The sequence below is a fragment of the Rhinoraja longicauda genome, chromosome 4 (genome assembly GCF_053455715.1).
Source record: "Rhinoraja longicauda isolate Sanriku21f chromosome 4, sRhiLon1.1, whole genome shotgun sequence".
Classification (NCBI taxonomy): domain Eukaryota; kingdom Metazoa; phylum Chordata; class Chondrichthyes; order Rajiformes; family Arhynchobatidae; genus Rhinoraja; species Rhinoraja longicauda.
In genome coordinates this window covers 89,244,878-89,311,852 of record NC_135956.1, presented here as the reverse complement: position 1 = coordinate 89,311,852, position 66,975 = coordinate 89,244,878, and the positions used below count along the sequence as shown (strand labels likewise).

General features: G+C 47.4%; 1 protein-coding gene across 1 annotated transcript; it reads left to right on the top strand.

The window, feature by feature from the left end:
- Positions 1 to 13,619: 13,619 nt before the first annotated feature.
- ccdc12 (coiled-coil domain containing 12) lies at positions 13,620 to 66,384 on the top strand. The gene is made up of 7 exons (XM_078398742.1): positions 13,620 to 13,715; positions 50,673 to 50,749; positions 58,276 to 58,355; positions 60,224 to 60,285; positions 62,871 to 62,905; positions 63,441 to 63,517; positions 64,556 to 66,384. The coding sequence occupies exons 1-7, from the start codon at positions 13,632 to 13,634 to the stop codon at positions 64,633 to 64,635; spliced, it is 495 nt and encodes a 164-aa protein (XP_078254868.1). The 5' UTR covers positions 13,620 to 13,631; the 3' UTR covers positions 64,636 to 66,384.
- Positions 66,385 to 66,975: the final 591 nt, after the last annotated feature.

Below are 66,975 nucleotides of genomic sequence, written 5' to 3'. Positions count from 1 at the left end.
CAAAACCAAACACAAACATAAACAAAAACATCACGGGCTTTAAAAAAAGTAAATAAGTCATTTTTAAACCCAAGCAGATTCAAATCACATTTTAAGAACGATTCTCCAAGGAGAATTGAAACGTAATCTGCAACGTTCCCTTATATAAACAGGGGTGGAAATAAACCTTGTTCTAAACCAGCAGATAGCGAGTTGAAACCCGTGCAAGGGGTTGTGCCCAAAGTTACACAGTCTGGGCATTAGATTTGTAAATGTCCTTGTAGGGGAATTACAATGAGATTTGGATCGTAAGCTCAATATCACAACACAATGTGCACACACACACACACAGCGAGCGACCTGCCGCTTCTTAGCTCAGTTTGTTACAAGCTCGGGTTGTTTGGGGCAAGAGAGAGGGGGAGAGTGAGAGGGGGAGAGTGAGGGGGGAGAGGAGAGGAGAGGAGAGGGAGGAGGGAGAGGAGAGGGAGAGGAGAGGAGAGGAGAGGAGAGAGGAGAGGGAGAGGAGAGGGGAGAGGAAGGGGAGAGGAAGGGGGAGAGGAAGGGGAGAGGAGAGGAGAGGGGAGAGGAGAGGGAGAGGAGAGGAGAGGAGAGAGGAGAGGAGAGGAGAGGGGAGAGGGAGAGGAGAGGAAGGGGAGAGGAAGGGGAGAGGAAGGGGAGAGGAAGGGGAGAGGAGAGGAGAGGGGAGAGGAGAGGGAGAGGAGAGGAGAGGAGAGAGGAGAGGGAGAGGAGAGGGGAGAGGGAGAGGAGAGGAAGGGGAGAGGAAGGGGAGAGGAAGGGGAGAGGAAGGGGAGAGGAAGGGGAGAGGAGAGGAGAGAGGAAGGGGAGAGGAAGGGGAGAGGAAGGGGAGAGGGAGAGAGGAAGGAGAGGAGGGGGTGGGGGAGAGTGAGAGGGGAAGAGAAGGAAGAAGTGAGAAGGGGAGAGAAGGGGAAGGTGAGAGTGAGGGGAGAGGAGGAGAGGGGGAGAGAGAGAAGGGGGAGAGAGAGTGAGAGATGGAAGAAGAGAGAAGGGGAAGGTGAGAGAGGAGAGGAGAGAGGGGGACGGGGGGGAGAATGAGAGGGGAAGAGGAGAGGGTGAGAAGAGAGAAGGTGAGAGAAGGTGAGAGTGAGGGGGGGAGGGGAGGGGACGGGCCGGGCGCTACAGGTGTGCACCGCACCGCACCGCACCGCCTCACCTTCGCGAAGTACAACATCCACAACTCGTACAGTCGCTCCTTAGATGCCATCATTCCCCGGCCGGCGGCGCCTCTCTGCCTCCTCTACCTCCTCTACCTCTCTCACTCTCTCTCTCTCTCTCTCTCACACACTCTCTCCCCCCTCTCCTCTCCGTCACACGCACGGCTTTATCTCACACCTCCTCCTCCTCATCCTCCTCTCTCTCTGCCCTCTCCCTCTCTGCCCTCTCTCTCTCTCTCCCTCTCTGCCCTCTCTCTCTCTCTCCCTCTCTGCTCTCTCTCTCTCTGCCCTCTCTCTCTCTCTCCTCCCTCTCTCTCTGCCCTCTCTCTGCCCTCTCTCTCTCTCTCTGCCCTCTCTCTGCTCTCTCCCTCTCTCTCTGCCCTCTCTCTCTGCTCTCTCCCTCTCTCTCTGCTCTCTCCCTCTCTCTCTGCCCCTCTCTCCCTCTCTCTCTTCTCTCTCTCTCTCTCTCTCTCTCCTCCTCCTTTGCAGAGAGAGGTCTGGAAGTCCAATAATAACAACAGTAGCAGTCGCTGCGAGCGGAGAGACAGAGAGTGTCAGAGGGCTTGCTGCTTGGTTGTGAGTGTGCCAGGCGAGTGTGAGTGTGCCAGGTGAGTGTGCCAGGCGAGTGTGAGTGTGCCAGGTGAGTGTGCCAGGCGAGTGTGAGTGTGCCAGGTGAGTGTGCCAGGCGAGTGTGAGCGTTCCAGGCGAGTGTGAGGAGTTTCCCAGGCGAGTGTGAGCGTGCCAGGCGAGTGTGAGGAGAGTCCCAGACGAATGTGAGTGTGCCAGGCGAGTGTGAGGAGTGTGCCAGGCGAGTGTGAGGAGTTTCCCAGGCGAGTGTGAGTGTGCCAGGCGAGTGTGAGGAGTGTGTCAGATGAGTGTGAGTGTGCCAGGCGAGTGTGAGGAGTGTGCCAGGCGGGTGTGAGTGTGCCAGGCGAGTGTGAGTGAGTGTGCCAGGCGAGTGTGGAGTGTGCCAGGCGAGTGTGAGTGTGCCAGCGAGTGTGAGTGAGTGTGCCAGGCGAGTGTGAGGAGTGTGCCAGGCGAGTGTGGAGTTTCCAGGCGAGTGTGAGTGTGCCAGGCGAGTGTGAGGAGTTTCCCAGGCGAGTGTGAGTGTGCAGGCGAGTGTGAGTGAGTGTGCCAGGCGAGTGTGAGGAGTGTGCCAGGCGAGTGTGGAGTTTCCCAGGCGAGTGTGAGTGTGCCAGGCGAGTGTGAGGAGTTTCCCAGGCGAGTGTGAACAGTGTGCCAGGCGAGTGTGAGTGTGCCAGGCGTGTGTGAGGAGTGTGGCAGGCGAGTGTGAGTTTGCTGGGCTGGGCTCTGTCACACACTCTCTCACTTCTCTGCCATCTCTCTCGGTTCCATCTCGCTTTGACCTGTTGCTTGAGCTTATTTGTTTCCAGTCTGAGTGAAGGTGGAGAGAGGGAGGGGAGGGGGAGAGGGAGGGAGGGGGAGGGGGAGGGAGGGAGAGAGGGAGGTGGAGAGGGAGGGAAGGAGAGGGGGGAGGGAGAGAGGGAGGGGAGGGGGAGAGGGAGGGAGGGGGAGGGGGAGGGAGGGAGAGAGGGAGGTGGAGAGGGAGGGAAGGAGGGGGGGGAGGGAGGGAGGGAGGGAGGGAGGGAGGGGAGAAAGAGGGAGGGAGGGAGGGAGGGAGGGAGAGAGGGAGGGAGGGAGGGAGGGAGGGAGGGAGGGAGGGAGGGAGGGAGGGAGGGAGGGAGGGAGGGAGGGAGGGAGGGAGGGAGGGAGGAGGGAGGAGGGAGGGAGGGGGGAGAGAGAGGGAGGGGGGAGAGAGGTTGCTGCTCTCTGGCCGCGGGCACGCGGATTGCAGGCTGGGGCGCGCCTGGTGCTGGATAGGGGAGAGGGGGATGAGGGAGGGGGAGAGAGAGAGACGCATCCACTCCCCGCTTCACACAAAGATGGCCACACCTGCGGGCCGCGGCCAGGTGTGGGAGAGAGGGGGAGGGAGACAGGTGTGTGGGTCAGAGGAGGGAGGAGAGGTGGAGCTCGGTGTGTGTGAGAGAGGGAGGGAAGGAGGGAGAGAGGGAGGGAGAGAGGGAGAGGTGGAGCTAGACGTGTGTGAGGGAAGGAGAGAGGAGAGTGGGAGAGAGAGAGATAGACAGGTGTGTAGGTCAGAGGGGGGGGAGGCAGGGAGAGAGGGAGCTAGGTGTGTGTGAGGGAAGAGAGAGAGAGAGATAGGGAGGGAGAGAGGGACGGAGGAGACAGGTGTGTGTGTCAGGGGAGGGAGGGGAGAGGTGGAGCTAGGTGTGTGGGTCAGAGGGAGGGAGGGAGAGAGGGAGGGAGGGAGGGAGAGGGAGAGAGACAGGTGTGTGGGTCAGGGGAGGGAGAGGTGGAGCTAGGTGTGTGGGTCAGAGGGAGGGAGGGGAGAGGTGGAGCTCGGTGTACGTGCGTGTGTCAGAGAGAGAGTGAGGGAAATAAAGAAAGGGTGGAGCCAGGTGTGTGTGGAGGGAGAGAGAGGAGGGAGAAGAGAATTAAAAGGGAGAGAAAAAGAAAGAGAGAACGAGAGAGAGAAACAAAGAAAGGCCAACATCTACACATACACGCCCACATAAACTGACACTGATTGACACTAAGAAAATGAATATTGATCTGCTAAACGTGCTACCTTGCTGTCCTGTTTACAACTGCAAGAACGAGTAGCAATCGATAAAAGGCTATAAATGTTTTGGTGTATATATATATATATATGTGTGTGTACAGGGGCATATTTACCCATGCATTGTATACGTATTTATATTCATGCATTTTAAATATGTATGTTATGTTCTATACTTTGGCAATATAACCATGTATCTTATGCCAATAAAGTATTTGAAAATTGAAAATTGAAAAATTGAGAGAGAAACAAGAGAGAGGGAGAGAAAGGAAAGAGGGAGAAAGGAAGAGAGAGAAAGAAAGAGAGAGAGGGAGAGAAAGAGAGAAAGAAGGAGAGAGAGGGAGAAAGAAAGAGAGAGGGGGAGAAAGAAAGAGAGAAAGAAGAGAGAGAGAGAGAAAGAAAAAGAGTGAAACAAAAGAAAGAGAGAGAGAGAGAGAGAGAGAGAGAGAGAGAGAGAGAGAGAGAGAGAGAGAGAGAGAGAGAGAGAGAGAGAGAGAGAGAGGTGTATGGGTTAGGGAGAGGGAGGGAGGGAGAAAGGGAGGGAAGGGGAGCCAGGTGTAAGTGAGAGAGAGTGAGGGGGAGTGAAAGAAAGAGAGAGGGGGGAGAGAAGGGAGGGAGAGAGAAAGAGGGTGGAGCTGGGTGTGTGGGTTAGAGGGAGAGAGAGGCCAGTATTTGGGGAGGGGGGAAGGAGACGGAGGGAGAGGTATTGAGAGAGAGGGAGTGTGAGAGGGAGGAAGTGAGGATAGGGGAGAGGGGAGAAAAGCTGAAGGGGGCGGAATATTTGTGTGAAGGTCCAGAACTTCACTGAATAGTTGCAGAGCATTATGAGTGGATGGACACAAAATGCTGGCGTAACTCAGCGGGACAGGCAGCGTCTCAGGAGAGAAGGAATGGGTGACGTTTCGGGTCGAGACCCTCCTTATGAGTGGACACATTGGTGCAGGCAGCATGGGTGGCAGGAGACATTTTCAAGGCTATTCATCTCCAAACTTGAGGAACTTGGGGGTCCTCACCTTCTCCATCATGGTCTGGTTTGGCTCAGCCACCAAGCACGACATCCAGAGCTGCAACGGATCGTTCGCACAGCTGAGAAGGTTGTTGGCTGCAACCTTCCCCCCCCCCATTGACGAACTGTACACTGCAAGGGCCAGGAAGTGAGCGGGCAAGATCATCTCTGACCCCTCTCACCCTGGCCACAAACTCTTCGAAGCACTTCCCTCTGGAAGGCGACTCCGGACTGTCAAAGCAGCCACAGCCAGACATAAAAACAGCTTTTTTTCCATGAGCAGTAGCTTTACTCAATAAACAAAAGTCTGTAGCCTCTTTTTGCTCTGGTATTTTATTTCATTCGCATGTTTAAACTATAATGTTTTGTGTTTTATTCTTAATTGTTTACTGTATGTTCGTGTTGTTACTTGCGAGCGGAGCACAGCACGCAAAATGCTGGAGTAACTCAGCGGGACAGGCAGCATCTCTGGAGACAATAGACAATAGGTGCAGGAGGAGGCCATTCAGTCCTTCGAGCCAGCACCGCCAGTCACTGTGATCATGGCTGATCATCCACAATCAGTACCCCGTTCCTGCCTTCTCCCCATGTCCCTTGACTCCGCTATCTTTAAGAGCTCTATCTAATTCTCTCTTGAAAGCATCCAGAGAATTGGCCTCCCCCAACATTGGGAACATGTTTCCTGCCTCTAGTGTGTCCAACCCCTTAATAATCTTATATGTTTCAATAAGATCCCCTCTCATCCTTCTAAATTCCAGTGTATACAAGCCTAGTCGCTTCAGTCTTTCAACATATGACAGTCCCACCATTCCGGGAATTAACCTAGTAAACCTACGCTGCACGCCCTCAATAGCAAGAATATCCTTCCTCAAATTTGGAGACCAAAACTGCACACAGTACTCTAGGTGCGGTCTGTACAACTGCAGAAGGACCTCTTTGCTCCTATACTCAACTCCTCTTGTTATGGAGGCCAACATGCAAAAGGAATGGGTGACGTTTCGGGTCTGACTGAGAGATATCAAAGGGTAAGGTGTGAAAACAACAGATCAAAGCGGATGCTGATAAGGAACTGTAGAATGGTTCATTGTTAGCTGAGGGAAAGGTGACAAGGAGGCACACGATCGGTAATATTTAATCAGGAGGACAGTGAAACTAGTCGGAGAACTAGGATGGGGGAGGGACGGAGAGAGAGGGAAAGCAAGGGTTACTTGGAAGTTAGAGAAGTCAGTGTTCATACCGCTGGGTTGTAAGCTGCCCAAGCGAAACATGAGGCGCTGTTCGTCCAATTTGTGTTGGGCCTCACTCTGACAATGGAGGATGCCCAGGACAGAAAGGTCAGTGTGGGAATTAATTTACACGTTTGCATCGACACCACCACAGTGGGTCGGACGTCGAAGATGGCAGCGCAGTAAGTTGATGGAGAACCTTGTAACCTGGTGCCGAACCAAGGACCTATCCCTCAATGCCAGCAAGACAAAGGAGATGGTGATCAACTTCAGATAACGAAGTGATACGCAAACTCTGGTGTACATCGAATTTTTAAAAAACCCAAAAAAAATTAATTTCAAAATATACTTTATTCGAGAAGTAAATATATATAAATATATACAAAACATGTTCCTTCCAAAACTCCATCCTACATTCTCGGAGTCTATACATACATCCCATACAGATATTCAATGCACCAATGACACAAAGTTACCCCCCACCCTTGACACTCAATAGACAATAGACAATAGACAATAGGTGCAGGAGGAGGTCATTCGGCCCTTCGAGCCAGCACCGCCATTCAATGTGATCATGGCTGATCATTCTCAATCAGTACCTCGTTCCTGCCTTCTCCCCATACCCCCTGACTCCGTTATCCTTAAGAGCTCTATCTAGCTCTCTCTTGAATGCATTCAGAGAATTAATACATACATTGACCTCCACTGCCTTCTGAGGCAGAGAATTCCCCAGATTCACAACTAATTGGCTTGGTAAATGTAAAAATTGTCCCTAGTGGGTATAGGATAGTGTTAATATGTGGGGATCGCTGGTCGGCGCGGACCCGGTGGGCCGAAAGGGCCTGTTTCCACGCAGTATCCCTAAAAAAAACTAAACTAAATCTGAGGGCAACCTTTTCACACAGAGGGTGGCAGGTATATGGAACGAGCTGCTAGAGAAGGTTGTTGAAGCAGGTACTATAACATTTAAAAGATATTTGGACATGTACTTGAATTGGAACGGTTGAGAGGGATATGGGACAAATGTGGGGAGTTGGGACTAGTGTAGATGGGGCACTTTGGTTGGTACAGGTGTGTTGGATGGGTCTGTTTCTGTGCTGTATGACTCTATGACTCCATTCCCCTTGTGCTTTTACTGTATGCACAAGAGTTTTATTTTTGACATTATCTTAAAGGATTTAGGCTTGGAAACTATGACTGATTCAGGGTGAAGCCCCTTGTGGGTAGCACACCACATTTTTGGTGGCTGTAGCAGTGGGCAAAAGATGCCTTTTCAATTTCCAGTCTAAAATTGCTGAGTTCTACTTTTAGAAACATAGACAATAGGTGCAGGAGTAGGCCATTCGCCCCTTCGAGCCAGCATCGCCATTCAATACGATTTTGGCTGATCATCCAAAATCAGTACCCCGTTCCTGCTTTCTCCCCATATCCCTTGATTCCATTAGCCCTAAGAGCTAAATCTAACTCAATAGACAATAGACAATAGACAATAGACAATAGGTGCAGGAGTAGGCCATTCAGCCCTTCGAGCCAGCACCGCCATTCAATGCGATCATGGCTGATCACTATCAATCAGTACCCCGTTCCTGCCTTCTCCCCATACCCCCTCACTCCGCTATCCTTAAGAGCTCTATCCAACTCTCTCTTGAAAGCTCTGCAAAATTACTAATCAAAATCATGCTCTGTACGTTTTCATCCAAGTCATATATATATATTTGTCAATATATATATAGATGACAAATAGCTCTGGTCTCAGCACCGAACCATTAGCCACAGACCTCCAACCCATATAACAACCTTGTACGGTATCACAAAATGCTGGAGTAACTCTGTGAATCTGTGGAATTCTCTGCCTCAGAAGGCAGTGGAGGCCAATTCTCTGAATGCATTCAGGAGAGAGCTAGATAGAGCTCTTAAGGATAGCGGAGTCAGGGGGTATGGGGAGAAGGCAGGAACGGGGTACTGATTGAGAATGACCAGCCATGATCACATTGAATGGCGGTGCTGGCTCGAAGGGCTGAATGGCCTCCTCCTGCACCTATTGTCTGTTGTCTATGGAATGGGTGACGTTTCGGGTCGAGACCATTCTTCAGAAGGGTCTCGACCCGAAACATCACCCATTCCTTCTCTCCTGAGATGCTGCCTGACCTGCTGAGTTACTCCAGCATTTTGTGACCTTCAATTTGTACCAGCATCTGCAGTTATTTTCCTAACGACCTTCTACCATCAGTGAACCTTTTAGTTCACTGCACCTTTCTCTGGATTTCCCCAATGGATGGAACAGTACAACTGTATCTGGTGGTTTAGAAAACATGCTCTGAGGAAACGAGGATACATCTATTCACCATAACATTACAATCACAAATGACGACACATTCAAGGCCCTTCAACGTACATTTGATCTGGGATTAAGTTCTATGCTTAGTTTCAGGATTGATTGGAGCACAAAAGACTGCTTCAGTCTAACCTCAGTAAATCTTGGCTAATCATCCACAATCAGTAACCCACGCTTGCCTTGGGATGGTGTTAATGTGCTGTACCTCTAAACTAAACTAAACTAAACTAAACTAAACTAAATCTAAAGCATTTGTCTCTGTTGTTCTTCCTCTTTTGGCCCATGCATTTTTTAAGTCATAGAGTGATACAGTGTGGAAACAGGCCCTCCAGCCCAACTTGCCCACACCGGCCAACATGTCCCAGCTACACTAGTCCTGCGTTTGGCCCATATCCCTCTAAACCTGTCCTATCCATGTACCTGCCTGAATGTTTATTAAACATTGTGATAGTCCCAGCCTCAACTACCTCCTCTGGCAGTTCGTTCCATACACCCACCACCCTCTGTGTTTAAAAAGTTACCCCTCAGGTTCCTATTAAATCTATCCCCCCCATATCCTCTGGTCCTCGAATCCCCTACTCTGGGCAAGAGACTCTGTGCATCTACACAATCTATTCCTCTCATGATTTTGCACACTTCTATAAGATCGCCCCTCACCCTCCTGCGCTCCAAAAAAGTCAGAGCTTTTTTGTCCTCACCTGCTCAACCTCTCCGTACAACCCAGTCCCTCGAGACCTGGCAATATGGCTGACGCTGTGGCATAGCAGTAGAGCTACTGCCTCCTCACCAATTCTCCCCATAACCCCTGACACCCGGACTAATCAAGAATCTATCTGCCTCAAAGGTATCCATTGGTGGCCTCCACAACCTTCTGTGGCAATGAATTCTACAGATTCGCCACTCTCTGGGGAAACGGTGGCGCAGCGGTAGAGTTACTGCCTGACAGCGCCAGAGACCCGGGTTCGATCCCAACTACGGGCGCTGTCTGTGCGGAGTTTGTTCGTTCTCCCCGTGACCCGCGTGGGGTTTCCCCGAGATCTACGGTTTCCTCCCACATTCCAAAGACGTACGGGTTTGTAGGTTAATTGGCTGGGTATAAAATGGAAAACAATTGTCCCTAGTGTGTGGCGGGTAGTGTTAATGTGCGAGGATCGCCGATCAGCACGGACTCGGTGGGCCGAAGGGCCTGTTTCCGCTCTGTATCTCTAAGCTAAAACTAAAACTAAAAACTCTGCCTGAAGAAATTCACCAGTCATTTGGTGCAAGGTGTGAGTACACCTCACAGTGATCGAGTCCCACATGACAATCTGTAGGTTTCAATAGACAATAGACAATAGACAATAGGTGCAGGAGGAAACCATTCGGCCCTTCGAGCCAGCACTGCCATTCAATGTGATCATGGCTGATCATTCTCAATCAGTACCCCGTTCCTGCCTTCTCCCCATACCCACTGACTCTGCTATCCTTAAGAGCTCTATCCAGCTCTCTCATGAATGCATTCAGAGAATTGGCCTCCACTGCCTTCTGAGGCAGAGAATTCCACAGATTCACAACTCTCTGACTGAAACAGTTTTTCGTCATCTCAGTTCTAAATGGCCTACCCCTTATTCTTAAACTGTGGCCCTTTGTTCTGGACTCCCCCAACATTGGGAACATGTTTCCTGCCTCTAATGTGTCCAACCCCTTAATGATCTTATACGTTTCGATAAGATCTCCTCTCATCCTTCTAAATTCCAGTGTACACTAGCCTAGTCGCTCCAGTCTTTCAATATATGACAGTCCCGCCATTCCGGGAATTAACCTAGTAAACCTTCGCTGCATGCCCTCAATAGCAAGAATATCCTTCCTCAAATTTGGAGACCAAAACTGCACACAGTACTCCAGGTGCGGTCTCACTAGGGCCCTGTACAACTGCAGAAGGACCTCTTTGCTCCTATACTCAACTCCTCTTGTTATGAAGGCGAACATTCCATTGGCTTTCTTCACTGCCTGCTGTACCTGCATGCTTCCTTTCAGTGACTGATGCACTAGGACACCCAGATCTCGTTGTACGTCCCTTGTTCCTAACTTGACACCATTCAGATAATACTCTGCCTTCCTATTCTTACCACCAAAGTGGATAACCTCACACTTATCCACATTAAACAGCATCTGCCATGCATCCGCCCACTTACACAACCTGTCCAAGTCACCCTGCAACCTCATAGCATCTTCCTCACAGTTCACACTACCACCCAGCTTTGTATCATCTGCAAATTTGCTAAAGGTACTTTTAATCCCTTCATCCAAGTCATTAATGTATATCCGCTGTAAGTACACAGAAGCTCCCTTTGGCTGGAAAGGTGGAAGCGGAACATGGGCATTGTACACATTGGGATGGCAGAATGTACGCTGACGCCCAGGAAATGCTTTGAATTGTGGGTGTGCTTGCCTTTGAAGTGACAGTGCAGTTTGCTCTCATTTACACCCATGCTTTTGCGGAGCGGGTCTGTGGCAAATGTGAAACATTACTCATTTTCCATCCGTGCTGTTTTCGCATCAAAGTACCTGAGTAAGCACATCAATTCCAAAACCCACCCCAGCTCTGCAGCCACAAGACCAACATTCGGTGAAAGGTCATTGAAACTGAACATTAGCTCTTTTTCGAAGATAGACACAAAATGCTGGAGTAACTCAGCGGGACAGGCAGCATCTCTGGAGTGACGTTTCGGGTCGAGACCCTACTTCAGACTTCAGTTAATTTCTACACATTAACTCTTTTTCCGGCTCCACCGATGTTATCTGATTTTGTTGACTATATTGAACTTATTGTGCCTCAATCTGCAACGAAGGTGCTGATATGGAGATGGCTGGGAGCTTAAAGTTCATAAATACTGTACCACCTGTCTTGTTTCGTTTAGCTTCGAGATACAGCGCGTAAACTGGCCCTTCGGCCCACCAAGTCCACACTGACCAGTGATCCCCGAGCATAGATATATAGACAATGGGTGCAGGGGGAGGCCATTCGGCCCTTCGAGCCAGCACCGCCATTCAATGTGATCATGGCTGATCAACAATCAGTACCCCGTTCCTGCCTTCTCCCCATATCCCTTGATTCCGCTAGCCCTAAAAACTCTATCTAACTCTCCTTTGAACACTAACGCTATCCTACACACATTAGGGACAATTTACACTTATACCAAGTCAATTAACCTACAAACCTGCATGTCTTTGGAGTGTGGGAGGATCTATCTTTCCCTCCTAACCCCATTCTCCTGCCTTCTCCCCAAAACCCCTGACACCCATATTAATCAAGAATCTATATATCTCTGCCTTAAAAATATCCACTGACTCGGCCTCCACAGCCTCCTGTGGCAAAGAGTTCCACAGATTCACCACCCTTGTGTTTTTAAGCATTTCTTGGCTTTGGGGAAGTGGGCAAGTGACGGCAAGCTGAGTTACTCCAGCATGTTGTGTCTACTTTGGGTGGATTGATGTGCTCAGGGATGATACTCTTGTGTTTCAAGCCTTTGTTGGCTCTGCCAGTGCTGCAACTATTGTTTACGTCCAGTATTCTGTTAGTCCCGCTGCAAGTACGAATGTCATCGTTCTACCTGGAACATATGACAATGAAACACTCTTGACAACACGGCGTGAATCACTCCAACCTGAGCTGCTCGCGGACTCTGCATCTACAATGGGTGAATCAATGAGCTTGGGGTGACTCTCTTGTGTTCTTAAGCCTTTCTTGGCTTTTCGGTGTTGGAACAATTGTTTATATACAGTACACTGTTGTACTCTGTCTGTCTGTCTGTCTGTCTGTCTGTCTGTCTGTCTGTCTGTCTGTCTGTCTGTCTGTCTGTCTGTCTGTCTGTCTCTGTCTGTCTCTGTCTCTGTCTGTCTCTGTCTGTCTATCTATCTATCTATCTATCTATCTATCTATCTATCTATCTATCTATCTATCTATCTATCTATCTATCTATCTATCTATCTATCTATCTATCTATCTATCTATCTATCTATCTATCTATCTATCTATCTATCTATCTATGTCCCAGGTTACCCGTGGGCAAACCCAAACCTATCAGGAGTGGACGAGGGCATTCGATTCAATTTGAGATACCAGCTACCAAGACAGATGTGTACAGCAATTAATTCTTCCCTCGCACAATTAAAGCATGGAATAGTCTTCACCCTACTATAGTTACTCAACCAGACGCAACTACATTTAAGCTCTTCTTCTCCAAGTAGCCCTTCTTGCTAAAGTCCACACCGCCACCTCCAGTTTAAATTCCATTTGGAATAGGCTTGTGTACACTGCAATTTAGAAGGCTGAGAGGGGATCTATCGAAACATATAAGATTATTAAGGAATTAGACACGTTAGAGGCAGGAAACATGTTCCCAATGTCGGGGGAGTCCAGAACCAGGGGCCACAGTTTAAGAATAAGGGGTAGGCCATTTAGGACGGAGATGAGGAAAAACCTTTTCAGTCAGAGAGTTGTGAATCTGTGGAATTCTCTGCCTCAGAAGGCAGTGGAGGCCAATTCTCTGAATGCATTCAAGAGAGAGCTAGATAGAGCTCTTAAGGATAGCGGAGTCAAGGGGTATGGGGAGAAGGCAGGAACGGGGTACTGATTGAGAATGATCAGCCATGATCACATTGAATGGCGGTGCTGGCTCGAAGGGCCGAATGGCCTCCTCCTGCACCTATTGTCTATTGTCTATTGAATAGTCTTCACCCTACTATAGTTACTCAACCAGACACAACCCATTCCTTCTCTCCTGAGATGCTGCCTGACCTGCTGAGTTACTCCAGCATTTTGTGAATAAACAACTACATTTAAGGCAGCTCTTCTTCTCCAAGAAGCCCTTCTCGCTTAAGTCCACACTCCGCCACCTCCAGTTTAAATTCCATCTGGAATATTTTGGAGGACCAAGAAACCAAGACAGCGCATGGTCCCTCTCCTTCAAGCCTTCCTGTGCTGTTGCCACTAATTGGGACAAGATTGGGTGGATCGATGCGCTCGGTGATCGCCGCTCGGCCGCGCCAGGATCGGCTGCGCGCCCTGGCGCGGGGGCCGCCGGGAGTTGTAGTCCGCGCTAGAGGGAGGCAGGCGGAAGTTGTAGTCAACGCTGGCGGGGCCGCCGGGGAGATGGCGGAGCGGGCGGCGCGGGGGCCGCCGGGAGTTGTAGTCCGCGCTAGAGGGAGGCAGGCGGAAGTTGTAGTCAACGCTGGCGGGGCCGCCGGGGAGATGGCGGAGCGGGGGCCGCCGGGAGTTGTAGTCCGTGTAGGCGGGGCCGGCGGGAAGATGGCGGAGCGGGCGGCGCGGCTGCAGGAGGAGGCGCTGCACAGGAGGGAGCGCCTCAGGGCACTGAGGGAGCGCCGGGTACAGGTGAGGGAGCGCCGGGTACAGATGAGGGAACGCCCCCGGGTACAGGTGAGGGAGCGCCCCCGGGCACTGAGGGTACAGGTGAGGGAGCGCCGGGTACAGGTGAGGGAGCGCCGGGTACAGGTGAGGGAGCGCCCCCGGGCACTGAGGGTACAGGTGAGGGAGCGCCGGGTACAGGTGAGGGAGCGCCCCCGGGCACTGAGGGTACAGGTGAGGGAGCGCCGGGTACAGGTGAGGGAGCGCCGGGTACAGGTGAGGGAGCGCCCCCGGGCACTGAGGGTACAGGTGAGGGAGCGCCGGGTACAGGTGAGGGAGCGCCGGGTACAGGTGAGGGAGCGCCCCCGGGTACAGGTGAGGGAGCGCCCCCGGGCACTGAGGGTACAGGTGAGGGAGCGCCGGGTACAGGTGAGGGAGCGCCCCCGGGCACTGAGGGTACAGGTGAGGGAGCGCCGGGTACAGGTGAGGGAGCGCCCCCGGGCACTGAGGGAGCGCCGGGTACAGGTGAGGGAGCGCCGGGTACAGGTGAGGGAGCGCTGGGTACAGGTGAGGGAGCGCCGGGTACAGGTGAGGGAGCGCCCCCGGGCACTGAGGGAGCGCCCCCGGGTACAGGTGAGGGAGCGCCCCCGGGCGAGGGGGGAGTTGAGGGAGGGAATGATGGAGAGTGAGGGGGACGGAGTGAGGGAGGAATGAAATGGGGGTGTGAAGAGTGAGGGAGGAAGTGGGAATGGAGGGGACGGGGGGGGGGGGGGGGGGGGATTGGGAAACATAGACAATAGGTGCAGGAGGAGGCCATTCAGCCCATCGAGCCAGCACCGCCATTCAATGTGATCATGGCTGATCATTCACAATCAGTACCCCGTTCCTGCTATCTCCCCGTATCCCCTTGATTCTGTTCCAGAAGGGAGTGAGGGGAGACTGATGGGAGTGGGATGGGTGAATGGGGACCTCAAGATCCCTCTGTACATCAATGCTGTTAAGGGTCATGCCATTCATTGTAAATTTTCCCCTTACACCTCCCACACCTCAGCTCACACTCGCTCAGATGAAACTCCACCTGCCACTTCTCTGTGTAGTTTTGACAGCCTTATTTACGGTCTGTAACCCCAGCACCCTTGGTGTCATCTGCACATTTACTAACCAACCCGTCTATATTTATATCAAGTGTAGGAAAGAACTGCAGATGCTGGTTTGAACTGAAGATGCTGGAGTCTGAAGAAGGGTCTCGACCCGAAACGTCACCCATTCCTTTTCTCCAGAGATGCTGCCTGACCCACTGAGTTACTCCAGCATTTTGTGTGTATCTTATATTTACGTCAAAGTCATTTATCTATATCACAAATAGCATAGATCCCTGCGGAACTCCACTGGTCACAGGCCTCAAGCCTGAATATTGTCTCTTTACTACAACTCTCTGTCTTCTATCAGTAAGGAAGTTCTGAATCCCTACGACCACGTCACTGTTCATCCCGTGCATCTTAATCTTCTGGATCAGTCCACCATGGGGAAATTTATTAAATGCCTTACTAAAACACAATATCCACCATCAATTAAGCTTTGTCACCTCCTCAAAAATCTCGATCAAGTTAGACAAGACCAAATCCTGATGACTGTTCTTAATTAACCCATTCTATAGACAATAGACAATAGGTGCAGGAGGAGGCCATTCAGCCCTTCGAGCCAGCACCGCCATTCAATGTGATCATGGCTGATCATTCTCAATCAGTTCCCCGTTCCTGCCTTCTCCCCATACCCCCTGACTCCGCTATCCTTAAGAGCTCTATCTAGCTCTCTCTTGAACGCATTCAGAGAATTGGCCTCCACTGCCTTCTGAGGCAGAGAATTCCACAGATTCACAACTCTCTGACTGAAAAGGTTTATTCTTAAACTGTGGCCCCTTGTTCTGGACTCCCCCAACATTGGGAACATGTTTCCTGCCTCTAACATGTCCAACCCCTTAATAATCTTATACGTTTCGATAAGATCTCCTCTCATCCTTCTAAATTTCAGTGTATACAAGCCTAGTCGCTCCAGTCTTTCAACATATGACAGTCCCGCCATTCCGGGAATTAACCTAGTAAACCTACGCTGCACGCTCTCAATAGCAAGAATATCCTTCCTCAAATTTGGAGACCAAAACTGCACACAGTACTCCAGGTGCGGTCTCACTAGGGCCCTGTCCAACTGCAGAAGGACCTCTTTGCTCCTATACTCAACTCTTGTTATGAAGGCCAACATTCCATTGGCTTTCTTCACTGCCTGCTGTACCTGCATGCTTCCTTTCAGTGACTGATGCATTAGGACACCCAGATCTCGTTGTACGTCCCCTGTTCCTAACTTGACAGCATTCAGGAAATACTCTGCCTTCCTATTCTTACCACCAAAGTGGATAACCTCACACTTATCCACATTAAACTGCATCTGCCATGTATCCGCCCACTCACACTCTCTTCCAAATGGAAGTCAATCCTATCCCAAAGAATCCATTCCAATAGCTTCCCTACCACAGATGTGAAGCTCACCTTAAAGCTATGCCGAAGATAGACACAAAAAGCTGGAATAACTCAGCGGTACAGGCAGCAACTCTGGAGAGAAGGAATGGGTGATGTTTCGGGTCGAGACCCTTCTTCAGACACAAAGCTATGCTCTCTAGTCGTCATCTGGCCAGGCAGATTTCCCAACACAACATCCACTATATTCCGATATCGGGTTGGACTATACCATACTGTTTCAATAAACTCTCTTGGACCCACCTCACAAATTCTGCCCTGTGTAATCATGATCAAGTCACAGTCCATATTGGGAAAGTTAAAATCACCCACGAAGACAACCGTGTTGCTTTGGCATCTTTCAGTAATCTGTCAGGATCTCTTTTCCTCTATCTCCCGCTTGCTTTTGGTAATCTGTCAGGATCTCTATTCCTCTATCTCCCGCTTGCTTTTGGTAATCTGTCAGGATCTGTCAGATTTTGGTAATCTGTCAGGATTAATGTATATTGTAAATAGCTACGGTCCCAGCACTGAGCCTTGCAGTACCCCACTAGTTACTGCCTGCCATTCTGAAAGGGACCCATTTATCCCCACTCTTTGCTTTCTGTCTGTCAACCAATTTTCTATCCATGTCAGTACCCTACCTCCAATACCATGTGCTCTAATTTTACCCACTAATCTCCTATGTGGGACCTTGTCGAAGGCTTTCTGAAAGTCGAGGTACACCACATCCACCGGCTCTTCCCTGTCAATTTTCCAAGTTGCATCCTCAAAAAATTCCAGAAGATTAGTCAAGCATGATTTCCCCTTCGTAAATCCATGCTGACTCGGAACGATCCTGTTACTGCTATCCAAATGCTCCACAATTTTGTCTTTTATAATTGACTCCAGCATCTTCTCCACCACTGATGTCAGACTAACTGGTCTATAATTTCCCGTTTTCTCTCTCCCTCCTTTCTTAAAAAGTGGGACAACATTAGCTACCCTCCAATCCACAGGAACTGATCCTGAATCTATAGAACATTGGAAAATGATCACCAATGCGTCCACAATTTCTTGCGCCTCCTCCTTAAGTACTCTGGGATGCAGACCATCAGGCCCTGGGGATTTATCAGCCTTCAGTCCCATCAGTCTACCCAACACCATTTCCTGCCTAATGTGGATTTCCTTCAGTTCCTCCGTCACCCTAGGATCTCTGGCCACTAGAACATCTGGGAGATTGCTTGTATTAAAGTCACCCATGATAACCACTGTTCCTTTGCTACACGCATCCCTAATTTCCTGCTTGATGCTATCCCTGCTTGATGCTATCCCCAGCCTCCTTACTGCTGTTTGCTGGTCTGTATATAACTCCAAGTGTTTTCTGCCCTTGGCTATTTCGCAGTTGTACCCATACCGATTCTACAGCATCCAGGCTAATGTCTCTCCTTGCTATTGCATGAATCTCCTCTTTAACCAGCAATGCCACCCCACCTCCTCTTCTTTTCTATCTATCCTTCCTGAATATCGAATACTCCAGCACGTTTAGCTCCCAGCCTTGGTCACCCTGAAGCCATGACTCCGTAATTCCAATTATATCATATCCCTTAACTACTATCTGTGCATTCAATTCATCCACCTTATTTCGAATGCTCCTCGCGTTAAGGCTCAAAGCTTTCAGGTTAGTTTTTTTAATCTCCCTTCTACCTTTTGCTTCTGTCCTGTTATGGCCCCCCTGTCTCCTTGCATCGGGTCCCATCTCCCTGCCCTGTTAGTTTAAACGTGACCTTTCCTACGCTCTCTTTCCCATTAGCTGCACGGATACGCTTCCATGTTGTTGACTCCACCCCCCCCCCCCCCATTTTAGTTTTAACCCTCCCGTGTAACACTAGCAAACACTAGCAAACCCGCCTGCAAACCCGCACGGTAGCGCAGCGGTAGAGTTGCTGCTTTACAGCGAATGCAGCGCCGGAGACTCAGGTTCGATCCTGACTACGGGTGCTGCACTGTAAGGAGTTTGTACGTTCTCCCCGTGACCTGCGTGGGTTTTCTCCGAGATCTTCGGTTTCCTCCCACACTCCAAAGACGTACAGGTATGTAGGTTAATTGGCTGGGTAAATGTAAAAATTGTCCCTAGTGGGTGTAGGATAGTGTTAATGTACGGGGATCGCTGGGCAGCACGGACTTGGTGGGCCGAAAAGGCCTGTTTCCGGCTGTATATATATGAATGTCAGTCCCCTTCCAATTAAGGTGCAACCCGTCCCTTTTTGTACAGGTCACCCCTGCCCCAGAAAAGATTCCAGTGATGTAGAAATCTAGAGTTGGTTTTGGCATCACGTACGGCACAGACATTGTGATTTGAAGGGTCTGTTCCTGTGCTGCACGTTTTATTCCCTTCAATGACTGTGCTCAGCATTTGTAACTCGCTGGAATTTAGAAGATTGTACTCGCTGGAATTTAGAAGATTGAGGGGGGATCTTATAGAAACTTACAAAATTCTTAAGGGGTTGGACAGGCTAGATGCAGGAAGATTGTTCCCGATGTTGGGGAAGTCCAGAACAAGGGGTCACAGTTTAAGGATAAGGGGGAAGTCTTTTAGGACCGAGATGAGAAAGTTTTTTTTCACACAGAGAGTGGTGAATCTGTGGAATTCCCTGCCACAGAAGGTAGTTGAGGCCAATTCATTGGCTATATTTAAGAGGGAGTTAGATGTGGCCCTTGTGGCTAAAGGGATCAGGGGGTATGGAGAGAAGGCAGGTACGGGATACTGAGTTGGATGATCAGCCATGATCATATTGAATGGCGGTGCAGGCTCGAAGGGCCGAATGGCCTACTCCTGCACCTATTTTCTATGTAAGCTACCAGCCCTGGAAATACAGGTGCTCCTCTGCTTCCGATGGGGTTCCGTTCTGAGAAACCCATCGGAAACCGAAAGTATTGTAAGTCAAAATGCATTGAATTGCACGCGATCACGTGGCTACGGAAGCGAGCTGTGGCTCGCCACGGGTTGCTGCCATGTCCACCATCGCAAGGTCGAACGATCGCAAGTCGAAGCATCGTGAGCCAGGGAGCACCTGTACAACATTCCCTCCTCAGGGCTGCACAGTCGGGTACGATTGGGTTAACACATGATGAGCGTTTGACAGCACTGGGCCTGTACTCGTGAAAGGCCTGGATGGAGTGGATATGGAGAAGATATTTCCACTAGTGGGACCAGTCACAGCCTCAGAATAAAAGGATGTCCGTTTTGGAATTAGATGAGGGGGAATTTCTTTGGTCAGAGGGTGGTGAATCTGTGGAATTCATTGCCACAGAAGGCTGTGGAGGCCAAGTCAATGGATATTTTTAAGGCGGACTTAGATCGGTTCTTGATTAGTACGGGTGTCAGGGGTTATGGGGAGAAGGCAGGAGAATGGAGTTGAGACGGAAAGATAGATCAGCCATGATTGAATGACGTGGTAGATGTGAGGGGCCGAATGGCCTAATTCTGCTCTTATCACTTATGAACTTAGCCAGCTTCATAAGCCTCAGGATTTGTTTTTGCAGAAACCTTTATGCCACACCAGCGTTGGTGGACTGAGAGCGTTACTGAACGAAGCAAGCCAACTATGTGCTGGTTCAAAGATAGACACGAAATGCTGGAGTAACTCAGCGGGGCAGGCAGCACCTCTGGAGAGAAGGAATAGGTAACGTTTCGATTCGAGACCCTTCTTCGCCTCTTCTATCCAGAGATGCTGCCCATCCCGCTGAGTTACTCCAGCATTTTGTGTCTATCTTCGGTGTGAACCAGCATCTGCAGTTCCTTGCCATACATACCCAGTTTGCTAATTCGGTTGATATCTCCTCCCTGGAGCGTGGGCGAAAAGGAAACTGTTATTGTATTGCTGCTGCTCTGTGCGCGATAAGGTTGATTCTGGACTGTGGCTGAAAGAGGAAGTTGTTGCTGCGGCTTTGCTGCGCTGAGTTCAGACGCCGTAAAGAACACAGTTTTCATCTGACATGAAAGAGCATGCGGATTTACGATAAAATACTCTTTGAGTATTTAGAATTAATTTGGAATTTCTGATTGATGACTTGTAAAAATAGTCAAGAGTGTTTTATTGTCATATGTCCCAGATGGAACAATGAAATTCTTACTTGCAGCTGCACAACAGAATGTGTAAACATAGTACACTGTAAAAAATATAATAAACGAGATTAAAAAGTTCAGTGTGTGTGTGTATATATATACCAGATTGATTCCTGGGAAGGCAGGACTTTCATATCATATCATATATCTACAGCCGGAAACAGGCCTTTTCGGCCCTCCAAGTCCGTGCCGCCCAGCGATCCCCGTACATTAACACTATCCTACACCCACTAGGGACAATTTCTACATTTACCCAGCCAATTAACCTACATACCTGTACGTCTTTGGAGTGTGGGAGGAAACCGAAGATCTCGGAGAAAACCCACGTAGGTCACGGGGAGAACGTACAAACTCCTTACAGTGCAGCACCCGTAGTCAGGATCGAACCTGAGTCTCCGGCGCTGCATTCGCTGTAAAGCAGCAACTCTACCGCTGCGCTACCGTGCCGCCCATGAAGAAAGACTGGATAGACTCGGCTTGTACTCGCTGGAATTTAGAAGATTGAGGGGGGATCTTATAGAAACTTACAAAATTCTTAAGGGGTTGGACAGGCTAGATGCAGGAAGATTGTTCCCGATGTTGGGGAAGTCCAGAACAAGGGGTCACAGTTTAAGGATAAGGGGGAAGTATTTTAGGACCGAGATGAGAACGTTTTTTTTCACACAAAGAGTGGTGAATCTGTGGAATTCTCTGCCACAGAAGGTAGTTGAGGCCAGTTCATTGGCTATATTTAAGAGAGAGTTAGATGTGGCCCTTGTGGCTAAAGGGATCAGGGGGTATGGAGAGAAGGCAGGTACGGGATACTGAGTTGGATGATCAGCCATGATCATATTGAATGGCGGTGCAGGCTCGAAGGGTCGAATGACCTACTCCTGCACCTATTTTCTATGTTTCTATACACACACACACACACGTGTGTATATGTTTGTGTATATTTACACAAACACAAGAGTTTTTATACACATGCACACACATATATGTGTATATATATATATCTATATATATATGTATATGTGTATATATACACACACACGTGCGCGTACACGTGCGCGTACACATATGTACACATAAAAAACAAACAAATGGAAGCAAAACTAACTGAAAATGTACAAAACCTACTTAACACAAAGCTTTTGGGTGGGGAAAAAACTGCAGATGCTGGTTAAAATCGAAGGTAGACACACAATGTTGGAGTAATTCAGCGGGTCATGCAGCATTTCGGGAGAGAAGGAATGGGTGACGTTTCTGGTCGTGACCCTTGTTCAGACTGGATCCATTACTGATGTCGTTAAACAGGCAAAGCTAGGAAACTGGAGGTGTATCAGTTGTGATTCGTACTGACAGATGACACCGGAGTTCCGGCACTGCAGCGTTTTGGAAAGACATAGATCCTTCCCTGGGAATTTTCCGTCTGTTCCTGGCAAATCTGAGACCTCGGTAGTTGAGCATGCAATATCTCCAGGCCCGGATAGAGTGGAGAGGGCATTCCCACTAGTGGGAGAGTCTACGACCAGAAGTCACGGCCTCAGAATTAAAGGACGTTCCTTTAGGAAGGAGATGAAGAGGAATTTCTTTGGTCAGTGGGTGGTGAATAGACAATAGGGGCAGGAGGAGGCCATTCGGCCCTTCGAGCCAGCACCGCCATTCAATGTGATCATGGCTGATCATTCTCAATCAGTACCCCGTTCCTGCCTTCTCCCCGTACCCCCTGACTCCGCTATCCTTAAGAGCTCTATCTAGCTCTCTCTTGAATGCATTCAGAGAATTGTCCTCCACTGCCTTCTGAGGCAGTCTGTGGAATTCTTTGCCACACTAGGCTGTGGAGGCCAAGTCAGTGGATATTTTTACGGCAGAGATAGATAGATTCTTGATCAGTACGGGTGTCAGGGGCTATGCTATGGAGAGAAGGCAGCAGAACGGGGTTAGGAGGGAGAGATAGATCAGTCATGATTGAATGGCGGAATGGACTTGATGGGCCGAATGACCTAATTCTGCACCTATCACGAATCAGCGTATAACAACTCATACCGTGTACAAACTGTGGTGGGAAACCAATGACAGTCGTAGCTTTGAGCAAATATAGGGGTGATGTGCAAAGAAAGTTGTTCTCTGTTGCATGATGTAAAATTGGTTGTTGGACACAGTTTTATTAAATTTGCTTCCATTGAACCTGTGGAGGAAATTCTGATCCCCTGCCGTCTTTCCCAACAGGTTATGGTGGAATGCAAGAAAATATAGAAATATAGGTTCGCGAGGTCAATTCCCGGGATGGCGGGACTGTCGTACGTTGAAAGACTGGAGCGACTGGGCTCGTATACACTGGAATTTAGAAGGATGAGAGGGGATCTTATTGAAACATATAAGATTATTAAGGGATTGGACACGCTAGAGGCAGGAAACATGTTCCCGATGTTGGTGGAGTCCAGAACCAGTGGCCACAGTTTAAGAATAAGGGGTAGGCCATTTAGAATGGAGATGAGGAAAAACATTTTCACCCAGAGAGTTGTAAATCTGTGGAATTCTCTGCCTCAAAAGCCAGTGGAGGTCAATTCTCTGGATGCTTTCAAGAGAGAGTTAGATAGATCTCCATCAAGGGATATGGGGAGAAGGCAGGAACGGGGTACTGATTGTGGATGATCAGCCATGATCATATTGAATGGTGGTGCTGTGCGAAGGGCTGAATGGCCTACTCCTGCACCTCTTGTCTATTGTACTATAGAAATATAGAAAAATAGGTGCAGGAGTAGGCCATTTGGCCCTTTGAGCCAGCACCGCCATTTCAATATGATCATGGCTGATCATCTAAAATCAGTACTACTAAATCAATATAATTTAGAGATCTTATCAATGCTAACTGCATCAGAGGTGAATTCAAATCTAATGTTTTACTTTGAAACTTGAGCAAATTCTTCCAATGTATATTTTGTCCACGAAATCATTGATTACATTTAGCTGCAACTAGGCGACTAGGCTTGTATGCACCGGAATTTAGAAGGATGAGAGGGGATCTTATCAAAACATATAAGATTATTAAGGGATTGGACATGTTAGAGGCAGGAAACATGTTCCCAATGTTGGGGGAGTCCAGAACCAGAGGCCACAGTTTAAGAATAAGGGGTAGGCCATTTAGAACGGAGATGAGGAAAAACCTTTTGACTCAGAGAGTTGTAAATCTGTGGAATTCTCTGCCTCAGAAGGCAGTGGAAGCCAATTCTCTGAATGCATTCAAGAGAGAGCTAGATAGAGCTCTTAAGGATAGCGGGGTCAGGGGGTATGGGGAGAAGGCAGGAACGGGGTACTGATTGAGAATGATCAGCCATGATCACATTGAATGGTGGTGCAGGCTCGAAGGGCCTACGCCTGCACCTATTGTCTATAACCCATGCCAGATAAGTTCCCATTGCCAAAGTTGTCAGTCTTGTGCTTTATGATTCTGTTCACACCATCAGCTCCATATCTCTGGCTCACCTAATTTCCTTCTTCCATCATGATGTATCTGAATAGATGAGCGTTTATACGACACTTTTTATTAGTGATAGGAGCAGTATCGGGTCATTCGGCCCATCGAGTCTACTCCGCCATTCAATCTCCGCTGATCTATCTCTCCCTCCTAACCCCATTCCCCTGCCTTCTCCCCCATAAACACTGACACCCATATTAATCAGGAAACTATCTATCTCTGCCTTAAAAATATCCATTGACTTGGCCTCCACAGCCTTATGTGGCAATGAATTCCACAGATTCACCACCCTCTGACTAAAGAAATTCCTCCTCATCTTCCAAAGGGAACGTCTTTTAATTCTGAGGCTACGACCTCTGGTCCCAGACTCTCCCACTAGTGGAAACATCCTCTCCACATCCACTCTATCCAGACCTTGTAGCATAGAAAGCTTACAAGACCCACGCTTTCGAAAAAAATCAGAAACTGAGCCAGACAGAGAAGAATTTTCATCTTTTGACTATTTTAGGGGAAGAGATGAAGATTACCAGTTCGCGCCAATTCCATATTATCCCACTTTCTCATCACTCTACTCCCGAGAGGAAACTTACGGTGACCAATTAACCAACAAACGTGCGCGTGTTTGGGATGTGGGGGAAACCAGAGCACCCTGGTAAGCATGCAGGTACAGCAGGCAGTGAAGAAAGCCAATGGAATGTTGGCCTTCATAACAAGAGGAGTTGAGTATAGAAGCAAAGAGGTCCTTCTGCAGTTGTACAGGGCCCTAGTGAGACCGCACCTGGAGTACTGTGTGCAGTTTTGGTCTCCAAATTTGAGGAAGGATATTCTTGCTATTGAGGGCGTGCAGCGTAGGTTTACTAGGTTAATTCCCGGAATGGCGGGACTATCATATGTTGAAAGGCTGGAGCGACTAAGCTTGTATACACTGGAATTTAGAAGGATGAGAGGAGATCTTATCGAAACGGTTAAGATTATTAAGGGATTGGACACGTTAGAGGCAGCAAACATGTTCCCAATGTTGGGGGAGTGCAGAACCAGGGGCCACAGTTTAAGAATAAGGGGTAGGCCATTAAGAACTGAGATGAGGAAAAACTTTTTTAGTCAGAGAGTTGTGAATCTGTGGAATTCTCTGCCTCAGAAGGCAGTGGAGGCCAATTCTCTGAATGCATTCAAAAGAGAGCTAGATAGAGCTCTTAAGGATAGCGGAGTCAGTGGGTAAGGGGAGAAGGCAGGAACGGGGTACTGATTGAGAATGATCAGCCATGATCACATTGAATGGCGGTGCTGGCTCGAAGGGCCGAATGGCCTCCTCCTGCACCTATTGTCTATTGTCACCCGGAAGAAGCCCGCACTGTCACAGGGAGAACGTGCAAACTCCACACAGGCAGCCCGCTTGGTCGCGATCAACCTGCTGTGAGGCTGCTGTCCTAGCTGCTGTGTCACTGCGCCACCCACTCCACTTTGAGTTCTGTAACAAGAAACTCGTGGGAGAGTCTAGGACCAAAGGCCATAGTCTCAGATTTCGAGGACGTTCCTTTAGGAAGGAGATGAGGTGGAATATGTTTAGTCAGTGGGTGGTGAATCTGTGGAATTCATTGCCGCAGAAGGCTGTGGAGAATTGTTATGTCACCCACCCTTTTTCTCCGGAGATGCTGCCTGACCCACTGATTTACTCCAGCGCTCTGTGACTATCACCGGTATAAACCAGCATCTGCTGTTCCTTTCTATACACCCTGCATTTTTTCTCATATCTCCGCAATCCTCAATCTTGATTGATTGCCTAAAAGGAATGAGGTGGGCTAGTCCTAACCCTAGAATTGAAATGGAACAAAGTAGCAGTAATGGGATAAAGAGGGTTGTGCCTCCAAAATTATCCAGACTAGACTGCAGATTCACTGCTGAAACTTGTTTGAAACGCTGAATGTAAATTTAGCGACACTTCCGTCAAGTTTAACTTGATTAATTTTCAATTTAAACTTCATCTTTTCCAAACAACGATCACATTTTTCACTGGTGTGTTCCTTGTTTCTGTCATGTGAAGTATGTTCCCCCTTCCTCTCCCAGGCTGATGTTGGCCATTGTTTTGGCCCATATAAACAGAAGTTGGCCTTTCAACCATTCAAGCCTGTTTTGCCATTTGGGATAGATTACAACTGATCTGTTTTTTTAAAACTTCAATTACCTGCTATAGAGTCATGCAACGTGGAAACAGGCCCTTCGGCCCAACTTGTCCAACGTGTCCCATTTACACTAGTCCCACCTGCCTGCGTTTGGTCCATATCCCTCCAAACCTGTCCTATCCATGTACCTGTCTAACTGTTTCTTAAATGTTGGGATAGTCCCTGCCTCAACTTCCTCCTCTGGCAGCTCGTTCCATAATCTGACCACTCCTCAGATTCCTATTAAATATTTTTCCCTTCACGTCCTCTGGTCATCGATTCCCCTACTCTGGGCAAGAGACTCTGTGCATCCACCCGATCTATTCCTCATGATTTTTTCCAACCTGTAGCTCCAAATTACTTGGTATGCCTTGCTAATAAAAAATCATGTCGTGTGTTCTGAAGCTTTGAGTTGACTTTGTCTCAGAGGTTTTCCTTACGATTTTTAAGATTTTCACTATCCTTTAAGTAAAGAAGTTGTTTCTGATATCACCGTGGTGGCTAAGTTTTAATTTTAATTGCATTCTTTGTTATTCTTTATCACCAAAAAAAAAACATTTTATCTAGCAATGATCTTTTAATCGTTTAAAAATCTTGAGTTTAATCATCTCATAATTTTCTGTACTTGAGGGAAGGCTGTACAACTTGTTCTCATTATTTAGCACTGCAGATGTAATAAAGTACTTGTAAGGACATTCTGAAGGATCTTAACCTAAAATGCTGTCTGTCCGTTCACTTCACAGATGCTGCCTGACCCACAGAGATCCTTCAGCACTTGTGTTTTTTATTTTCAGTTCAGTTCATTTTATTGTCACGTGCACCGATTTACAGTGAAAAGTTTTTGTTGCGTGCTATCCAGTCAGCATGATTGCAATCGAGCCATTTGCAGTGTTTAGATACATGATAAGGGACAAACGTTTAGTGCAAGGTAAAGCCAGTAATGTCCGATCCAAGATGGTCCGAGGGTCGCCATTGGGGAAGATTCATGACCATTCACGGCCATTCACGACCGCTTTCTGGTTGTGGTAGGATGGTTCAGTTGCCTGATAACAGCTGGGAAGAAACTGTCCCTGAATCTGGAGCAGTCCTGAACTACTATCTACCTCATTGGTGGCCCTCGGACTATCCTTGATCGGACTCTGCTGACTTGACCTTGTGCTAAACGTTATTCCCTTATGTAAATGGCTCGATTGTAATCATGTATGGCCTTTCCGCTGACTGGAATAACACGCAACAAAAGCTTTTTACTGTACCTCGGTTTGTGCTGTTTGGGAGAGCTTCAGGTAATGGGACCTCAAATTCAGAAAGGAGACAAAGTAAGCAAGAATTGAACACTCCAAAGACGTACCGGTATGTAGGTTAATTGGCTGGGCAAATGTAAAAATTGTCCCTAGTGTGTGTAGGATAGTGCGGGGATCGCTGGGCGGCGCGGACCCAGTGGGCCGAAGGAGACTGTTTCCGCGCTGAATCTCTAAATCAAAAAAAAAATCTAAAACTCAATGCCTTTTGTGTCTTTTGGATGTTACAGCATATTACTACACTCGTGATTTTTATTTTTAACAAACCCCTTTGCAATATTTCAAAATAAAAGGCACAATTACATTTCTTTTATGTTAAAAGAAAATAGCATAGTGGCCAATAAATGGTTTTAAGTTAAAAAAAATTGTCGTTCGCAAAGAATAAAACACTTCTGTGAGGCAACATTTGCAAAGTCACAGTATAATTTGTGAAGCCGCTGTTATACAAGGATATGAACAGGGAATGTGGTTTTAGTGTCAAGTCAAAACGCTTTTAGTTATCCGGAATATCTGTTATCTTGCGAGAGAAAATGACACAAAGTGCTGGAGTAACTCAGCGGGTCAGGCAGCATCTCTGGAGAACATGGATAGGTGACGTTTCACAGAGTGCTGGAGTAACTCAGCGGGTCAGGCAGCATCTGTGGAGAACATGGATAGGTGACGTTTCATAGAGTGCTGGAGTAACTGAGCGGGTCAGGCAGCATCTCTGGAGAACATGGATAGGTGACGTTTCACAGAGCGATGGAGTAACTCAGCGGGTCAGGCAGCATCTGTGGAGAACATGGATAGGTGACATTTCACAGAGTGCTGGAGTAACTCAGCGGTTCAGGCAGCATCCCTGGAGAACATGGATAGGTGACATTTCAGGTTTAGTTTTTAGTTTAGTTTAGAAATAGACCATACAAATAGACAATAGAAGAAGAGCTGCCATAAATTTAGTTACGACTGGTTGAGTATAGTAGGGTGAAGACTATTCAATAGACAATAGGTGCAGGAGTAGGCCATTCGGCCCTTCGAGCCAGCACCACCATTCAATGTGATCATGGCTGATCATTCTCAATCAGTACCCCGTTCCTGCCTTGTTCCCATACCCCATGACTCCGCTATCCTTAAGAGGTCTATCTAGCTCTCTCTTGAATGCATTCAGAAAATTGGCCTCCATTGCCTTCTGGGGCAGAGAATTCCACAGGTTCACAACTCTCTAACTGAAAAAGTTTTTCCTCATCTCCGTTCTGGATACAGCGCGGATACAGGCCTTATGGCCCACCGAGTCCACACCGCCCAGCGATCCCCGCACTTTAACACTACCCTACACACACGAGGGACATTTTACATTTATGCCAAGCCGATTAACCTACAAACCTGTACGTCTTTGGGGTGCGGGAGGAAACCGAAGATCTCGGAGAAAACCCACGGGGAGAACGTACAAACTCCGTACAGACAGCACCCATAGTCGGGATTGAACCCTGGTCTCTGACGCTGTGAGGCAGCAGCTCCACCGCTGCACCACCCCTGCTTTCCCTATATTTCTCCTCTGCACACCACCTTCCCCCCACAATCAGTTTGAAAACCTGAAACGTCATCTATCCACATTGACCAGAGATGCTGCCCGACCCGCTGTGTTACTCCAGCACTTTGTAAAACCAGTATGATCAGATCCTAGTTGCTATAGAGCATGTTGCTTTCAACCGTTGCTTACCATCTGTATACTGCAGAAATGCACTTTTCACTTTTTCCTCGCTATCTTGTATAAAATAAACACAGACCCTTTTGAAGAGTTCGGCATTTTTTTAAAGGAACTGGGTGACTATTGTGTAGCAAGGAACTGCACGTGCTGGGCTACCCAGAAGATAGACAGCACTTTGTTGCTGAAGTCCTGGAGTACTGTGTGCAATTTTGGTCTCCAAATTTGAGGAAGGATATTCTTGCTATTGAGGGCGTGCAGCTTAGGTTTACTAGGTTAATTCCCGGAATGGCGGGACTGTCATATGTTGAAAGACTGGAGCGACTAGGCTTGTATACACTGGAATTTAGAAGGATGAGAGGAGATCTTATCAAAACGTATAAGATTATTAAGGGGTTGGACACGTTAGAGGCAGGAAACATGTTCCCAATGTTGGGGGAGTCCAGAACCAGGGGCCACAGTTTAAGAATAAGGGGTAGGCCATTTAGAACTGAGATGAGGAAAAACTTTTTCAGTCAGGGAGTTGTGAATCTGTGGAATTCTCTGCCTCAGAAGGCAGTGGAGGCCAATTCTCTGAATGCATTCAAGAGAGAGCTAGATAGAGCTCTTAAGGATAGCGGAGTCAGGGGGTATGGGGAGAAGGCAGGAACGGGGTACTGATTAAGAATGATCAGCCATGATCACATTGAATGGTGGTGCTGGCTCGAAGGGTTGAATGGCCTCCTCCTGCACCTATTGTCTATTGTTTAGAAGGATGAGGGGGGACCTGTTTGAAACTTATCGAATCGTGAAAGGCCTGGATAGAGCGGATGTAGAGAGGATGTTTCCACTAGTGGGAGAGTCTAAGTCCGGAAGTCATAGCCACAGAATTGAAGGACGTTCCTTTAGGAAGGAGATGAGGAGGAATTTCTTTAGTTGGGGTGATGAAACTGTGGAATTCATTGCCACAGAAGACTGTGGAGGCCCAAGTCAATGGATATTTTTAAGTCAGAGATAGATAGATTCTAGATTAGTACAGGTATCAGGGGATATGGGGAGAAGGTAGGAGAATGGGGTTAGGAGGGAGAGATAGATCAGCCATGATTAAATGGTGGAGTAGACTTGCTGGCCTAATTCTGCTCCTATCACTTATGACCTTATGAACAAAATGCTGGAGTATCTCAGCGCGTCTGCCAACATCTCTGGAGAAAAGGAATAGGTGACGTTTCGAGTCGAGACCTTTCTTCAGACATAAAACTCTTGGTTTTATTCCCGGTTTATTTGGAACATTCTGAACTTTAACACTCAATTTCATTGTGTCCCTGAGAGAGGGAATGTCACTGCTTTTCTGATGAAGTAGAGTCCCTGACAAAATGCATAACCAGGCAGTCTTGACCTAGGAATTAAAGGCAACACAACCACTAAGCTGAATTTATATCAGCAACTTAAGAAGGAAAAATGAGGCAAAATAGATCACATTTTAATGGAATACAAAGAAAAAGCCTATTCCAAAGAAATAGCTGGGAATTGGTGGTTGACGAGTGATAATTGAAATTTACCACAGACAGTTGCAGAGATCAAATGATGGGATGTGTTTCAGATCAGTTTAAGATTTGGGGCGGCTCGGTGGCGCAGTGGTACATTTGCTGCCTTACAGCGCCAGAGACCCGGGATTGGTCCTGATTACGGGTGCCGTCCGAATGGAGTTTATACGTTCTCTCTGACTGCATGGGTTTTCTCCGGTTTCCTCCCATATTCCAAAGACGTTCGAGTTTGTAGGTCGATTGGCTTCTGTAAATTGGCTGTAGGATAGAAATAGTGCTGGGGTGATCGAAGGTTGGTGTGGACTTGGTGGGCCGAAGGGCCTGTTTCCGCGTGTGATCTTTAAAACTAAAAGTAAAAATGAGTATTATCATACACACCAAGATGTATACATTGATAATAAATACAAGAATAAATACAATTATGATGGAAAAACAGCAGAATGGAACAGGATTGCAGTTTAGTTTAGAGGTACAGAACGGAGACAGGCCCTTTGGCCCATCGAGTCGGCGCTGATCAGCGATCACCCAGTACACTAGTACTATCCTCTACAGGGATAATTTACAATGTTTACCGAAGGCAATTAACCTACAAGCCTTTGAAACCGGAGCACCCAGAGGAAACCCACATGGTCGCGGGAAGAACGTACAAACTCCGTACAGATAGCACCCGTAGTCAGGATCGAACACGGGTCTTTGACGCTGTAAGGCAGCAACTCTACCGTTGCGCCACCATGCCGCCCTTAAGTGCAGTCTGAAGTAGTGCAAACAGCTAGAAATTTGTCCTTGAATGGCTCGGTAGGCATTCAAGACTCTTGTATTGAAAACCAGGAGAAATGTAAGAAATGTCAGGAAAAACCAGACTCTGTAAACCAGGAGAAATATCCCAAACTAAGTAATCTGGTTTTTTTTTAAATGTTGACTGATGGAGTAATTGTTGAGAAGGCCAAGAGATTATTCCCTGTTTTTCTTTGCAATAATGGGATGACATATCTTGCATTCACCCACAAGGATAAACTTTGCCAACTTTAATGTTTTATCGAAAAGACAGGTTGGGTTGTCAGCGTTCCATCTCAGCCCCAACATCAAGTCAAGTTATTGCGCTCAAGTCTTTTCAAGTCTTATGCCGTAAAAGGCATAACCCCACGGCACCAAAAGCTATTTGAAGAATGTATTCATATAGTAGAAACAAGAAAGTGCAGATGCTGGTTTAAAAAAAAAGACACAAAGTGCTGGAGTAACTCTGTGGGGCAGGCAGGGTCTATGGAGAACATGGGTACATGACCTTTCGGGTCGGGGGATCATTCATTGTAGGGGGAGAAAGAAAGGTAGACAAGAAAGAGGACAGGACAAAGCCTCGGAGGTACAGGGGAGGAGCGTATTAGAGAGGCGGATGGTTAGACAAAAGCCGGAAGTGAAAACGCAGAAGGTGTGAGACAAAGGGTGTAAGGGCAACCTCCTGATTTTTTCGATGACTTTTCTAATTGCCACTACTACACAGGTAGTAGGAGTGATCTTACGCAGACCCAACACAACAGATCTACCAGTCGTTACTTCCAGTTTAATTAGTTGTTTATTGAAGTAGTTGTACAAACAAGGAGATGAACATACCAGGCTTTACATACAAGTCGTGGCTGGCTGCTCTGTCCCTGGTCTGGTCCCAGGTCTCAGGTCTATCCAGTCATTGCTCTGTCCAAGTCTGGTGAGAACTGTGCTCTCTCCCTCCCCTGTATCTGGCCACTCCCAGTCCCTTATGCCCGTATATATACACCACCCTGTACATCTAACGACCGCCCCAAGTGTCCAAAATAATACTGCAAGATATATCTAGACAATATAATGTAATATTGCCAACAGTAGCTAGTCTAAACATGAATGGGTCCTACAAAAGGATTGAAGAGTTACAAATTGTGAAGTCAGAGGAAGGAATGTGGATGGGAGGGGAGAAGTGGGTGCGGGTCCACGCGAGGTGCAGGAGAGGGAGGGGAGTACACGGGGGAGGAAGGGAGAGAGAAGGGTACGTAGTTACCTAAAATTGGAAAATTAAATGTTCATACCGTTGGGTTGTAAGCTCCCCAAGCGGAATGTGAGGTGCTGTTCCTCCAGTTTGCAGTTTCCTCCAGACCTCACGCTGGCAATGGAGGAGGCCCAAGACGGAAAAGTCAGTCTGGGAATGGGAAGAGGAGTTAATGTTGCTTAAGGGGTTGGACAGGCTAGATGCAGGAAGATTGTTCCCGATGTTGGGGAAGTCCAGAACAAGGGGTCACAGTTTAAGGATAAGGGGGAAGTCTTTTAGGACCGAGATGAGAAAGTTTTTTTTCACACAGAGAGTGGTGAATCTGTGGAATTCTCTGCCACAGAAGGTAGTTGAGGCCAGTTCATTGGCTATATTTAAGAGGGAGTTAGATGTGGCCCTTGTGGCTAAAGGGATCAGCCATGATCATATTGAATGGCGGTGCAGGCTCGAAGGGCCTATTCCTGCACCTATTTTCTATGTTTAAAGTGAGGCCAATTTCTGATTTGGCAAATGCCACTAGTTCTTGAAAGTGAAGCTCAGATTGGGTGTGGCATGTGAGACTACAGTGGCTAATGTATCTTAAATCGGCAGAGAAGATTTACGAGTATGTTGCCTGGAGACGAGGGCGTGAGCTGCAGGGAAAGGTTGGGCAGGCTTGGACTCGATTCCTTGGAGCGCAGGAGGATGAGAGAGCTAAAGTCTGAAGAAGGGTCTCGACCTGAAACGTCACCGATTCCTTTTCTCCAGAGACCCTGTCTGATCCGCTGAGTTACTCCAGATTTTTGTGTCTATCTTGGGTGATCTTATAGAGATGTGTAAGATCATGAGGGGAATAGGTTGTCTTTTACCCAGAATAAGGGAAGCAAGAACCAATGAACCTAGGGGCTAGTGGAATCAAGGGATATGGGGAGAAGGCAGGCACAGGTTACTGATTGTGGATGATCAGCCATGATCGCAATGAATGGCGGTGCTGGCTCGAAGGGCCAAATGGCCTCCTCCTGCACCTATTTTCTATGTTTCTATGACATGGGTTTAAGGTGAGAGGGGCAAGATTTGATGGAAACCCAGAGGCAACTTTTTCACTCAGACGGTGGTGGGTACATCTTACTTGGGCAAATACATGGAAAGGCCAGGTTTAGACGGATACGAACCAAACGCAGCCAGGCAGGATTATGTGTAGATGGGGCATGTTGGTCGGCAGGGGCTAGTTGGGCTGAAGGACCTGTTTCCGTGCTGTGTGGCACTATGACTCAAAGATTGGCATGGGCCGATTGAGTTGAACGGCCTGCTGTAACCTGGATGGGTTTCTATACCGAGTTTACTGCATCTCACAGGTGCTTGGGTGGATGGGCTTAGTGGTGGAAATATATTTAAATCATGGGAAATATCCAAAATAACGAGGGCTTTGAATTCTATCCACTGCTGCTTTCTGTATTTAGTTTTTAGGGGGGGGGTGGCACAGTGACGCAGCGGTAGAGTTGCTGCCTTACGGCACCAGAGACCCGGGTTCAATCCTGACCACGGATGCGGTCCATGCAGAGTTTGTACATCCTCCTCTTGAACCGGATGCTCCGGTTTTCTCCGGGTGCTCCGGTTTCCTCCCACACTCCAAAGACGGGCAGGTTTGCGGGTTAATTGGCTCTGGTAAAGATCGTAAATTGGTTCTAGATTGTCGGATAGTGCTCGTGTGCGGGGATCGCTGGTTTGCGCGGACTGGGTGGGCCGAAGTACCCGTTTTCCGTACACTGCATCTTTAAACTAAACTAAAACTTGCTTTTTACTTTGAGAGTCTGTCTGTGTCCGTCAGCTGCTTACTTCATGATTGTGTATTTTTAGACGATCATGGGAAGAGAATGTTTTTCTCTGTGGATTACCAAAAAAGCTAAAATGACCTTCCCCATCGATTCTAATTGGCTGGAAACAAATTACATTGTTTTCCAGGCAATTTACATGACTGGTGTTAACTTAATACAATGATAAAATGGAGCTGTCTTGCTGTTTGCTAAAACTGAATCATTTGTTAGGGAAATTCTAATACTTGGAAGCCATGTCAGGCTGAACCGACCTTGCAGACCTATCTTAAACTATGGGAATGAAAGATGTTCCTACACTTTGGAAAGATAATTAAGTGCCCACTTATGGTTGTTGCACTCCTCTTTCCTTTGCTGTGCTAACTCTGCGTGGAGCATAAACTGAAAAGAGAGAAAATTAAATGAAAAGTATGAAGTATAAATGAAAACCAGGGGCCACAGTTTCCAGAACCAAGGGCCACAGTTTAAGAATAAGGGCCATTTAGCCATTTAGAACGGAGATGAGGAAAAACATTTTCACCCAGAGAGTTGTGAATCTGTGGAATTCCCTGCCTCAGAAGGCAGTGAAGGCCAATTCTCTGGATGCTGTCAAGAGAGAGTTAGATAGAGCTCTTAAAGATAGTGGAGTCAAGGGATATAGGGAGAAGGCAGGAACGGGGTACTGATTGTGGATGATCCGCCATGATCACAGTGAGTGGCGGTGCGGGCCGAATGGCCTACTCCTGCACCTATTGTCTATGTATCTATGTATGTCTATGTATCCTGATAAAATGCTTTCTATTGCTCATCTGTGGAGGTGGGGTCTGTTGGCGACTTGGTCAACTTCGAAGCCTTCTAAGGAATTAGTTTGAAATTTTCTGAAACCTTTCTGAAATTAGCATTGTTAGAAAATGACACAGTGGAAAAGTGGAACGTTGTTCAGTTCCAGCTTGTGTAAGCAAAGTAAAGCTTAAACATTAGTCAAGATTCTAGGGTGTACAAGCTAACTAAATGACATCTGGCACCCCTTATGCAGTTGGTCCCATTAAGTGATAATTATCTGCCTTGTGGATTTTGATGTTGACATTTGCTTATCTCAAATGTGATAAATCTTAACACCTGAAAAGCTGCCAAGTACGCTTTTCGTTGCTCGCTGAAGGTTGCAAGCTGCTTGGATGAAGGAGCTGTTTATTTTTGTGATATGAACTGGCTGTCATGTCTCGCTGACTATCCTAAGGCAGATTCACATCTCCCTTGGGTGCCCCCTTGCTTGGCATCAGACACCCTCTCCAAGCCCATCTTTCACCCTGTCCCAGGTGTATCTGCATGTGGAGTAAGGAGTTGGAAAGTACTGCGTTGAACTTGTTTCACCTGAAACACAAACTGAAAATGCTGGGAAAATCTCGACTGGTCAGAGGGCATCTGTGGAAAGAGAAATAGTCAATGTTTCGAATCTGTGACACTTTGTTAGATCTAAGTTTGAGGATGTTCATAAGTTCAATAGGCAATAGGTGCAGGAGTAGGCCATTCGGCCCTTCGAGCCAGCCATTCACTGTGATCATGGCTGATCATCCACAATTAGTACCCCGTTCCAGCCTTCTCCCCATACCCCCTGACTCCGCTATCTTCATAAGTGATAGGAGCAGAATTAGGCCATTTGGCCCATCAAGTCTACTCCGCCATTCAATCATGGCCGATCTATCTCTCCCTCCTAACCCCATTCTCCTGCCTTCTCCCCATAACTCCTGACACCCGTACTAATCAAGAATCTATCTATCTCTGCCTTAGAAATATCCATTGACTTGGCCTCCACAGCCTTCAATGATACTTTAATGATGTTCAACGCATTCATTTCCTCCCGCCTAGACTACTGCAACTCCCTATACACTGGGATCAGCCAATCTTCCCTGTCCCGTCTGCAATTGGTCCAAAACGCAGCAGCGAGACTCCTGACAGGTACCCGTAAAAGGGACCACATCACCCCGATTCTGGCCTCTCTCCACTGGCTCCCAGTACAGTACAGAATCAACTTCAAGCTCCTCCTATTCACATACAAAGCCCTAAACGGGCTTGCCCACCCCCCCCCCCCCACATATCAAAAATCTTCTAACCCACCATTCTATCTCCAGGTCCCTCAGGTCGGCCGACTTGGGGCTACTCACTATCCCGCGGTCTAGGCTTAAGCTCAGGGGTGACCGCGCTTTTGCGGTTGCAGCTCCTAGACTGTGGAACAGCATCCCTCTCCCCATCAGAACTGCCCCCTCCATCGACTCCTTTAAGTCCAGGCTCAAAACCTATTTCTACTCCCTAGCGTTTGAGGCCCTCTGAGGGGGCGCTGTGAACTGTTTATGTATGTGCTGTTATGTTTGTGGGCCATTGTATGTTCGTTCTTCGTACCTGAACTGATGTACAGCACTTTGGTCAACGTGGGTTGTTTTTAAATGTGCTATACAAATAAAATTGACTTGAATTGACTTGACAATGATACTTTATTGTCACATGTTCCTTGGTACAGTGAAATTCTTTGTTTTTGAAGACAAAGAAGTGGTAAAATCTCACAGCAAACTTCACCTAGGCAGTACACAAAGAGTCACCATTTTACTGGCGATGACAAAATTTCTTAGCACAGGCTTATCTTTTTGTAGCGGTGAACCAGGTCTGCCACTGCCTGTGGTCCGAGGCGGACTGCTGGGTCCCTATTTGTTCTCTGCGGCCCCCAGCCAGGCCTCCCGTTCTTGGCGGCCCTTTGCCAGGGCCCTTAGTGCCCCAGTCTCGGCGGTCCCCCCGCCTTGCCCCTCGTTATTGACGGCACACCGGTTGGTACCTCGGTCTCGGCCGCCCCTAGCCGGTCCCTCAGTCTCAGCGGCGCGGCCCTTTGCTAATCCAACAGCAAAGATCAAACCGTCTGGGACCCAGTTTGCAAAGATAGGTTGTAACGTAACCGGAGCCAAAAATAACAATAGAAATCTATGTCAGTGGCAGTGGAATCTTTTGTAAAACCCATGATGTTCTCGTGATGACTCATTTTGGAAATTTTTCTATTTCACATATTCCAGCTCCCAAGTTCTGAACTTAGGTCTGTACTATGATAGTAAATTAAAGATAGCGAAGGCCGTGGACGATAGGATTAACAAACTCATCAGGAAGGCTGGCTCCGTCTTGAGGGTGGAGTTGGATTCACGGGAGGTGGTCTTGGAGGGGAGGATGCTCCTCAAACTGCGGAGCATCCTGGACAATACAGCTCACCCCCTCCATGACACACTGGTCAACCTGAGGAGCACCTTCAGCAACAGACTGGTCCCACCGAGATGCAGCACAGAACGCCACAGGAAGATCCTTCTTCCCTGTGGCTATCGATCTGTACAACTCCTCCCCCTTCTGTCGTGGGGTCGACTGAGACTGACCACCCCCCCCCAATCTTTACACCTCACCAATCCTTTCCACTCCTCACTTTAATTTCATGTTTCATGTATTTTGTGTTTTACGACTTGTTGGAAGATCAATTTCCCTCCTGGGATAAATAAAGTTCTATCGTATCGTGTAGCAATCGGCTCTCCTGCAGTTAGCTTCATAAGATCATAAGTGATAGGGGCAGAACTAGGCCAATTGGCCCATCAAGTCTACTCAGCCATTCGATCTCTCCCTCCTAACCCATTCTCCCGTGTTCTCCCTCTAACCCCTGACACCTGTACTAATCAAGAAAACCCACACGGTCACGGGGAGAACGTACAAACTCCGTACAGACAGTACCCGTGGTCAGGATGGAACCTGGGCCTCTGGCGCTGTGAGGCAGCAACTCTACCACCATGCACCACTTTCCTCCCACATTCCACAGATGTGTGGGTTGATGGGGATATTGGCTACTGTAAATTGCCTTTAGTGGCAGCTGTGGTTAAATCTGATAGCCATATAGAAGAATAAAAATGAATTAATGGGAGATGAGTGGAAATAGTGCGGACTTGGTGGGCCAAAGGGCCTCTCCTTTGTGCTGTGTTTCTTTGAGACTCGAGGACTGAGCACATTGCTGAGGAAATAATTGAGTCTTGGGAGCAGTGTCCCAATCAAGTAGACAATAGGTGCAGGAGGAGACCATTCGGCCCTTCGAGCCAGCGCCGCCATTCACTGTGATCATGGCTTATCATCCAGAATCAGTACCCCGTTCTTGCCTTCTCCCCATATCCCTTGACTCCGTTATCTTTAAGAGCTCCATCTAACTCTCTCTTGAAAGCATCCAGAGAATTGGCCTCCACTGCCTTCTGAGGCAGGGAATTCCACAGATTCACAACTCTGAGTGAAAACGTTTTTCCTCATCTTCGTTCTAAATGGCCTACCCCTTATTCGTAAACTGTGGCTCCTGGTTCTGGACTCCCCCAACATCGGGAACATGTTTCGTTAACTTGGTTACAGGGCGTAATGTACAAATGGAGAGACCACAGAAAAAGCAGAGAACAAGACTTTAGTTTAGTTTAGAGATACAGCGCGGAAACAGGCCCTTAGGCCCACCAAGTCCGCGCCGACCAGCAATCTGCACACATTAACACTACCCGACACACACTGGGGACAATGCTTTTACATTTTATACCAAGCCAATTAGCCTACAAACCTGTACATCTTTGGAGTGTGGGAGGAAACCGAAGATCTCTGAGAAAACCCACGCAGGTCACGGGGAGAGCGTACAAACTCCGTACAGACAAGCACCCACAGTCAGGATGGAACCCGGGTCTCCGGCGCTGTAAGGCAGTAGCTCTACCGCTGCGCCACCGTGCCGCCCTTAAATCAGCCCATGCCCATTTGTCATCATTCAAAACACATTAAGTTGAACAATAAAAGGAAAAATGTGACACATGAACGATAGTTGGACAGCTGTAATTCCATTCAGGGCTGACTTAGGAAGTGGAGCCTACCAAAGAAACAAGATTGTTCCACAACTGGGCCAGATTTATGGAGTTGAAAGCTGGATTCAAGGAACAGGAGAATTTGTAACTGGGCACGTAGCATACCATCTTTGAAAGGCCAAGTTAACATGAGTGACATAGTTTGAGTGGTGCTGATCACAAAATTATGATTCTTTTCTCATTTATAGGGCAGCACGGTGGCGCAGTGGTCGAGTTGCTGCCTTAGCGCAATTTCCCCGGGTTTAATCCTGACCTTGGGATGTTTGTACGTGTACGGAGTTTGTACGTTCTCCCTGTGACTGTGCGGATTTTCTCCGGGTGCTCCGGTTTCCTCCCACACTCCAAAGAAGTACAGGCTTCTGTAAATTGTAATTTGTCCCGAGTGTGTTGGATAGAACTAATGTACAGCGTGATCGCTGGTCGGCATGGACTCAGTTGGCCAAAAGGCCTGTTTCTACACTGTATCTAAACTGACCATTAAAGTAAAATAGATACGATATAGTTACAGGTTTCTACAGTTCACAAAGTTACTCACTGTTTCTCATATTGTCAGCCTTCCAATTGTTCCAACCCAAGCAACTGCAGGTGCTGGTTTACAGAAGGAAAAATTAAAGACACAAAGTACTGTAGTAACTTAGTGGGTCAGGCAGCATCTCAGGCGAACATGGATAGGTGGCACTTCGGGTCAAGACCCTTCTTCAGTCTGACGTCACCAATCCCATGTTCTCCAGAGATGCTGCCTGACCCGCTGAGTACTGCACATAATACACAATATTCCAAATGCGGCATAACCAAAGTTTTTATTCATAAAGCTGCATCTGAGTACAGAGGTTGGGAGGTCATGTTGTAGTTGTATAAGTCGTCGGTGAGACCGCATACAGAGTATTGTTTTCAGTTCTGGGCACCATGTTATAGGAAAGATATTGCCAAGCTTGAATGGGTTCAGAGAATATTTACGAGGATGTTGCCGGGAATAGAGGATCTGGGCGAGAGGGAGAGGATGAGTAGGCGCAGGAGAATGAGGGGGTGATCTTATATAGGTTTCCAAAATCATGAGAGGAATAGATCGAACCTGGATCTCTGGCGCTATAAGGCAACAACTCTCCCACTGGGCTACTGTGCCACCCTGTATTTAGCATTGAGCACTGTTGTCAAAATGTATCATGAGTGATTTGACTTATCGAAACGTATAAGATTGGAGATCTTATCGAAACGTATAAGATTATTAAGGGGTTGGACACGTTAGAGGCAGGAAACATGTTCCCAATGTTGGGGGAGTCCAGAACAAGGGGACACAGTTTAAGAATAAGGGGTAGGCCATTTAGAACTGAGATGAGGAAAAACTTTTTCAGTCAGAGAGTTGTGAACCTGTGGAATTCTCTGCCTCAGGAGGCAGTGGAGGCCAATTCTCTGAATGCATTCAAGAGATAGATAGATAGAGCTGTTAAGGATAGCAGAGTCAGGGGGTATGGGGAGAAGGCAGGAACAGGGTACTGATTGAGAATGATCAGCCATGATCACATTGAATGGCGGTGCTGGCTCGAAGGGCCGAATGGCCTACTCCTGCACCTATTGTCTATTGACTTGATTAATAGTCATATTGTAGAGTTGGGGTTATTTATTGAGAATTGATTTTTAACTCTCTTTTCCCAGCTTAGTCTGCTTCAGCACACTCTATGACTTTACAGCGGCACAGTTATATAACTACCTGAGATGGACACAAAATGCTGGAGTAACTCAGCGGGACAGGCAGCGTCTCTGGACAGAAGGAATGGGTGACGTTTTGAGTCGAGACCCTTCTCCTATCGCCCACTGCTTCTCTCCGGAGATGCTGCCTGTCGCACTGAGTTACCTACTCTGGCATTTTGTGTCTTCATCTTCAGTGTAAACCAGCATCTGCAGTTCCTTTCTACACATTCTACGTGTAACTACCTTTTTGTTTTTTTGGGGGTGGGGATATTGCACCTTCTATTAATGTTCTGTATTTGATATCGTGCCCTGCCACCAATCTCAAAACCCGTCTTCTGTACAAAAGCCTTTGTGCTCACTGACAAACGTGTGCGCTTTAATTGGTTGAAGGGTTTACACACATCAGTTTAAATTACACTCAGTCAGGTAACGTTGAATAATGTATACAGCAACAGCAACTCGCTGGCACCTGGAATTCCAGAATGTACATCCTCGGGCAACATCAAGGCTCGGAGATGACTTTGTTTTCAAATTTCATTCTTTGCTAGTCCAACTATATGTTTGTCTTCATTCCCTTTTCTTACTACGTTTTGTTTCCTCTCCTGTCTTGCAACCTCCCGCATTTTTCCCCTCCCCCCCCCCTTCACCTGAATCACATCTCACTTTCTTCCTAACCACGTGCATTGAATGAGGTGTGGGTTTCATGGAAAACATTAATTGACGGCCATTTTTATTCCCTTATCTCCAGCCCCAGTACCTTGCAGGGCCGCCTGGAAAAATAACATCTTCCTCCAGTGTTTAGAGTCATAGAGTGATGCAGTGTGGAGGCAGGAAGACTAGTGGGAGATAGTCCCTGCTTTCCCCTTTCTATCCCCTCCCCCTTCCCAGTTCTCCCACTAGTCTTCCTGTCTCCGACTACATCCTATCTCTGTCCCGCCCCCTCCCCTGACATCAGTCTGAAGAAGGGTCTCGACCCGAAAGGTCACCCATTCCTTCTCTCCCGAGATGCTGCCTGACCCGCTGAGTTACTCCAGCATTTTGTGTCTACCTTATATATATATATATATATATATATATATATATATATGCACCTGACACATATATATACCACACACATACATTACCACGGGGGGTTTCCGGGGGTGTTCCAGTTTCCTCCAGCGTCCCAAAACGTGCGTGTTTCAGATTAATTGGCCTCTGTAAATTGCCCCTAAATTTGTAGGGTGTGGATAAGAAAGTGGGATAACATATAACGACTGTAAACAGGTGGTCGGCATTAACTTGGTGGGCCGAAGGGCCCTGTTTCCATGCTAAACTAAATTAAACACACAATTAAATACAACCAAGCAATGGGCAGAGCAAAGAGAAAGATGCAGTTTGCACTCAAAATAATTTTGGCCATTCGTAAGGTTACAAATAAATTGTTGATTCATTAGCTCTACAAAAGTAAAGGCATGATTAGATGGTTTTTGTCTGAGGGGAAGAAGGCTGTCATTTTTCTGTGCTCCCGGTTACATTTCCATGAGACAAAGCTCTCTGCCTCCTCTTTTGGTGAAGCGTGGCGCATGTTGTCACATGTATCTTCAAATAGCCACTCTCTTGTTTATCTGGATTTTCTTTGTGCAAGCCCAAAATAACTATCAACTTTGATGACAGATATATAATAGGCAATCTTTCTAAATAACTGGCATCTGGGGAGGCTCGCTTAATATATTCAACCCACTGACAGCAGGCCAGTCTTTGATAAACACACAAAGCTGGAGTTACTCAGCGGGTCAGGCAGCATCTGGGAAGAAGGCAGGAACGGGGTACTGATTGAGAATGATCAGCCGTGATCACATTGAATGGTGGTGCTGGCTAGAAGGGCCGAATGGCCCTCTCCTGCACCTATTGTCTATTATCTCCAGAGAGAAGGAATGGGTGACATTTTGGGTCTAGACCCCTTCTTCAGACTGAGAGTCTGGGGAGAGGGAGTGTAGAGAACAGTTTTTACACCCTGCCCCTCCATGTCTCTAGAATCCCTCCCCCCTCCCTCCAACTCTGAAGAAGGGTCTCCACCCGAAACATTGCCCATTCCTTCTCTCCAGAGATGTCCCGCAGAGTTACTCCAGCATTTTGTGTCTATCTTCGGTGTAAACCAAGCATCTGCACACAACCCAATCTTTGAGTTGCTTTTGTAATTTCCTTAACTGGTCTGTGCCTGGTGGTATTTATCAGATGCACATCAGACATTGAACTCTGGTTTTGTAGGCAAAAGTAGCTTAAGTAATAAGTGATAGGTAGCAGTTTCTCATTGAGTCACTGATTGGTGATGTTTTCACCCAAAGCTGTCCAACACTTCATGATTAAAGACAAACCTCGGTTGGATGGACTTTGATATTCACAACGCGACTCGGTGGGTCAGGCAGCATCTCTGGAGAAAAAAGATAGGCGGTGTTTTGGGTCAGGACCCTTCTTTAGACTAAGTTGAATTGACTGGGATTGTTTTCTCTGGAATGTTGGAGATTGAGAGGAGACTTGAGACAAGTGTATAAATCAAAAATCATCAGTAAACTTCAATACATTCAAAACTCCGCTGCCCGTCTACTCACCCACACCCCGATCCGTGACCATATCACCCCCGTCCTTTACAAACTCCACTGGCTCCCCATCCCCCAGAGAATCCAGTACAAAATCCTCCTCATGACCTACAAAGCCCTCCATAACCTGGCCCCATCCTACCTGACCGACCTCCTCCACAGGCACACTCCCACCTGCACCCTCCGCTCTGCTGCTGCCAATCTCCTATCCCCCCACATCCGGACCAAACTCAGATCCTGGGGGGACAGGGCTTTCTCCATCGCTGCTCCCACCCTATGGAACTCACTACCCCAAACCGTTAGAGACTCCTCCTCACTCACCACATTCAAAACATCGCTGAAGTCTCACCTGTTCAGTACTGCCTTCAACCACTGAAGGTCACCTCACCTTCTGTCTCCTTTCTCTGTTCGTTTACTTATTTACTTATTTATCTATTTATTCATTTCCCTATGTTCTCTAAATCTCTGTAAAGCGTCTTTGAGTATATGAAAAGCGCTATATAAATAAAATGCATTATTATTATTATTATTATTATAAGATTATGAAAGGGGTAGACAGTCAAAAACCTTTTCTGAGGGTGGAAATCTCCATCATTAGAGGGGACTAGACCAAGTGGACCCGTTCCTTACAAGGAACGTCACCTATTCCTTGTCCCAAGAGATGCTGTCTGACCCGCTGAGTTACTCCAGCTTTGTGTGTCTACCTTCAGTCCAAGAATGAGATTTGTTTTTGCAGTTCAGTTCATTTATTGTCACGTGTGCCGAGGTACAGTGAAAAGCTTTTGTTGCGTGCTAACCAGTCAGCGGAAAGACAAAACATCATTACAATCGATCCATTCACAGTGCATAGATAGGGCGGCACGGTGGCGCAGCGGTAGAGTTGCAACCTCTGATGCATTGGTGCAGCACCCTCTCCCTCTCCCTCTTCCCCCTCCCCCTCCCACAGACTGTATATCTACCCGATCTACTCTATAAGATCTCCCCTCGTTATCCTGCTCTCCATGGAAAAGAAACCCAGCCTACTCAACCTCTCCCTATAGCTCACACCCTCTAGTCCTAGCAACATCCTCGTAAATCTTCTCTGAACCTTTTCAAGCTTGACAATATCTTTCCTATAACGTGGTGCCCAGAACTGAACACAACGTCTTACGCATGGAAGTTCGAGGAATAGAGGAATATAGATCGTGTACAGGCAGATGAGATCGGTTTAACTAGGTGCCTTGGTCAGCACAAACACTGTGGGCCCAAGAGCCAATTCTTGTGCTGCCCTGTTCTGTCTGTTCTGTGTTGAAACCACTGGCAGTGATGAGGTCCCTTTAACACCACCTTATTTTGAACAAAGGACACAGAACAGTGTCACACAGTTCAAAAATCCTTTTTTTAAAAAAAAACAATTTCCTGTGGTGTACTGCAGGTTAAATTGTTCCAATATTTACCTCAATGTACAACTTGTATGTTGCCAGGAATGTACTAGCTTCCTATCATTGTCTTCAATCTAATATGTTTACTTTTACTGGACCCTCCCATAGATTTTTTCCAGATGAGTTAATTTCAAAAAAATCATCTATGACTGACGCCTCACTAGGTTTATGGATCAGAGTGGCTCATAATGTTTGTCCAGCACGTCAAGCATTATCTAGGGTGACTACAGCAGTACAATCTGAAAAAGGGCTTCCACCCGAAACGTCACCTATTCCTTGTCCCCAGAGATGCTGTCAGACCCGCTGAGTTACTCCAGCTTTGTGCGTCTACCTTCAGTCCAAGAATGAGATTTGTTTTTGCAGTTCAGTTCATTTTAATGTCACGTGTGCCGAGGTACAGTGAAAAGCTTTTGTTGCGTGCTAACCAGTCAGCGGAAAGACAACACATCATTACAATCGATCCATTCACAGTGCATAGATAGGGCGGCACGGTGGCGCAGCGGTAGAGTTCCTGCCTTACAGCGAATGCAGCGCCGGAGACCCGGGTTCGACCCCGACTACGGGTGCCGTCTGTACGGAGTTTGTACGTTCTCCCCGTGAAGCTATGGTTTCCTCCTACACGCCAAAGACGTACAGGTTTGTAGGTTAATTCTAACACGTTAGAGGAAGGAAACATGTTCCCAATATTGGGGAAGTCCAGAACCAGGGGCCACAGTTTAAGAATAAGGGGTAGGCCATTTAGAACGGAGATGAGGAAAAAAAATTTCAGCCAGAGAGTTGTGAATCTGGAATTCTCTGCCTCAGAAGGCAGTGGAGGCCAATTCTCTGAATGCATTCAAGAGAGAGCTAGATAGAGCTCTTAAGGATAGCAGTCAGGGGGTATGGGGAGAAGGCAGGAACGGGGTACTGATTGAGAATGATCAGCCATGATCACATTGAATGGCGGTGCTGGCTCGAAGGGCCGAATGGCCTACTCCTGCACCTATTGTCTATTGCCTATTAATTGGCTTGGTAAATGTTAAAAAATTGGCCCTAGTGGGGATAATGTTAATGTGCGGGAATCGCTGGTCGGCGCGGACCCGGTGGGCCGAAAGGGCCTGTTTCTGCGCTGTATCTCTAAAACTAAACTAAACATGATAAGGGAATAACGTATACTGAGAAACGTTCCTAAAGGAGCAGAGATTGTAATAGTGTGGAGCGATTGTAGTGTGCGATTCCAGATCTGTTTCTGTGGCTAGTGTGCAAATAGTCACCTGGGCTGGGCGACATCTTGGCCAATGTTTTTGTACTGCCAATGATTCCAGGAAACTATTTCTGAGGAAAGTAAAGTGACATTTGCAGAGAGTCTTTGATGGCCTTTGGATGTCCAAAGGTATTTTGATGCCAATAAAGTGTCATTTGAGGTATAATCATTGTTGTAATGTTAGGAAAATATTGATGTAGACCGAGCGGACAGTTCTTCATGGGTCGTGGCCTGTACTCATTCTCTGGGACAGCTGCCAAACAAAGTGAATTAACCAGCCATTTGTTTTAACACTTTGAGGGGATTTGCCATGTGTAAATGATATGTTTATCTGCATAACAACATGAATTCCACAGCAAATTAATTAACTTTGACTGAAGCACTTTGGAAGCCTATAGAGACAGTTTCAGCTAAGTTTATTAGTTTACTTTATTATCACGAGTATGACGTTTAGTTTATGTTCATAAGTTCAAAAGCGATAGGAGTAGAATTAGGCCATTCGGCCCAACAAGTCTACTCCGCCATTCAATCATGGCTGATTTATCTCTCCCTCCTAACCCCATTCTCCTGCCTTTTGCCCGTAACCCCTGACACCCGTACCTGTATCCGTTAGTTTATTGTCACGTGTACCGAGGTATAGTGAAAAGCTTTTGTTGCGTGCTATCCCGTCAGCGGAAAGACAATTCATGATTACAATTGAGCCGTCCACAATGTACAGATACATGATAAAGGGAGTGGCGTTTAGCTTAGTTTATTGTCACGTCTACCGAGGTGCAGTGAAAAGCTTTTGTTGCGCGCTATCCAGTCAGCGGAAAGATAATACATGATGGCAGGACAGATGGTGCAATAAATGTTGGGGCAAGTCAACTCATAAAATCATATCTGCTTGGTTACAATTCAAGGAGAATCCTTGATTGATCCTTTCTGTAAATTAATTGATTTGTTTGCTGTTGGTTGGTAGTTGCACTCTGATGAGGTTGTTGGAACCTACGGCTTTCAACACTACATGACTACTTTCCTCCTACACTCCAAAGCCGTACAGGTTTGTCAGTTAATTTGGCTTCAGTAAATATTGTAAATTGTCCCCAGTGTGCAGGATATTGCTAGTGTGCAGGGATCGCTGGTTGGTGTGGACTCGGTGTGCCGAAGGGCCTGTTTCCGCACTGTATCTCTGAACTTAAACTAAATTAATTCTGAGCAGCAGTAACAGATGTTTAACTACTTACACTCCACCCTAGGGCAGCTCACACAACGGGTTTTCAGGCACATACCAAGTTCAGAAGGTGTATAATTACCTCCTTTGGCAATTTTTCACAGTTCATAAGGTAGCTTGGAAAACTTTGCACACCACTTTGTGTTAGTTGGTGACTAAAACTAAGGAAGCATGCAGGTACAGCAGGCAGTGAAGAAAGCCAATGGAATGTTGGCCTTCATAACAAGAGGAGTTGAGTATAGGAGCAAAGAGGTCCTTCTGCAGTTGTACAGGTCCCTAGTGAGACCGCACCTGGAGTACTGTGTGCAGTTTTGGTCTCCAAATTTGAGGAAGGATATTCTTGCTATTGAGGGCGTGCAGCTTAGGTTTACTAGGTTAATTCCCGGAATGGCGGGACTGTCATATGTTGAAAGACTGGAGCGACTAGGCTTGTATACACTGGAATTTAGAAGGATGAGAGGGGATCTTATCGAAACGTATAAGATTATTAAGGGGTTGGACACGTTAGAGGCAGGAAACATGTTCCCAATGTTGGGGGAGTCCAGAACAAGGGGCCACAGTTTAAGAATAAGGGGTAGGCCGGTGCGGCTCGGCCGCGGGACTTAGCAGCGGCCGCGGTGCCTTCCATCGCCCGGCGCGGCTCGGCCGCTGGACTTAACATCGCCGGCGCGGCTCGGCCGCGGGACGTTTCAGTGCCCGGTGCGGCTCGGCCGCGGAGCCTTCCATCCCCTTGCGGGGACACACCTATTGCGTTGGAGGTGGAAGTTAAGGTGAGGCTGGCTGGCACCTGTTCATGTTCATATGTGATAGGAGCAGAATTAGGCCATCCGGTCCATAAAGTCTACTGCGCCATTCAATCATGGCTGATCTATCTTCCCCTCCCAACCCTATTCCCCTGCCTTCTCCCCGTAACCACTGAGACCCGTACCAATCAAGAATCTATCTATAAATCCATCTGCCTTAAAAATATCCAGTGACCAGGCCTCCACAGCCATTCACAGTGAGAATGAATTCCACAGATTCAAAACTTTGACTATCCCTGAAAGCCCCCTTCAAAATAGTTCATATGGGTGTAGAGATAACAACCTGTCAATGCGTACACATACGCAGGAGAGGCAGGCTGGGACTCGCTGGAGCAGTTGGAAGGTTGGGCAGCTTTGAAATGCCTGTGGGCAAGTGGCGGTAAATATCACAACATTCGGCTGGTTCTGGTGTCTCTGACTGTACACCTGCTGATGTGTGTGAAAGGGTGGGTTGTACAGCCTTCCGTCAGTCATTAACTGTGTGTCAGAACAAGGGGTCAGAACAAGGGGTCACAGTTTAAGGATAAGGGGGAAGTCTTTTAGGACCGAGATGACAAAGTTTTTTTTCACACAGAGAGTGGTGAATCTGTGGAATTCTCTGCCATAGAAGGTAGTTGAGGCCAGTTCATTGGCTATATTTAAGAGGGAGTTAGATGTGGCCCTTGTGGCTAAAGGGATCAGGGGGTATGGAGAGAAGGCAGGTACTGGATACTGAGTTGGATGATCAGCCATGATCATATTGAATGGCAGTGCAGGCTCGAAGGACCGAATGGCCTACTCCTGCATCTATTTTCTATGTTTCTATGTGTCATCTTTTCACATCACGGGCTACGTTTGTTCCCCCTGCCTATCATTTGAAGACAGAAGCCGCATATTGTCGATTAGCAAAAACGGTCAACAACCCAAAGATGGCTTGTAAGCTAATTGAATGTTATAAGTCCGCACACTTTATTAATTGGAATTCATTGCTGCAGAAGGCATTGGAAGCTGAGGCAATGGATATTTCTGAAGCGGAGGTTGACAGATTCTTAATCAGTAGTTAGGGATGCCGCCTGACCCCCCCGAGTTACCCCAGCACTTTGTGTCCTTTGTATGTAAATACCCAGTCCAATGCACACCCTGGGAGATGACACAACAAAGCACAAACCATACATTGGAATTCATTGCCTCAGATGGCTGGGGGGGGGCAAGTCACTGGATATTTTTAAGGCGGAGATTGATAGATTCTTGATTAGCACGGGTGTCAGAATAATGGGGAGAAGGTAGGAGAATGAGGTTGAGAGAGATCGATCAGCCTTGATTGAATGCCGGAGTTAGACAATAGGTGCAGGAGTAGACCATTTGGCCCTTCGAGCCAGCGCCGCCATTCACTGTGATCATCCACAATCAATACCCCGTTCCTGCCTTCTCCCCATATCCCTTGACTACGCTATCTTTAAGACCTCGATCTAACTCTCTTGAATGCATTTAGAGAATTGGCCTCCAATGCCTTCTGAGGCAGAGAATTCCACAGATTCACAACTCTATGAGTGAAAATCTCACAACTCTCTGAGTTGACCTGATGGGCCGAATGGCCTCATTCTGCGCCTATAACTTATGAACTTATTCCCTTATCATGTATCTGTACACTATGGATGCCTCGATTATAATCTTGTATTTTCTTTCCGCTGACTGGTTAGCATGCAACAAAAGCTTTTCACTGTACCTCGGTACACGTGACAATAAACCAAACTGACTAATTTCACTATCATTCAGGTGTTCACTAGATAGAAGTGAGTCTTTATTTTTATGATTAGTTTAGTCACTTGTGCTGAGGTACAGGGCAAAGCATTTTGTCGTTTGCTGTACAATCAGGTCTATAGATGATACATGAAGACTAGACACAAAATGCTGGAGTAACTCAGCGGGTCAGGCAGCATCTCGTGAGAGAAGGAATGGGTGACATTTCGGGTCGAGACCCTTCTTCAGACTGATGGTCGTAGAGTTGGAGGGCAGGAGGAATCACACGGGGAGCAGTGAGAGAGCATGTTGCCAAACTCTCGTCGAAGAAAGGAGGAGAACTTCTTCAAAGTAGACATACCTTGAGGAGAATTCGCAGTGGAGGGGCAAGAGGTGTCGGAAAAAAAACCTGCAGATGCTAGTTTAAATCGAAGGTAGACACAAAATGCTGGAGTAACTCAGCGGGTCAGGCAGCATCTCAGGAGAGAAGGAATGGGTGACATTTCAGGTCGAGACCCTTCTTCAGTCAGAATGGTCTTCAGGCTACATGAGGACCCTTCTTCTCGACCCGAAACGTCACCCATTCCTTCTCTCCCGAGATGCTGCCCGACCTGCTGAGTTACTCCAGCATTTAGTGTCTACCTTCGATTTAAACCAGCAGCTGCAGTTCTCTCCTATACATGAAGACTCTACTAGCTATGCGAGCATTTATTTCAGGGGGACTAGAATACAAAAACAGGGAGGCTTGCAGTGTAACAAACAGTGTTTACGCAGGCAAGTGAATGAGATGTGATCTGATGGGTGGTATCTTTGTGGGGTCTATGGTATTCTAGAAGTATCGCACACTAATCTAGCGTTTACTCTTTTCATCTACAGAACAAAGGCAAAGATGAAGGAGAGCCGGAAACTAAGCAGCTCAGAGAAGTCGAAGATGAGAAAGAAATCAAACACAGGTAAGAGGAGTACACTAATTCTATCCTGCGTGCTAGGTACGATTTACAGGAGCCAACCAACCTGCAAACCTGCACGTCTTTGGAGTGTGGGAGGAAACCGGAGCACCCGGAGAAAACCCACCCGGGTCACAGAGATGACGAAGAAACTCCACTCAGACAGCACCCGTAGTCGGGATCGGACCCGGGTTTCTGGCGCTGTAAGGCAGCAACGTTAATGACACGTTACAGTGCTGTCCACTGTACTGCTGCTCAGCACAGTATAGGATTGGACCCTTGGGCTCATAATTACTGTGCCGAACATGATACCTAGTTAAACTGATCGCATCTGCCTGTACATGTTCCATATCCCTCTATTTCCTGCACTTTCATCATGTATCTAAAAGCCTATTAAATGTCACCATAGTATCTGCCCCACCATCTCCACCCCTGGCAATGTGTTCTAGGCTCCCACTACTCTCTGTTTATTTAATAATAAATAGCAGGTACTATTGCAACATTTAGGGAACACAGACAGGTACATGGATAGGACAGGTTTAGAGGGACATGGACCAAATGCAGGCAGGTGGGACTAGTTTAGATGGGGCATGTTGGTCTTGTGGGCAGGTTGGGCCGAAGGGCCTGTTGCCACGCTGTTTGACTCTTAATAATTGAAGAAAACCTTTCCCTGCACGTATAAAAAAAATATTTGTCTCAGGACATCTGAGTTACAGTGTGGGCAGATGTACTGCCCCAGTCAAACCTTCCCACCTGCCACTGGCTCTGGAGTGGGTCAAGCCCAGGCACTAGGTCTGGGAACAGCTCCATCCAAGACCGCAAGAAATTGCAGCGAATTGTGGACGCAGCCCATACCATCACACAAACAAACCTCCCTTCCATTGACTCCATCTACACCTCACGCTGCCTCAGCAAGGCCCAGCAGCATTATCAAGGACGAGTCGCACCCTGGCCACTCCCTCTTCTCCCCTCTCCCATCGGGCAAAAGGAACAGAAGTCAATAGTCAATTTCTTTGTCACATACACATAAATGTGCAGTGAAATGAAAAATTACCCACAGTTCAACAATAAGACCAATAAGAATAATCAATAAAAATGCAATAACACACACAATCATAAACCAACACCAAACAAAAGAAACATCCATCACAGTGAGTCTCCTCCAGTCCCTCCTCACTGTGATGGAAGGCCAGAATGTCTTTTTCTCTTCCCCTGCCGTCTTCTCCCGCGGTCAAGCTGTTGGAGTTGCCACGTCGGGGCTGTCGTGGCTCCCGACATTGAAGCCCCCGCCGGGCGGAGAAAATCCCGCGGCCTATTTCAGGCTGCGCCGGAGGGTGAAAGGTGAAAGTGTGAAATCGAACACCTCCCGATTCAGGGACAGTTTCTTCCCAGCTGTTTTCAGACATCCTACCACAACCATCCTACCAAAACCAGAGAGCAGTGCTGAACTACTATCTACCTCATTGGTGACTCTCGGACTATCCTTGATCGGACGTAATCTGCCCAAGGGAAATATGAGGTGCTGTTCCTCCAATTTGCACTCGGCAAAACTCTGACAATGGAGGAGGACCAGGACAGATTGGGAATGGGAGGGGGAGTTGAAGTGCTGAACCACCGGGAGATCAGGTAGGTTTAGGCGGACTGAGCGGAGGTGTTCAGCGGGACGATCGCCGACCCTGTGCTTGCCGAACACCTCCGCAAGCGCAGGCTGGGCGACCGTCTCGCTCCCTCTCCCCTGACGCTCAGTCTGAAGAAGGGTCTCGACCGGGAAACGTCACGCATTCCTTCTCTCCAGAGATGCTGCCTGTCCTGTTGGAACAGTGGCTAGCTGACGGGATATCTGCTGAATGCCTACTTGGAAAGCCTGCCGCACCAGGTGATGTGGCGTTCCTTCAGCGCTGTGAACGGCGACAGGACTGGCTTACGTGCCTGAGATCCGGGATGGGGTCTGTGACTCAGCGTGTGGCAGGCGGAGTGAAAATAATAACCTGTCTTTTTACATCTACGATTTACATCTACGGAAGGAAGGGCAGGGCATGTCGAAACAGTGCAGTTTAGCAAAAAGAGTGGAATTTTCAATGAGCCAAGACAAGTTGCAGCTGACGTTTCCCAGGCCACGTCATCTCACCTGGAAGCCTCCGGGTGGTTTTATTTTAGAGATACAGCACGTAAACAGGGCCTTCGGCCAACCTAGTCCATGCCTCCCAGCGATCACCTGTGCACTCGCACTGTCCTGCACACTAGCGATAATTTTACCGAAACCAATTAACCCACAAACCTGGGTATCACAAAATGCCGGAGTAATGCTCCGGTGGAGGCAGGCTCGATTTTATTATTTAAGATAGGTATATGGATGAGAGGGGATTAGAGGGTTATGGTCTGAGAGCAGGTAGATGAGACTAGGTCAGAGAGAGTGGTCGGCGTGGACTGGTAGGGCCGAACGGGCCTGTTTCCGTGCTGTAGTTGTTATATGGTTATATGGTTAACTCAGCAGGTCAGGCAGCATCTCTGGAGAGAAGGAATGGGTGACTTTTTCGGGTCGAGACCCTTCTTCAGACTTCACATCAGTCTCGACCCGAAACGTCACCCATTCCTTCTCTCCAGAGATGCTGCCTGACCCGCTGAGTTACTCCAGCATTTTGTGATACCTTCGATCGGTACCAGCATCCGCAGTTATTTTCCCACGCAACCTACAAGCCTGTATGTCTTTGGAATGTGGAGCACCTGGAGAAAACCCACGAGGTCACGGATGGCACACGTGGTCAGAATGGAACCCGGGTCTCTGGCGCTGTGAGGCAGCAACTCTACCGCCATGCCACCGTGCTGCCTCTAACTCTGCTCCTAACTTGTCACCATTTAGTTGATTCTGCATGAGAATGCACAGATCCCATTGCACAACGGTTTATTATCCAAGAGCTTAGAAAAAAGAAGTAGGTAGGAAAGAACCGCAGATGCTGGTTTAAGTTGAAGATAGACACAAAATGCTGGAGTAACTCAGTGGGACAGGCAGCATCTCTGGAGAGAAGGAATGGGCGACGTCTCGGGTCGAGACCCTTCTTCAGACTGAAAAAGAAATAGGTACAGGAGTAGGCCATTCGGCCCTTCAAGCCAGTACCGCCATTCAATATGATCAAGGCTGATCATCCAAAATCAGTACCCCGTTCCTGCTTTATCCCCCTATCCCTTGATTGCGTTAGCCCTAAGAGCTAAATTTAACTCTCTTGCAAACATCCAGTGAATTGGCTCCACTGCCTTCCGTGGCAGAGAATTCCACAGATATACAACTCTCTGGGTGAAAAATCTTTCCTCGTCTCAGTCCTAAATGGTCTAACCCTTATTCTTAAACAGCGTTACATTTCTCAGCATCTCTCTCTTGGTCATTTTATTATGGAAATGTAATAATGACATTCTTGTAAGGTTGGCGATGTGATTAACTCAAGGGAGTTGATTATTTGGATAATCAAGGCCTGATTAGAAACAGTCAACATGGATTTGTGCCTGGAAGGTCATGTTTGACTAATCTTCTTGAATTTTTTGAAGAGGTTACCAGGGAAATTGATAAGGGCAAGGCTGTGGATGTTGTCTATATGGACTTCAGTAAGGCATTTGACAAGGTTCCACATGGAAGGTTGATTAAGAAGGTTAAATCGTTGGGTATTAATAGTGAGGTTGCAAGATGGATTCAACAATGGCTGAATGGGAGATACCAGAGGGTAACGGTTGACAATTGTATGTCAGGTTGGAGGACAGTGTCTAGTGGAGTGCCCCAAGGATCTGTGTTGGGTCCACTGTTGTTTGTCATTTACATTAATGATCTGGATGATGGTGTGGCAAATTGGATTAGTAAATATGCAGATGATATTAAGATAGGTGGAGTAGTTGATAGTGAGGTAGATTTTCAAAGTCTACAGAGAGACTTGGGCCTTTTGGAAGGGTAGGCTGAAAGATGGCAGATGGAGTTTAATGTTGATAAGTGTGAGGTGCTGCATTTTGGTAGGACAAATCAAAATAGGACGTACAGGGTAAATGGTAGGGAATTGAGGAATGCAGTGGAACAGAGGGATCTGGGAATAACTGTGCATTGTTCCCTGAAGGTGGAATCTCATGTGGATAGGGTGGTGAAGAAGGCGTTTGGTATGCTTGCCTTTATAAATCAGAGCATCGAGTATAGAAGTTGGGATGTAATGTTGAAATTGTACAGGGCATTGGTGAGGCCGAATCTGGAGTATGGTGTGCAGTTCTGGTCGCCAAATTATAGGAAGGATGTCGACAAAATGGAGAGGGTACAGAGGAGATTTACTAGAATGTTGCCTGGGTTTCAGCACTTAGGCTACAGAGAGAGGTTGAACAGGTTGGGTCTTTATTCTTTGGAGCGTAGAAGGTTGAGGGGGGACTTGATAGAGGTTTTTAAAATTTTGAGAGGGACGGACAGAGTTGACGTGGGTAGGCTTTTCCCTTTGAGAGTGAGGAAGATTCCAACAAGGGGACATAGCTTCAGAATTGAGGGACAAAGGTTTAGGGGTAACATGAGGGGGAACCTCTTTACTCAGAGGGTTGTGGCTGTATGGAATGGGCTTCCGGTGGAAGTGGTGGAGGCAGGCTCGATTTTATTATTTAAGAGTAAATTGGATAGGTATATGGATAAGAGGGGATTAGAGGGTTATGGTCTGAGTGCAGGTAGATGAGACTAGGTCAGGGAGAATGGTCGGCGTGGACTGGTAGGGCCGGACAGGCCTGTTTCCATGCTGTAGTTGTTATATGTTATATGTTATATGTTATGAGTTGGGCATGAATGTGCCCTGCACTCCCCGATATCTTGTCCCAATCGTGCCTCTTCTCTGAAGATAATCGACAGAAAAAAACTGGAGTAACTCAGCAGGTGGCGACAGCATCTCTGGGGAAAAGGAATAGGTGACAATTCCAGTCGAGGCCCTTCAGAGATGCTGTCCGTCCCGCTAAGTTACTCCAGCATTTTGAGTCTATCTTCGGTTTAAACCAGCATCTGCAGTTCCTTCCTACACATTTATTTTCTCTGTAGGTTTTGGATTACTTCCGTTCAATTATAATGGAAAATATCTGCCTTTAATATTGTGCTCTCCATGTACGTACAGGCATCGCATTGGACGGCACGGTGGCGCAGCGGTAGAGTTGCTGCCTTACAGCGCCAGTGACCCGGGTTCAATCCCGATTATGGGTGCTGTCTGTGCGGAGTTTGTACGTTCTCCCATTGACCTGCGTGCGTTTTCTCCGGGTGCTCCGGTTTCCTCCCACACTCCAAAGACACACTTGTACATTGTCACTAGTGTGTAGGACAACGCTAATGCACGGGGTCATCGATGGTCACCATCGACTCAGTGGGACGAAGGACCTGTTTCCGCGCTGCATCTCTGAAGTCTAAAGAACATCTGATTCCCAAAGCACTGTGCAGTCAAGGAAGTTGAAAGGAACTGCAGAGGCCGTTTATGAAAACAAATCAAAGTACTGAAGTAACATGTTTAGGAAGGAACTATAGGATGCTGGTTTAAATCGATGGTAGACACAAAAAGCCTGAGTAACTCAGCGTGTCAGGCAGCATCTCTGGAGAAAAGGAATAGGTGACGTTTCTGGGTCGAGTCTGAAGACGGGTCTCGACCCGAAACGTCACCAATTCCTTTTCTCCAGAGATGCTGCCTGACCCACTGAGTTACTCCAGCATTTTGTGTCTATCTTCTGGAGTAACATTGCGGGTCAGGCAGCATCTCTGGGGAAAATGGATGGGTGATGTTTCATTTCGAGTTGGGACACGACTTCAGAATAAAATGTTCTGTCACATCGCGCTGAAACATCTGAGTATTGTATAATGAAGGGTGTGGCTTTATCTGTGAGGGAGATTAGCACTGTATATGTTCTGCATCACAATGAGAAGGAAATGAAGTGACTGCTTGGTACATCTGATTTTGATTGCACTCATTGAGAAATGCATATTAACTGGGATGGTGAGATAGCTTCCTGTTCCTTTTGAAGAGTGCCACGATATTTCAGCGGATAACAAATTTTAGCTTAATACCTCGTCACAGAAATATAAAATACAATTTACATTGTGCACTCCAGCATTGTTGAAATCCATAGGCCATTTAACCTTGGGTGAGAATGCCTTCAACTGAGCCCATTTGGTAGCTAAAGACAGATGCAAAGTGCTGGAGTAACTCAGCGGGTCAGGCGGCAGCTCTGGAGAACATGGATAGGTGACGTTTCACAGAGTGCTGGAGTAACTCAGCGGGTCAGGCAGCATCTGTGGAGAACATGGATAGGTGACGTTTCACAGAGTGCTGGAGTAACTCAGCGGGTCAGGCAGCATCTCTGGGGAACATGGATAGGTACAAAGTGCCGGAGTAACTCAGCGAGTCAGGCAGCATCTCTGGCGAAAAAGAATGGGTGACGTTTCGGAATGGAACCCTTCTTCACACTGATAGTCGTGGGGAGGGAACAAGAGGTAGGAAAAGGCCAGAACAAATCAGGGCCGGCAACAGATGACCAAGGAAGGGTAGAGCCCATAAATATGCAATTTGCTAGCTATATTTTCAAATTGCCTCCACGCATTCTTCCCTTCATAACTTCACCGCCATGATCTACTCGAAGCTCAATATTGATCCTGTCATCTTCTGCGAATACGGCAGGATCTCTGACTTTAATTTCTGTTCTAAAATTGTTTTCCTTCCCTGATCGCAACTCCATTAGAAGCCCCATTCCTTGTAACTAGGGTTGTCAACTGTCCCATATTAGCCGGGACATCCCGTATATTGGGCTAAATTGGTTTGTCCCGCACGGGACCGCCCTTGTCCTGTATTAGGCCCGGGGGGGCTCTGTAGGCCGGATGCTGTAGGTCCAGACAGACAATAGGTGCAGGAGGAGGCCATTCGGCCCTTCGAGCTAGCACCGCCATTCAATGTGATCATGGCTGATCATTCTCAATCAGTACCCCGTTCCTGCCTTCTCCCCATACCCCCTGACTCCGCTATCCTTAAGAGCTCTATCTTGGATGCATTCAGATAATTGGCCTCCACTGCCTTCTGAGGCAGAGAATTCCACAGATTCGCAACTCTGACTGAAAAAGTTTTTCCTCATCTCAGTTCTAAATGGCCTACCCCTTATTCTTAAACTGTGGCCCCTTGTTCTGGACTCCCCCAACATTGGGAACATGTTTCCTGCCTCTAACGTGTCCAACCCCTTAATAATCTTATTTGTTTCGATAAGATCCCCTCTCATCCTTCTAAATTTCAGTGTATACAAGCCTAGTCGCTCCAGTCTTTCAACATATGACAGTTCCGCCATTCCTGGAATTAACCTAGTAAACCTACGCTGCACGTCCTAGTGGGTATAGGATAGTGTTAATGTGTGCGGGGATCGCTGGTCGGTGCGGACTCGGTGGGCCGATAGGGCCTATTTCCGCGCTGTATTTCTAAACCAAACTAAACATACGTTTTTTAAAAATCTAATTTTATACAAGCTTATTTAATATTGTTGAACCATGCCTTTTGATCTTTCTCTTTTAGAGAATTAAAGCTTCGCAACTATGTTCCAGAGGCGAAAGAACTGAAAGATCGACTTGTACCCAATGCTAAGCCGGCCTCAGGTTAGTATCATGTGAGATACAACTCGTGTTCCTGGCCCCTGAAAACGCTGTTCATTGCAGCTTTCTCAGACGTTTGTCACTGTTGGACCAAAAAAAGTTTGATAATGGACTCAGTACATGATCTGCACCTCTCTCATTCATAATGTTCAGGACATTTTTGGGCGGCACGGTGTCGCAGTGGTAAAGTTGCTACCTTACAGCACCAGAGACTCGGGTTTGATCCTGACTACGGGTGCTGTCTTGTACAGAGTTTGTACGTTCTCCCCGTGACCGCGTGGGTTTTCTCCGGCTGCTCCGGTTTCCTCCCACACTCCAAAAACGTATAGGTTTGTAGGTTTTTATTCACAAAATGCTGGAGTAACTCAGCAGGTCAGGCAGCATCTCGGGAGAGAAGGAATGGGTGACGCTTCGGGTCGAGACCCTTCTTCAGACCTAGGTTTGTAAGTTAATTGGCTTTGATAAAATTATTCATTGTCGCTTGTGTGTGTAGGATAGTGCTCGTGTACGGGATGATCGCTGGTCGGCGTGGGACTTGGTGGGACAAAGGGGCTGTTTCTCTCAACTAAACCAATGTTTACAGGGATTATGGGTCAAACGTAGGGAGATGGGGCATCTTGGTCATAAGTATTCATAAGTGATAGGAGCAAAATTAGGCCACTCGGCACATCGTCTAACATAGAAGCATAGAAAATAGGTGCAGGAGGAGGCCATTTTGCCCTTCGAGCGAGAACCGCCATTCATTGTGATCATGGCTAATCATCCACAATCAGTAACCTGTGCCTGCCTTCTCCCCAGATCCCTTGATTCCGCTAGCTCCTAGAGCTCTACCTCTTTTAAATTAATCCAGCGAATTGGCCTCCACTGCCTTCTGTGGCAGAGAATTCTATAGACAATAGGTACAGGAGAAGGCCATTCGGCCCATCGAGTCCACTCCGCCATTCAGTCATGGCTGATCTCTGCAGCGTAGGTTCACTAGGTTAATTCCCGGACTGGCGGGACTGTCGTATGTTGAAAGGCTGGAGCAATTAGGCTTATATACACTGGAATTTAGAAGGATGAGGGGGGATCTTATTGAAACATATAAGATAATTAGGGGATTGGACACATTAGAGGTAGGAAACATGTTCCCAATGTTGGGGGAGTCCAGAACAAGGGGCCACAGTTTAAGAATAAGGGGTAGGCCATTTAGAACGGAGATGAGAAAGAACTTTTTCAGTCAGAGAGTGGTGAAGGTGTGGAATTCTCTGCCTCAGAAGGCAGTGGAGGCCAGTTTGTTGGATGCTTTCAAGAGAGAGCTGGATAGAGCTCTTAAGGATAGCGGAGTGAGGGGGTATGGGGAGAAGGCAGGAACGGGGTACTGATTGAGAGTGATCAGCCATGATCGCATTGAATGGCGGTGCTGGCTCGAAGGGCTGAATGGCCTACTCCTGCACCTATTGTCTATTGTCTATTGTCTAATCCCATTCTCCTGCCTTCTCCCCGTAACCCTTGACACCCGTTCTAATCAAGAACTTGTCTATCTCTGCCTTAAAGATATCCACTGATTTGGCTTCCACTGCCCTCTGTGGCAATGAGTTCCACAGATTAACTGCCTTCTGACTATAGAATTCTGAGGCTATGTCCTCTGGTCCTAGACTCTCTCACGAGTGGAAATATGCTTTCCACATCCACTCTAGCTAAGCCTTTCATTATTCTGTAAGTTTCAATGAGGTCCCTTGAATGGCCTAATTCTGCTCCCATCACTTGTGATCTTATGACCTCACGTTAACTATCCCACATGTGTGTTCCGCTTGCTATTGTTTTCATTACCTCTAAATGGTTGTTATCTCCATCTGTTGACGGCTGGTTCTCTGACTCTGTCTCCACAGTGGAGGAGAAGGTGAGGGACCAGAAGGAAGCAGGAAAGCCTGACGCTGTCATTGAAGAAGTGGTACGTCTTTCATTTTATAACAGTCAAGAGTGTTTTATTGTCACATGTCCCATAATACGACAATGGCATTCTTACTTGCAGCAGCACAACAGAATATGTGAACATAGCACACTGTAAACAATATAATAAAAGAGAAAAAAAAGTTTAGTGTGTGTGTGTATATACACTCTTCAGCCCAACTTGCCCACTCCGGCCAACATGCCCCATCTACACTAGTCCTACCTGTCTACGTTTGGCCCATATCCCTCCAAAACTGTTCTATCCATGTACCTGTCTCTAACTGTTTCTTAAATGTTGCTATGGTCCCTGTCTCAAGTTCCTCCTCTGGCAACTTGTTCCATACACCCACCACCCTTTGTGTAAAAAAAAAAAAGCTACCCCTCAGATTTCTATGAAATCTTTTCCCCTTCACCTTAAACCTATGTCCTCTGGTCCTCGATTCACCTACTCTGGGCAGGAGACTGTGCATCTACCTGATCTATTCCTCTCATAATTTTATACACCTCAATAAGATTACGTCTCAGCCTCCTATGCTTCAAGGAATAGATACACATGTGCACACATACAAAACGAACAAGCAATAATAGTGTAATAATAACAATAATAATGTAGTTCAGAGCTTATTGGAGGTTATAATGTTTAATAGCCTGATGGCTGTAGGGAAGAAGCTGTTCCTGAACCTGGTGGTTACAGTTTTCAGGCTCCTGTACCTTCTTCCCGGGGTGAGATGAGAGGGTGGCCAGGGTGGTGTGGGTCTCTGATGATGCTGGCTGCCTTTTTGAGGCAGCCACCCCTGTCGATCCCTTCCTTCGATGGTGGGGAGGTCAGTACCCGTGATGGACCGGATGGACAGTGTTCACAACCTTTTGTAATCGAATATGCAAACGAATTGCAATCCCACTAAAGAAATGTCATGAGGGGAATAGGTAGGGTGAATGGGTGAATGCACAGTGTATTTTTTTACCCAGGTGTTGTCAGGCAACTAAACCATCCGACCGCAACTAGGGAGCAGTCCTGAACTCCTGTGTAGGAAAGAACTGCAGATGCTGGTTTAAATCGAAGGTAGACACAAAATGCTGGAGTAACTCAGCGGGTCAGGCAGCGTCTCTGGAGAGAAGGAATGGGTGACGTTTCGGTCCTGAACTATCTACCTCATTGGGGACCCTCAGACTTTGATTGTACTTTACTGGCTTTATCTTGCACTAAACGTTATTCCCTTTATTATGTATCTGTACACTGTAAATGGCTCGATTGTAATCACGTGTTGTCGTTCCACTGGCTGGTTAGCACGCAACAAAGGCTTTTCACTGTACCTCGGTACACGGGACAATAAACTAAACTCAACTGAAATAAATACAGGCGCTCCCCACCTTACGATGCTTCGACTTCGCGATGGTGCAAACGGCAGCGAGCCACAGCTCGCTTCCGGCGAGCATTCAATGCATTTCGACGTACGATATTTTTGGTTTACAATGAGTTTTCTCGGGATGTAACCCCATCCATCGTAAGATGAGGAGCACCTGTGGGGGTAGGAGAATCAAAATCTTATAGCATTGGAATAATCCATTGTGCTATCTATGCCAATTTAAAAATCCAGTTCCTTGAGTTATCCCATTATGCATATTGCCTTGAAGATTAAGGCTCTGTATGCAATCATTGATGTGGCTTCTAAATCTGATGCAGGGTTCTGCATTCCACTCTCTCAGGCATTTACTTCCATATTCTCACTACGATTTAGCAAAACCGGTTTTGTCAACCACCCTCTAATCCCATCCATTTACCACATTTGGGAGGAGATTCTTACCTATAACTATCAGGCACTTAAACACAACAACCTCCAAATGGGCTCCAAACTACATGGACATGAGGGCATTATTTTGACTGCACTATTGTTTATTTTTATGCGCGCACACACACGCACACACACACACACGCACACACACACGCACACACACACACACACGCGCACACACACACACACACACACACAGATTTCTGAGGGTTGAGTGTATGTATACAAACAATAATAGTGCAAATCCAACTCTCAAATTAATGCGCAGGAAAGAATGCAGATGTTGGTTTAAATCGAAGGTAGACACAAAATGCTGGAGTAACTCAGCGGGCCGGGCAGCATCTCGGGACGGAAGGAAAGGGTGACGTTTCAGGTCGAATCAGTCTGAAGAAGGGTCTCGACCTGAAACATCACCCATCCCTTCTATCCCGAGATGCTGCCCGACCCGCTGAGTTACTCCAGCATTTTGTGTCTGCCTCAAATGAATGCGTTGGGCGGTTCAGACTTTAATTGCGCCCCCTAAATCCCCATTTACTGGTGCCCTCCCCTAAATCCCCATTTACTGGTGCCCTCCCCTAAATCCCCATTTACTGGTGCCCTCCCCTAAATCCCCATTTACTGGTGCCCTCCCCTAAATCCCCATTTACTGGTGCCCTCCAGTAAGGAGAGGAGAAAGGATGGTAAAGAATGATTCTGCTCCCTCCCTATTTTCAGAACGGTTGTGATGTTATACAGTTGTTGAACTTGCATTCACATTGTAATATGATTACTGTTCAACCTTTTCACTCTGTAGGACTTGGTGAATCTTGCCCCCAGGAAGCCTGACTGGTATGTGATTAAACTACGATGTTATTTCTGAAGAAACTTATCCAATTTGTTTCTAATTTAATTTAGTTTAGAATAGCAATGCAGAACGGAAACAGGCCCATCGAGTCCACACCGACCAGCGATCCCTGCACACTAGCACTATCACACACACGCACACACACGCGCGCACACACACACACACACACACACACACACATAAACACACACGACACTTTACACATGCACCAAGCCAATTAACCTACAAACTTCTACATCTTTGGAGTGTGGGAGGAAACCGAAGATCTCAGAGAAAACAAAGAGAAATCCCACGCAGGTCACGGGGAGAACGTACAAACTCCGTACAGGCAGCACCCGTAGTCAGAATCGAACCCATATCTCAGATGCTGTGAGGCAGTAGCTCCACCACTGTGCCTATAATTTTTGTCTTATCTATTCCACCACTTCTCTGTTGTTGCCGGTCACACCGTAGACTGTCTGCAGTTGCTAAGTGGTGCTTTGCAATGTTAAAGAATGTTTTTTTTTTCTCTCTGTTCAGGGATTTGAAAAGGGATGTGGCAAAGAAACTGGAAAAGCTGGAGAAGAGAACGCAGAGGGCAATAGCAGAACTGATCCGTAAGTAGCTCCCTGAGTGGAAATTGCAGGAACCACACCTTAATGGAGTAAATACAAAAAGATCTTTGAGTGTCGAGTGTTGCTGATACCTCTTGTTCTCTGGGACAGTTCTCTCACTAACTGAACATTGGGCTTCAAGTGTATGGCAGCACGGTGGCGCAGCGGTAGAGTTTCTGCCTCACAGCGAATGCCACGCCAGAGACCCGTGTTCCATCTCGACTACGGGTGCTGTCTGTACGGAGTTTGTACGTTCCCCCCGTGAACGTTTATCCGAGATCTTCAGTTTCCTCCCACACTCCAAAGGCATTTAGGTTTGTAGATTAATTGGCTTGGTAAATGTTTAAAAAAATTGTCCCTAGTGGGTGTAGGATAGTGTTAATGTGCGGGGATCGCTGGTCGGCGCGGACCCGGTGGGCCGAAAGGGACTGTTTCCGCACTGTATCTCTAAAACTAAAATGAAACTAAAACTACGTAACTCCCTGAAAGTGGCAACACCATTTTTTAGATAGTGGTTTGGTGGACCTTGGTCCACCAAATAATATTATTGAGGTAATATTAATAAACATAAGGGTTACTCAATAATTAATAAAGGTAGGGTTCTGACCCAAAACGTTACCCATCCTTTTCATCCAGAGGTGCTGTCTAACCCACTGAGTTAACCCAACACTTTGTGTCTATCTTCATCAGTTCTAGGAGAAGAATGAAGCCATTCGGCCCATCAATTCTACTCCGCCATTCAATCATGGCTGATCTATCCTTCCCTCTCCACCTGATTCTCCTACCTTCTCCCATAACCCCTGACACCCGTACTAATCAATAATCTACCAACCTAAAAATATCCACTGACTTAGCCTCCACAGCCTTCTGTTGCAATGAATTCCACAGATTCACCACCCTCTGACTAAAGAAATTCCTCCCCATGTCCACCCTAAAAGGTAGGTCCCTTGATTCTGGTCCGAGACTCTCCCACTAGTGGAAACATCCTCTCATTAATATTCATTCTTCATGAATAAAGATCATTTATTTTCATTCCTACAGGGGAGAAACTAAAGGACAATGAAGAGGACCTGGCGTCTGCAGTTGGAGCGGTGAAGCAGGAGGATTATGATTCTGAGTGAAGCCGGCTCGTTTATGGTCTGAAGAAGGGTCTCGACCCAAAACGTTAACTATTCCTATTCTCCAGAGATGCTGCCTGACCCGCTGAGTTACTCCAGCTTTTTGTGCCGATCTTCAGTTTAAACCAGCCACTGCGGTTCCTTCCTACATGGCTGATTGAAGTGTCTGAGTGCCTGTCTGTGCGTACATGAGTGCGTGTGCATCTGTATGTGCATGTGTGGCTATATGTGTGTGTGTTTGACTGAGAGTCTGTGTGCCTATCTCTGTGTGCACCAGTGTGTGTGTCTGTCTGTCTGTCTGTCCTCCCCCAAGCTAGCTACCTCCCATCCCCCTTACTCCCCCAAGCTAGCTCCCTCCCATCCCCCTTACTCCCCCAAGCTAGCTACCTCCCATCCCCCTTACTCCCCCAAGCTAGCTACCTCCTATCCCTTACTCCCCCAAGTTAGATACCCTCCCCTTCCCCCTTACTCCCCCAAGCTAGCTACTTCCCATCCCCCTTACTCCCCAAGCTGGCTACCTCCCATCCCCCTTACTCCCCCAAGCTGGCTACCTCCCATCCCTCTTACTCCCCCAAGCTGGCTACCTGCCATCCCCCTTACTCCCCCAAGCTGGCTACCTCCCATCCCTTGCTCCCCACAAGCTGGCAACCTCCCATCCCCCTTACTCCCCCAAGCTGGCTACCTCCCATCCCCCTTACTCCCCCAAGCTAGCTACCTCCCATCCCCCTTACTCCCCCAAGCTAGCTACCTCCCATCCCCCTTACTCCCCCAAGCTAGCTACCTCCCATCCCCCTTACTCCCCCAAGCTAGCTACCTCCCATCCCCCTTACTCCCCCAAGCTAGCTACCTCCCATCCCCCTTACTCCCCCAAGCTGGCTACCTCCCATCCCCCTTACTCCCCCAAGCTGGCTACCTCCCATCCCCCTTACTCCCCCACACGCTGGCTACCTCCCATCCCCCTTACTCCCCCACACGCTGGCTACCTCCCATCCCTTGCTCCCCACAAGCTGGCAACCTCCCATTCCTTTTATTCCTCCAAGCTGTCTGTGAGTGTGGACCTGAGAGAGTTAGTCATGTTGTGACTGCCTGTATAGTGAGTCAGAGTTAGGTTATCATGTAGAAACAAGGAACTGCAGATGCTGGTTTACACAATATGACCCCGGCAGCATCCCTGGAGAACAGAGATAGGTGACGCTTATTGTCGGGACCTTTCTTCAGACACCAGATAATCAGTCTGAAGAAGGTTCCCGAGACGTCACCTATCCATGTTCTGCAGGGCTGCTGCCTGACCTGCTGAGTTACTCCAGCATTTTGTATCCTGTTAGGTTATTTCTCAGTAGATTCATAGAAACATAGAAAATAGGTGCAGGAGGAGGCCATTTGGCCCTTCGAGCCAGCACCGCCATTCACTGTGATCATGGCTGATCATCCACAACCAGTAACCCGTGCCTGCCTTCTCCCCATATCCCTTGATTCCACTAGCCCGTAGAGCTCTATCTAACTCTCTTTTAAATCCATCCAGTGATTTGGCCTCCACTGCCCTCTGTGGCAGAGAATTCCACAAATTCACAACTCTCTGGGTGAAAAGGTTTTTTCTCACCTCAGTTTTAAATGGCCTCCCCTTTATTCTTAGACTGTGTGGCCCCTGGTTCTGGACTCCCCCAACATTGGGAACATTTTTTCCTCTTGTTTAATCCCCAAGTTTTTTGACAGTCTTTGTCGGAATGCTGTACTGATTTATAATAAAAGAACAAACCAAATCCACAGAGTCGTTGAAATGAATCCTGACTTACAATCTTGCAGCCACATGGTGTGATGTAAACAATGCTTAAAGGTTTCCGCAGGTCAGTCATCATGTGTGGCAGGAGGCAGCAGATCAATCAACTTTGTAAATTGGTCGTCAAGACGTGGCAACACTTGTGTACTGATATATGATTTTACCGAGATAGAGACATACACATGTGAAAACGCACACCTCCAGATTCAGGGACAGTTTCTTCCCAGCTGTTATCAGGCAACTGAACCATCCCACCACAACCAGAGAGCAGTGCTGAACTACTATCTACCCCATTGGTGACCCTCGGACTATCGTTGATCAGACATTGCTGGCTTTCCCTTGCACTAAACGTTATTCCCTTATACACTGTAAATTGATTGATTGTGATCATGTATTGTCTTTCTGCTGACTTGTTAGCACGCAACATAAGCTTTTCACTGTACCTCGGTACACGTGACAATGAGCTGAGCTGAGAGTCATAGAGTGATACAGCCTGGAATCAGGCCCTTCGGCCCAACATGTCCCAACTACACTAGTCCTACCTACCCACGTTTGGCCCATATCCC

Excerpts from the sequence above, each read along its gene's own strand:
- ccdc12 (XM_078398742.1), top strand. The coding sequence starts at position 13,632 with ATGGCGGAGCGGGCGGCGCGGCTGCAGGAGGAGGCGCTGCACAGGAGG. Across the intron at positions 50,750-58,275 it reads GAGAAAGAAATCAAACACAG|AGAATTAAAGCTTCGCAACT; the intron begins GTAAGAGGAGTA and ends TTTCTCTTTTAG. Across the intron at positions 58,356-60,223 it reads CAATGCTAAGCCGGCCTCAG|TGGAGGAGAAGGTGAGGGAC; the intron begins GTTAGTATCATG and ends CTGTCTCCACAG.